Source organism: Uranotaenia lowii, chromosome 3 (genome assembly GCF_029784155.1).
Source record: "Uranotaenia lowii strain MFRU-FL chromosome 3, ASM2978415v1, whole genome shotgun sequence".
NCBI classification, from domain to species: domain Eukaryota; kingdom Metazoa; phylum Arthropoda; class Insecta; order Diptera; family Culicidae; genus Uranotaenia; species Uranotaenia lowii.
In genome coordinates, this window is record NC_073693.1 from 121,075,377 (window position 1) to 121,147,465 (window position 72,089).

Here is a 72,089-nt window from a genome sequence, read left to right on the forward strand (position 1 = left end):
ACACACCGGGTCAGCTAGTTTTCCAAATAAATGGGAAAATGCCAAAGTAACTCCAATTTTGAAACCTGGAAAAAGTGCTTCAGAGCCTTCAAGTTATCGACCAATTAGTTTGCTTCCTTCTTTAAGTGAACTATTTGAGAGAGTTATTTTGAATAGAACGATTAATCACATTAATCAGAATTCTATTTTCCCTTATGAACAATTTGGTTTTCGTCATGGACATTCTACTACACATCAACTTTTAAGTGTAACCAATATGATTAACGCTAGCAAATCTGAAGGTTATTCAACTGGTGTTGCTCTTCTAGATATTGAAAAAGCTTTTGACAGTGTTTGGCACAAAGGTTTAGTAGCTGAATTAGCTCGATTTGATTTTCCTGTATATCTCACCAAAATTATTCAAAATTGTTTGACTAGCCGAACCTTACAAGTAAGCTATCAAAATTCATGCTCTGAAAGGACACTCATTAGAGCTGGTGTCCCTCAGGGTAGTATACTTGGACCAATTTTATACAATATTTTTACTTCTGATCTTCCTGATGTACCAGAAGGAAAAGGGCGGAGATTATTTACTGATGATACTTTGCTTTCAGCCAAAGGTCGGAATGTACGGGTGGTACGCAGTAGATTGCAACAAAATTTAAATTCCTTTTTGAATTACTTTATTCCATAACTTTTAATGGGGTTTCATTAGAATGGTCTGATCATGTGAAGTACTTGGGACTCACACTTGATCGGAATCTTACTTTTAAAAATCACATTGAAGATATTCAATCTAAATGTTAAAAATACACTAAATCTCTTTATTCTCTCATCAACAGGAAATCCCGACTCTGCCTGAGGAATAAGAAGCTGATATACAAACAGGTGTTCCGACCAGCGATAATGTATGCAGTTTCGATTTGGTCTAGCCGCTGCGCGACGAGGAAGAAAGCCATCCAAAGGATTCCGAACAAGGTTCTGAAAATGATTTTGCGGCTTCCACCCAGGCACAGTACAGGAGATCTTCATCGGATTGCGGGAATTGAATCGATCCAAGAGATGGCCAACAAAACTATTTCTAACTTCAAAGGCAAATCGATGCAGTCTTCCATAGCAGAGATTCGTTCTCTTTATAATTAGTTTAATTTTAAGATAGTTTTCAGTTTTAGGTTTGTTATTGTTACTATTATTCCTCTGTGGTGGATTTTCATGCAGGAAAATTACTCTTATAAGCACTTAACTGAGTAGAAACAGCTAAAATACCATGAACCATTAGTTGTTGACAATAAAAAAACCTTGTAACTCCTTTATGTTTAAGAACGTTTGGAAGACATTTTGCAGATGAATGAACTGTGAAATGTGAAAATTTCAACCGAAAAAACTTTGTAAAAGTTCCTAAAAAGCTTCAACGATGATTTTTTATTGTAACGTATTACAAATCCGAGATTTTAATCGAAAAGAAAATATTTACTACAAAAAAACGGAGTTTCATCGTGAATTTTTTGCTTCTGAAAGCAATTTTGATCCTATAATCGATATTGTTGACCAAATCATACCCACTTTTCGTGAGATTTATTTTAAACATAATTTTCAAACTAACCTACCTTTACTTTGTGCTAGTATATTTTCTGAATGGTATATATCGTCAGATTTGGTGAGGTTTTGGGGATCGTTGCAGTTGTATAGTGCAATACTGTATGTCACATGCGTTATTCGAACTGAACAAAACTTAAAAAATATTTATAATAATGAAAAAAACACTTGCATTTTGAAAATAAATTTAGCCCTGTAGTAAAATATGCGGAGCTCTTCCAGGGGATGACCGTTTGGTTAGAAAGGTCGTTGCATCTTTTTGCTCCAGAACCAGTTTGGCGAGGAAAAGAATATCAGAAATTCGGCAAACCCAAATGGACTCAACCAAATCGGTGTGAGGTAGGTTGAATTTTTTTTTTTCGAACGGGATAGGTACTGGATTTTCGGTTTTCGGATTTGGTTCTTACTTTAAGAGAAGAGGCGTATAATTTAAGAGACTTGATATTTTTGGTTTGGGCATTTTTCTTCTTTTGATCTCTAACGAGGAAGATTTCGATGAACTGATTCGGAGTCACCAAACTGCTTATTGTTCTGAGATGTTTTTCTCTTGATGATGGAAAAAATGGATTGAACAAATGAAATTTTGTTGACATAAACCCAATTGCTTTAAAATACATTATCATCGGATGCGCCTTTCAAATGTCTTTTAAATTTGACAGTTAAAAAAACTTGTACATTATGAATTATCATGAAACGTTTTAAATTCAAGAGTTTTTTTTTATTATCTGAAGAAATGAAGCTGTGACTAATCAATTTAACTTTTACAGTTATATCGAATCCTCTACCTTATGTGCCGAACTCATTCAGAAAAAAAAAATTCAAACTTGCTGATAGAACTTTTCAGATTCGATTAGAGATTTGAACAGAATGGTGCCAGGTCATCAAGATCAAAACACTTAAAAATCCATTAGAAAAAAAACATAGACAAACTTGTAAAACGCTTAATCTACTTACGCTTTTTTCTCTCCAAATTTTCCAGTCAATGGACCAAATTCAAAAAGCATCGCGAATTCAACCTACCTCAAAGAGCGTTTTGATCGTGTTTGCCAAATTCTTGGGTCTCACCAAAATGGGTTCCGACGCAATATTTGTGCGGAACTGACCGGGAAGATAATTTGCAACGGGGGACGAACTCTTGAAAGAGAATGAATAAAATCGATGGAATTTTTATAGTTTTGCTTTTCATTAGAGGAAATAAGTATTCCCAGCTGCAATAAATGTATAAATCTTGGAAATGGCTGAAAGAGATTACACTACTCTACTCCAGCTTAAAACCTCAAAGCTGGAATTCCTAAATTTGAATCACTTTTTCGTATGTAATATTTGTGTATATCTGTTTTAGATTCTGTTCCCAAAGTCAGATGTGGATGCGACATTTTTCTCATGTGACATCTCGGGATTAACGAATGACGCATCCCCGAATTTGCGCGATCTTTAAGCATCGCGTGTTGGATACGATAAAGAGTGACGCAAACGCGCGGGTTTCTCATATGGACGTTAGGAAAGGAATTTCTTTTGGATCAGGTATATAAAGCACTCGTTTCCTGGAAGAAATCAAACAGTTCAGCGTTACATCGTCGAATAAAAGCATTCCAAGAGAATCTAACAGATATCAATTCAAATCTGCAAAAATGTTCAAGGTAAACAAAAACTTGCATTACTTTAATATAAACTATGTAACATTAAACCTTCTTTATTTTTTCCATTTTACCTCAGGTATTTTGTTTCTTCCTGCTGGCAGTGACGGTTGTTTCGTGTATTCCTGCCCCTCCCCAGCCGATTCCCGCAGCATTTGCTCCACATTTGAGGGTTGCCCGGCAGGCTCCACAACCCAACAAGGGTGCTCCCGTAGAAAAATCCGTCATCGTTGAATCAGGAGACGATCAGACGAAATCGGCAGCCGACGATATGGAGGGAGCTGAGACGTTCGGATTCGGATTCCACAAGCACATCCACGTATATCCGTCCTACCGATCATTCTATCCCTCTTACTATGGCGGATACGGATTAGGAGGCTATGGAGGATATTACAACGATTATGGATACGGTTACGCTCCATACTATTATTAGTTCAAAATTACTTTTGTAACTAAAAAAACTAAAAAATAAACTTGTATATATGAACGTAATTTTTCGATGTAGCTTTCCAAAACGGTCCAAAATACGTCCCTCACTTCATTTACATTAGACTAGTTCACTTTTCGGCTTTTTTTCGCAGATCAAAGCCGGGCTCATATGGGTTGTTCCTCATGCATTTTTAAGTATTCCTGCCAAATTTTAGATCTTTTGAGCTAATCTCTGTTCGGCGTAATGAGTTTTTGTGAAAAAGTCAATTTTTCTTAAGAATTTTCTTATGAGAGTTCAAGCAAGCTCCTATTAATATTAAACGACAATTTCTTAATGCTGGGAGGTTGATGTTATAAGCATTTTTTATGAATCTGTTATAAATCTATATATATAAAAAGCAATTTCTGTATGTTTGTTTGTTTGTTTGTTTGTTTGTTTGTTTGTTTGTTTGTTTGTTTGTTTGTTTGTTTGTTTGTTTGTTTGTTTGTTTGTCCTCTATAGACTCAGCCGTCTTAAGAGCTAGAGAGCTGAAATTTGGCATGGATGCTCATTGGGACCAGGAAGGATGAAAAATGTTTTACGATTTTCAGATAACCCCTTCTGAAGGGGGTCGTCCATAGAAGACAAATATTGTTTTCGCGATATTGACGTTATTTTTTGTCGGATCGTGTTGGAAATTTGCACACGACTGTTTTGAAAGATGAGAAATCGATTTCTGGTGTTAAATTTTGTGTAAGGGGTCAGCCAAATGGGTTGTCCATATAAACTGTTCACTGTTTTTGCGATATTGACGTTATTATACATCGTTTTGAGATGAAAATTGGTACACGAGAGTTTTAAGAGACGTGCAATCGATTTGAGGTATCAAATTCAGTGTAAGGGGCCGGCAAAAGGGGTCGTCCATATTAAATTTTCAAACTTAGTGATATTGACGTTTTTATACATCGGATTGGGATGCAAATTTGCCCATAGGAGCTATTAGGGACAATCAACTGATTTCACTTATCTAAACTAAGATCAGGGATCGGTCAAAGGGATCGTCCATATTAACTATTCACATCGGATTCAGACGAAAATTGATACACTAGACTGAGTCAGTGCTGCAAATTATCTTCAAGCACGAATGATACTGACTGTGATTTTCTATCAGTGTAAAAAGCTTCATCTGAAATGAACGGAATAGAAAAGTCAACAAATAAAAAAGCTTCTGATCGGCTCGGTCATCCTCGTGCCTACAGAAAGCTGTGTGAGTGTGTCTATCAGTCAGTAGAAAGCTCACTCGTAAACCCGAACTAACTTGTTTCACTCGAAAGCTACGAAAGCGTCTTTCGCTTGGGCATTTCTGTCACTTACTGTTTTTGATCAGTGACTGCAGCTTAAGCATTCAATCAGTGTCAGCGAAAGTTGCTGATAATTTCAGTAAGCATTTGTTTTTGCCATTTTTGCAAATTATGAATTGGGATTCAAAAAGAAAACGCGAATTGAAAATCGCTGAGACTGTACGTTTACTTGAAGCGGGACAAGAGGATGGATGTATATAAAAAAAATTGAATTTATGGTAATTAATAATGACAAAAATATGATAAAATGAGGTCAATGAGGTTCATGTCACAATTTTGTCAATTTATTGGCATATTTTTACCACGCTTGTCATAATTTTGTTATATTTGTCATATTTTTGTCAATTGTTTACGACATTTGTCATTTTTTTTGCCATGATTTTGTCTTTTTTGTCATATTTTTGTTAAAATATTGTCACATTTTAATCAGATTTGTCATATTTTCGACAGAGTTGTGTTAGTAAATATTTTTCCATTGTATTGTAAATTTCATTCCTATTTGTCAGATTTTTTTGTCATAATTTTGTCATACTTTTACCACATTTGTCATGTTTTGTCATTTTACTGCCAACTTTTTGTCATAATTTTGTCCCCCACATTCGTCTACACGCTCCCTTGCCAGCGTTCGTCTCGCCAACCCGAACACTCATTTCTAAACCTTCCCACCTCTTCACACCATTTGAAACAGACGTATTTTTTATCAGAATCCTTCAAAAATAGCGATCTCAGTAGTAATTCTGAAATTTGCGCATGTCTAGCGAGTCGAACAATCTTTGTCACCATTCAACTAAACTTAATTATAATAGAAGGAAGCTTTTTTCACTTTCAGCAATGTTCGCTTGAAACTGAAAATGAAGATTGGATAACCTCATGAACCTGGAAAGAGCCTGAATGTATACTAAGCACCGATGTTGCCGATTGGTGAATGAGTGTGCAGAGAGCTTTCAGGACTGAGCTTTCAGTTCATTCTCGTATGAATCTAGTTGGAATTGAACTGACCGATACACTGCAATAAAGTCAGCTGATAATTTCTCACTGACACTGAAAATTTGCACCACTGAGACTGAGTCGATTTGGGGTCATTTTGGAATTTCTCAAACTCTGGGGTCTAAAAAGCTCCGTTTTGGTCCAAAACTCATCCATGATTTTTTGCAAAATTTTTAAGTAACGTTTACATGAGTAAATTTGAACTTTTAGGTTTGTATGGGAAAATTGAATATTTTGTACTGAAAAATCGACATCATTTTTGTTTCGTCTGTGGAACCGAGCCAGCTGATGGTTTTTGTGCCAATTTATAAAATTCCTAAAGGAAATTTTCCGCTGAACAACTTTGTCGAAGACTGTAACTTTGTATTCTATTAGGGAAAAATTCTATTGACATCACTGCTTGAGCCTCGCGAAATGTTGCATGGAAAGAAGTCACGCAATACCTCGCTAAGCTCCCTGCAGGGATGTCAATTGAATTTATTTTTTATCAGTGCGAAAAGACATACCCCTGTTAGACAACTAATAACTTTTTTTCCTAATAAGATAAGAAGTTACGGTCTTCGACAAAGTTGTTCAGTGAAAAATTTCCTTTAAGAATTTTATAAATTGGCACAAAAACCATCAGCTGGCTCGGTTCCACAGACGAAACAAAAGTTATGTTGATTTTTCAGTACAAAATATTCAATTTTCCCATACAAACCTAAAAGTTCAAATTTACTCATGTAAACGTTACTTAAAAATTTTGCAAAAAATCATGGATGAGTTTTGGACCAAGACGGAGCTTTTTAGACCCCAGGGTTTGAGAAATTCCAAAATGACCCCAAATCGACTCAGTCTAGTGTATCAATTTTCGTCTGAATCCGATGTATAATGACAACAATATCGCATCAACAGTGAATAGTTAATATGGACGATCCCTTTGGCCGATCCCTGATCTTAGTTTAGATAAGTGAAATCAGTTGATTGTCCCTAATAGCTCCTATGGGCAAATTTGCATCCCAATCCGATGTATAAAAACGTCAATATCACTAAGTTTGAAAATTTAATATGGACGACCCCTTTTGCCGGCCCCTTACACTGAATTTGATACCTCAAATCGATTGCACGTCTCTTAAAACTCTCGTGTACCAATTTTCATCTCAAAACGATGTATAATAACGTCAATATCAACCCCTTTGGCTGACCCCTTACACAAAATTTAACACCAGAAATCGATTTCTCATCTTTCAAAACAGTCGTGTGCAAATTTCCAACACGATCCGACAAAAAATAACGTCAATATCGCGAAAACAATATTTGTCTTCTATGGACGACCCCCTTCAGAAGGGGTTATCTGAAAATCGTAAAACATTTTTCATCCTTCCTGGTCCCAATGAGCATCCATGCCAAATTTCAGCTCTCTAGCTCTTAAGACGGCTGAGTCTATAGAGGACAAACAAACAAACAAACAAACAAACATACAACACTTCCATCTGTACCGTTGAGCCGTCAACACGTACGCCGGAGCATCGTATCGTTGCTGTGTACCTGCAGGAACATTTTACATTATTTATTTTTTCCTTACCTGTATTTCAATCAGCACTTTTCAGTGCTAAAATTATTTTCATTTTCTTTTATTCATATTTTCTCTTTTCTTTCCAGCATGGGGAAGTCTTCGGCCGGCTCAAGGGCCGGAAGAAAACGGATTGCTGAACCTAATCCAGGGCCATCTGCCAAAAAAGTTGAAATTTCCAATTCATTCGATGTCCTTCATAACATCGGTGATGAGGAAATATTCATATTTAATTCTGATAAGAGTACTAAGAAACCTTCTTCTTCTTATACTCTTAAAAACGAAAGGATTCCACCAATAACGGTCACGATTCCTGACTTCAATGCCTTTCGAAAAGAAATCGTCACTTCCGTCAAGGATGTGAAGATTTCTTTTCAGATCGGTCGAAGGGGAACTGCTCGTATATTGGCGGAATCTTTTAATGATTTTCAAAAGGTTTTAAATTATTTGAATAATAAAAAACACCAATTTTTTACGTACGACGCTAGAAGTGATCGTCCTTTTAAAGTTGTACTTCGTGGTCTCACTGGCGATCTGACACCGGATGAGATCACAGCTGAATTAAATTCTTTGTTAGGTTTTTCTCCAATTCAAGTAATTCAAATGAGGAAAAGAACCAACACGAATAATACCAGTAGTGTTGGTTTTGCTCCTGAACTTTATTTGATCCATTTTAAAAAGGATCAGGTTAATAATTTGCAAATTCTTGAAAAGGCTCGTCTTATGTTTCATTGTCGAGTCAAATTCGAACCTTTTCGTAAATCTTCTACCAATTTTTTACAAAACATTACGCAATGTCGTCGTTGTCAAGCTTTTTGTCATGGCACTAAAAATTGTAGAATGAATGCCAGATGCATGTTTTGCGGCTCATTCGATCATGAAAAATCTAAATGCCTTTTTGGTGGTGATAAGCCAAAAACAGAATTTTTTAAGTGTGCGAATTGCGCAGGTAATCACTCCTCGAATTCGCTAGATTGTCCCATCAGGGCAAAAATTGTTGCTTCTAGGAAAAACCCCAAAGTTTCCAGAAAAGTTTCTTCTCCACCTTCCTCTTTTTCGTCTACACACGTCAGACCGGCAAACAACCTGCCTGTTCGCAGTCAGCCTCGGCCTACATTGGAATCACGGCTGGGTAATACCCGAAGTGATTTTAATGTTACCTGGGCTGAATCTGCGCCCCAGACTCGTTGTTTATCGTTCTCAGAGGTGGTTGAAAATGGGTTTCCCTCTTCAGGTTTAACTAATAAAAATGGGAAAAAACCAAGTCTCAAAGTTCATGCGAAGGCTTGGGAATATCCCCGAAATTCAAATACTTGTTCTTCTCCTTCATTTTCTGATCCTAACAATTTTGTTGATTTGGGTGAGATTACTGAGGAAAAATTAAAATTTTTGCATCAATATTTAATGGAAATGATGCAACTTATGTTGAAAGCAAATTCAATGTTTGAAGCTTTCCAAACTTCTTTTAATTATGCTAACAAAATTATTATGACTTTACGATTCCCTCATGGATCCAAATAGATGTTTAAATATTATGAATTGGAATGCTAGATCTTTGCTGGCTAACCAAGATGAATTCTTTTTATTTTTGAAAACTCAAAACATACATATTGCTGCCATCACTGAAACTTTTTTAAAGCCAGACAATAACTTGAAAAGCAATGCTTTCTTTAAAATTTTACGAAATGATCGACTTGATCGACAAGGTGGGGGTGTAGCTATTGTCATCAATAGTCGTCTCAAATTTAGACTTCTTCCTTCTTTCAATACAAAAGTCTTAGAAACAATTGGAATTGAATTAGAAACTTCTATGGGGAAAATTATAATTGTTGCCGCATATTTGCCTTTCCAATGTAGCGGTGAACAGAAAAATTTTTTGAAGGGAGATTTACAAAAACTCACCAGAAATAAATCAAAATTTTTTATTATTGGTGACTTTAATGCAAAACACCGATCTTGGAATAATATTTCATCAAATTCAAATGGGAATATTTTGTTTAATGACTGCTCTGCAGGTTATTATACTGTTCAATATCCTAATGGGCATACTTGTTTTTCTTCAATTAGAAATCCCTCCACAATTGATTTGGTTCTAACGGATTTAGGCGAGCATTGTAGTCAATTAGTTACTCATGCGGACCTCGATTCAGACCACCTTCCAGTAACATTTTCTTTATCTCAAAGTCCCATTGAAAACCCTTTAAAATCAACTTTTAATTTTCAAAAGGCTAACTGGGAGCGATATATGAATTTTATTGAACGTACTTTAGATGTCAACGTTCCACTGAATTCAATAGAAGATATTGATTTGGCTGTAGAAAATTTGACAACTTCAATAGTCAATGCTAAAGCCGCTTCAATACCTAAAGTTAAACATAAATTTAATCAACCTTTAATTGATGATGATCTTCAGTTTTTGATACGACTGAAAAACATTCGTCGACGCCAATATCAACGTACTAGGGATCCTTATTTGAAATTAATTTATTGCGACCTTCAAAAAGAGATCAAACGTCGTTTAAATTTCATTCGTAATGAAAATTTTGCTAAAGCAGTAGAGGATATAAAACCCTACTCAAAGCCATTTTGGAAATTAACTAAAATTTTGAAAAAGCCCCAGAAGCCAATTCCTACTTTGAAAGATGGGGATAAACTTCTTTTAACTAATTCAGAAAAAGCTCAAAAATTAGCCCAACAATTTGAGTCTGCTCATGATTTTAATTTAAACGTTGTAAGTCCAATTGATGCTCAAATTTCCCTAGAATTTGATGATATTCTTTCCAAGCAAAATGTGTTTGAAAGTTCTTGTGAGACAAATATTGATGAACTTAAATTGATTTTCAAAAAATTTAAAAACATGAAAGCTCCGGGGGAAGATGGGATTTTCTATATTCTTATTAAAAAGTTGCCTGAAAGCACTTTAAATTTTTTAGTTAAAATCTTCAACAAATGTTTTCATTTGGCTTATTTTCCCAATAAATGGAAAAATGCCAAAATAACTCCAATTTTGAAACCTGGAAAAAGTGCTTCAGAGCCTTCAAGTTATCGACCAATTAGTTTGCTTCCTTCTTTAAGTAAACTATTTGAGAGAGTTATTTTGAATAGAATGATGATTCACATTAATCAGAATTCTATTTTCCCTGATGAACAATTTGGTTTTCGTCATGGACATTCTACTACACATCAACTTTTGAGTGTAACTAATATGATTAACGCTAGCAAATCTGAAGGTTATTCAACTGGTGTTGCTCTTCTTGATATTGAAAAAGCTTTTGACAGTGTTTGGCACAAAGGTTTAGTAGCTAAATTAGCTCGATTTGATTTTCCTGTATATCTCACCAAAATTATTCAAAATTATTTGACTAGCCGAACCTTACAAGTAAGCTATCAAAATTCATGCTCTGAAAGGACACTCATTAGAGCTGGTGTCCCTCAGGGTAGTATACTTGGGCCAATCTTATATAATATTTTTACTTCTGATCTTCCTGATGTACCAGAAGGAAAAGGTAGAAGATTATTTGCTGATGACACTTTGCTTTCAGCCAAAGGTCGAAATTTACGGGTGGTACGCAGTAGATTGCAACAAAATTTAAATTCCTTTTTGAATTACTTGAAAATGTGGAAAATTTCTCCTAACGCTTCCAAAACTCAACTTATTTTATTTCCCCATAAGCCAAGAGCAAATTTTTTAAAACCTAATGAAAATCATTCCATAACTTTTAATGGGGTTTCATTAGAATGGTCTGATCACGTTAAGTACTTGGGACTTACACTTGATCGGAATCTTACTTTTAAAAATCACATTGAAGATATTCAATCTAAATGTAATAAATACACTAAATCTCTTTATTCTCTCATCAACAGGAAATCCCGGTTGTGTCTGCGAAATAAGATGCTCATCTACAAACAAGTTTTCCGACCAGCGATCATGTATGCAGTTCCGATTTGGTCTAGCTGCTGCGCGACGAGGAAGAAAGCCATCCAGAGGATTCAGAACAAAGTTCTGAAAATGATTTTGCGGCTTCCACCTTGGCACAGCACCGAAGATCTTCATCGGATTGCGGGCATTGAATCGATCGAAGAGATGGCCAACAAAATCATCTCCAACTTCAGAGGCAAATCGATGCAGTCTTCCATCGCAGAGATTCGTTCTCTTTATGTTTAGTTTAATTTTAAGAAAGTGTTTAGTTTTAAGTATAAAATATTTTTGCTATTACAGGATGTTCTCCTACATTAAAAACTTGATTGCGCTCAGCAAATTAAAATCTTATAAATAAATTTTTATAATCTAGTTACTTATAGGGCTATGAACAGTTCATTATTGAGCTGAACACCTAGTTTAATGCAATAATGTAATATAAGTGTAATGATGATTTGATACAAATAAAGACATATTTAAAAAAAAAAAAAAAAACAAACATACAGAAATTGCTTTTTATATATATAGATTTATAACAGATTCATAAAAAATGCTTATAACATCAACCTCCCAGCATTAAGAAATTGTCGTTTAATATTAATAGGAGCTTGCTTGAACTCTCATAAGAAAATTCTTAAGAAAAATTGACTTTTTCACAAAAACTCATTACGCCGAACAGAGATTAGCTCAAAAGATCTAAAATTTGGCAGGAATACTTAAAAATGCATGAGGAACAACCCATATGAGCCCGGCTTTGATCTGCGAAAAAAAGCCGAAAAGTGAACTAGTCTAATGTAAATGAAGTGAGGGACGTATTTTGGACCGTTTTGGAAAGCTACATCGAAAAATTACGTTCATATATACAAGTTTATTTTTTAGTTTTTTTAGTTACAAAAGTAATTTTGAACTAATAATAGTATGGAGCGTAACCGTATCCATAATCGTTGTAATATCCTCCATAGCCTCCTAATCCGTATCCGCCATAGTAAGAGGGATAGAATGATCGGTAGGACGGATATACGTGGATGTGCTTGTGGAATCCGAATCCGAACGTCTCAGCTCCCTCCATATCGTCGGCTGCCGATTTCGTCTGATCGTCTCCTGATTCAACGATGGCGGATTTTTCTACGGGAGCACCCTTGTTGGGTTGTGGAGCCTGCCGGGCAACCCTCAAATGTGGAGCAAATGCTGCGGGAATCGGCTGGGGAGGGGCAGGAATACACGAAACGACCGCTACTGCCAGCAGGAAGAAACAAAATACCTGAGGAAAAAGGAAAAAATGAAGAAGGTTTAATGTTTCAAAATTTTTGTTAAAATAGCTCAAGTTTTTGCTCACCTTGAACATTTTAGCAGATTTGAATTAAAATTTTTTAGACTCTCTTGGAATGCTTTTATTCGAAGATGTAACGCTGAACTGTTTGGTTTCTTTCAGAAAACGAGTGCTTTATATACCTGTTCCAAAAAAAATGCCATTCCTAACGTCCGCACGTTTTGCGTCACACGCCGGCACGCGATGCTTAATGCTCGCTCAAATTTGGGGATACTTCAGATGCTGGTCCAATGTAATCCAGAAAATTCTACAACATTTAGAAATAGGTTTTCAATAAAAAAAAAATGGAATAATATCATGCGTTTAAATAGTTGTTGTATTCTTGTCTTGAATTTTTTTTATTATCATCTATACAGCACTGGATTGAAGGATTGTATTGCTTACTTTAGATAGAATTTTTACAAAAACAATTGCATGTATTTCAGTTATTTATTATTGAATTGAAGATGTTTTTTATTATTCACTCTCAAACATAATTAGAGTAGAAGTAATTTTTCACAGGAACAAAGTACAATCTCTCAATAATTATATCAGATTTCTTTTTTCGAGACTCTCCCTTTATCGAAAGGAGAAGGGAGAGGGTTTGATAAAAATAAAAAAAAAATATATTTGACAGAAGCGAACAAATCAGAATCTAAATTTCGGACTTCAAATAATAATGTTAAACAATAATTTTCTACTAGGATTTTCTTCAGAAAACATACTTGAAATAACAAAAAAAGAATTTAAGTGAAAAAACAACGATTGTTAAAAATATCTGTTTTCTTTCTCATTTTCGACACTTTCTTATTCATGCCATGTTTGTCATTTAAGAAATTTATTTTGTCATTTCTTTATTTTCGATTATTTTTTCAAAAATTGGCATTTTTTAGTTTTTTCTGAAAACTTAGTGTTATTTTATTTTATTTAGTATTTATTATAATGAGTTTTTTTAATAATTGAAAATCCACCTAAGTCGAAAACTAAAGAACCATTCTAATGGAAATTTCAGTATCAGATGCTTATAATTGAAAAGTGATGGTAAACATGAAGTTTGAATCGAGTTGTGATTAATTTAATAAGCTTATTTCTTAACATTGCTGTTTTTCGAAATAACACCAGATCTCATCGTTTTTTATACTTTTTCGGTTATTTTGTAGCAATTTTTTCTTCTTTTTCTTTGCACATCATCAAACTGGGGCATCATGTAACACTTTTAAACTTCAATAGCTTCAACAAGTTTAATGTCCACAGATAATTACTCTGGTTGTACCTACATCAATAGTTTTAAAGTTGATGGGACATCGAATTGACATGGTCCGAAAAATTATTGGTTTCACCAGTCATATTTAAATTCACCCTACTAAGAAAAAGGGTTAAGTTGAAACAAACTTTGTTTTCAATGAAAATTCGATTGAAACGAATAAAGTACCAATTGCAGTCATTTTTGGTTTTGTACGAATAAAATTTTACATTATTTCTGTCGAAAATGTTTTTAAAGAAAAAGCATTAGGGTAGTGCATACTAAAATGCTTCAACAAATTCTACTAGCTGAAGTCATAAAAAAATTGTTTGGATGGATGAAATTTTGAAATAAACAAACGCGTGATGCAAAACAATCATATTCCAGTATATGAAAATCAGATTTATAAGGCGAATCTTTGATTTGCATGTTAATCAACTCAGACTGGGCTTAAATGCATCAACTATTAATAATTAATTCAAACTATTAAAATATTAATTCAAACTAATTTGGTAATTGTTCAAAAAATATTTGAACACCAAAAGCGTTGGAATAGGATAATAAAAGCAATATTAAGTTTGTAGATGATATCATCAGGCCAATCACGGTGTGTTTAGAGAAAATTTTTAAAAGAAAAAATACAGTTACTCTAATTTTTTTAAGATATGAAAAATTTAGTCTTCTCTGAATCATTTTCAGGCAATTTTAAAATATTTGGTCGGTGAGTCCTCATATGTTTTGGTTTTTTTTTGAAGATTTGTTGTCCATATTTAGAAATTTTTGTCTATAAAATTATTCAAGTGCAATGGAATAGTAACTTTTTCCATTGAAAATTAATTTTTTTATTCAAATTTTTGTCATTCTGGAACAATAAAAATTGTCAACGCCTAGAAAGATAAGTGATTTGAATTTTCTTCAAAACTTGTTTTTTTATAACATTTTATTCAAAGTTTTATTATTTGGAATATCCTTGTTATGATTGGTGTTATCCAAACGTAACATGAATGAATATTCATATGTTCATATCTTCGAAAACTAATTCTAGTTAAAAAAAATGATGAATGAATAAGAACAGTCCAACATCATTTTATTGGTTTCCATAAAAATATAAAAAATTCATTTTTGCCAACAATATTGTTGATTTTTGTAAATTTAAGATCGACAAAATGATTGAAATACATTTTTTGGAAAAAAAAATCAAATTTATCAAAGTTTTAGACTAAGTTCATCCATTAAAAAAAATATTTAAAAAAACAATAATATTCAGTTTCAAACAAAGAGTTCAAGAGATTTTTTAAATAATATAGCGGGTTGGAAACCGTAGAAGCAAAGGTTATTTAACCTCAACAGTTATGGTCTTTGAATAAAATGGGAAGGAAACTCCAGGCTAATAATGATCATTGTATCAAAAGACAGAAACAAACAAAATTTGAGCTAAATGGAACTGCTGAAGCGATTTGCATTGAGTCTGAAGTGCAAATGGAACTTTGAGACGTCCAAATCAGGAGAAGTATAAAATCTAATTTCTCATCAAAAATTGTTTTTAACGGATCGTTTACTTTTGAATAATGATTTTCTTAATTTTTCAAAAGCTTAAATTGAGACAAACGTTTCTACTCCAGATAGCATTACGATACACAAAATGTTATAGCGCTTCCTGGCGTTAACTGATTTTCTTAATCATTGAGTTTTTTTTTTAAATAAAATTCCCTCCAGTGTTGCCACACTCAAAAAATCTAAAGACAATGGATTCAAATGGATTCATATTATTCTAGATAATTCTAATAATTTCAGATAATTTGACCCTCTCAAACTACTGACAGGATTTGCCAGCCAATATTTCAATTTAAGGATTAGAAGATACTTTTTAAGCATTTTTTACGTTTAAATAGCTATGTAACTAGTTTAAAAAAAAAATTAAAATGTTTCCAAGTTTTTGATGACATTGTTGAGTTATCAGTTCAACTAGTAAATCATTGAAAGTTAAAATTGAGATAATTAGCACCTCTGAAACTATAAAACACTAAAAATATAATTTTTTTTTTCAAATCCAAATAGAATATTGTTACGACAAAATATTTTAATTTTTGGTGAAAATGAACCGGAAAAAGCTCTACTTTCGGCTCTTGCAAAAATTAGCGTTACTGTATTTTTTTTTCTTGAGGTGCTTCTACGAAACACGCCGTGCAATCTGACATACTGGGTAAAGTATATCACGGCATCGAAAAATGGTAAAATCCATACACAGTAAACAAAAACTACCGAGTTCGGTAATATTTTTACCGAAATCCTAACATGTGTAAATCGTTAAACTGTTCGGTAATTTTTTCGGTAAAAAATAAACGAACATCGGTAAATCGTTTCTTTATTTACCGATGTTCGTTTATTTTTTACCGAAAAAATTACCGAACAGTTTAACGATTTACACATGTTAGGATTTCGGTAAAAAAATTACAGAACTCGGTAATTTTCGTTTACTGTGTACATCTATTGCTCGATTTTTTTTTTTAAATTTTTTATGAGAATCAGAAAATTTTAAAAAACTATCTAACGATGTGAAAAACTATGTCATCATCATTTCGTCATCATTAAAAAATAATTTCGTTTGCATTTTTTTCGAATTTCTGTCTAAAGTTTTTTTAGTCAAAACGAACATTTATTTTTGCAGATTTTCTAAAAGAGATTTAGATACCGTAAAGCGGGCTAAGATTGATAACTTTTTTTCAATTTTTCTCGATTATTTTTTCTGTCATGTTTCATATTTTTATAACCAGTACTGGACTCCTATGAACGTAAAACATGGTTGCAAAAATGTATTAGACTACCTTAAATTTAAATTAAAAATCGATTTCGTCTTTGTTTAGAATTTGATGCTTTGGGGTAACATTGATCAGTCTCTATTTTGACGGTTTTAAAGATTTTTCTTGATCATAAAGAATACAAAACACCTTCATAATATTTATAAATGCTAGTAATTGATATACTGAGGCACTTCGTGTGTTAAGGCCGAACAGAAATTAAATTCAAAGATGGACAATGGTGCTGCATAAATAATTAATTAAATTAACTACAAAATAAAATTTAAACTACAAAAAAAATTGAAATTTTGCCTTCATTTAATACTCTAGGCTCGCACTTCTCCCCTTTAATTTTTTCTTCAAACTTTATTATTTGATGGTTAAAAGGTCTCTAATAAATATTATTATTATTATTATTTATTATTTGATAGGGTTGCTAGCCTTTTGTCCTAGACTTGCTTACTTTTGGAAAACGACCCAATTTCTTTAAATATCAAAAACTCACATCAAAATATAGCAAAAACTACACCAAAACTCTAAATATACCAAGAAAAAAGGTTGAACATAGATAAACATGCTGTTTCTAAACGCTTTGATTTTATCAGGAAGGGTTTTCGTTTGCGAACCTTCGAGAAAAAAAAGATATTTCAAGAATTTTAAATAATATAATTGCTTACATTTGAAATTTTGAAAAACAAACCAAGTTTTTTCCAATTTAAAACTTAACATATAGGTTTCTAAACTAAGATAAAAGTTTTAAGTTTTTTTAACTTTAGACTTAGTTAGTGATGATTACGTAGAAAAATTTCATGTTGATCAAAACTACCCCAGTGATCAATGCTACCCCGTTTTTCGGTACCCGGGTTTTTTTGTTTCGAATATAGTCGTTTTACCATCATTATGGCATTCGCGACTTGATCAACGTTGCAGTTAGCGGATCGTTATTGAAAAACTGATCCGGTACAACTGTGTTCGATGTTTACTCTTGGGCTCGAACTCGCGGACATCGGCTCAGGAGACAACAAACTTGCCAACTGAGCTCTATCATAAGCCCTAGTACCCGGATTATGATTTGAAATTATTTATAGAAAAAATCGAAAATTTGATCGTAGAATATCACTTTTCTATTTTTTCTTGAATATTTTATTCTCACGCAATGGAAATGAAATTCCAATATGTGGACCTTAAGACGGCAAAGAGGACGAGAAGCGAGAAAATAGTTTTAACGGTCTAAAAAAACCATTATTTTTTTTTCATAAAATAAACTAGCAATACTGACAAATTTTTCGTCTAATTTTTAGAAACATTATTTTTACAAAAAAATGTTTGAATTTAGAGCATTGAAATGTTCTTTCTGATGGAATGATTTTTGTTAGATTCATATAATTTCATATAGTTCATATAACTTACAAATATTTGTATAAATCACATTTTTAATATAGTTCAGACATTTCCAATTGTACATCTTAATGAGATCGACAATTCCATGCCAATTTTCAAAAGAGTAAACCTTGTCACAACCCTCCAAAACTATCTCAACGACGCGCTCGATTCCATGGCTATGACATGGCCCGTTTGGTTTTTTAATTTGGCAGAGTTTATATTACTCGGTTTCATCAGATGTCAATGAACAGGTAAGAGGTGGCACATCGATCATATTTATTGGAGTTTTCCTTAGTATGACAGACTTATCACCTAGGGACATTTTTTTTATTTTCTCACACTTTATTTTTTTTTTACAGCAAACTAGTATTTTGAGGTTGATTTTATTAAGCGATTGAACTCTTGTTTTCAGGGAAAAAATATTCAATAAAGAAATTATGAATTTATAAATAAATATAATTTAGATCATCAGAAGTCAGTTTTATTCTAATCTTGTGTTATATTTTTAATTGCAATTTCCAAGTTTTACTGATTTAAAACTAAGTCTTAACTTTGATACCTACCAGGATTTCAGGAAAAATTTTACAAACTCAAAAAAATCTTTGTTAATTTTTTTATGTTTTTGAAAAAGAAAAATAGGCCGTCAATCATAAACGTTAAATATTCGAAAAAAAGCGGTTGTTTCCGATCAACAGAACTCAGTTTTTATGAATACAGAAAACTAATATGCAACACATTACGTTTACAGTGTTTAAGAGATTTTCCCAAACCTGTTTCCAAAGTTCGTTGAATTTTCGCAAGATTCTTTTTCTGGATCTTCGGGATTGCGCATGACGCATCGCCAACTGATGTTTTGATGTTGACGTAAAACATACGCGAGCGTCTTTTGCAGACGCTAATTTGGACCCAGTATATAAAACACTGAGTTTCTGGGAGATATCCAACAGTTCAGCATTACATCTGTGACTAAAAGCATTCCGGGAGAATTCAACTGATATCAATTCAAATCTGCCAAAATGTTCAAGGTAATCCCTCGGCATAATACAGTTCCAATCCCAAAACTTATACATTTTTCCTTTTTTTCTCAGGTGATTTGCTTCTTTCTGTTGTTGGCAGTCGTTTCGTGTATTCCTGCGCCTCCCCAGCCGATTCCCGCTGTATTTGCTCCACATTTGAGGGTTGCCCGGCAGGCTCAACAACCCAACAAGGATGCTCCCGTAGAAAAATCCGCCATCGTTGAATCAGGAGACGATCAGACGAAATCGGCGGCCGACGATATGGAGGGAGCTGAGACTTTCGGATTCGGATTCCACAAACACATCCACGTGTATCCGTCCTACCGATCATTCTATCCATCTTACTATGGCGGATACGGATATGGAGGCTATGGAGGATATTACAACGATTATGGATACGGTTACGCTCCGTACTATTATTAGTACAAAATTACTTTAAAAAATACTGAAAAATAGAATTGTAAATATTAACATAATTAGATTTTATCATTCACAAGAAAGTGATGACAATGTAGATGGAATTCATAACTCATAACAAGACAGGTTCTGAATAAAAAAACATTTCAAGTGAACAATGTACATTGCACATACATATAGTGTTTATACTCCGGTGAAACAGTACAGTGTCATTCCAAATCAAGGTGAAACCCCAAGCAACCAAAAGTTCGGATAACATTCCTCCGAGTATGCTAATACAACTTCTTTTCAGCTCAATTTTTAAGTAGTTAAACGAACTTTAAAGTTGAAAAAAAGTTCGCATAAATCGCCAAACAACTTCTAACCAGCTTCAAAATCCACTTTATAAGCAGCATAAAAAATCGAAAAAATTACTCTTCCGCTTTTTCAATTGCCTTCTCAAGTCTGCTATTTTGATTCATATTAATCAATTAGTTTTGTTACTAACTCACATTACATTTAAAAAACATGTTCTTACCTAGCCTCGAACCCGAGCTCACCGCTTGAAAGTTGAGATCCATACTTGTTGCCCTATATGAACATCATGAGTAGGCAACGATTTTACTCGATTTGATGATTTTCTTTAAAAACGACTTTCAGGTTCTTTATTTCTACTTAACCCTTTTTTATTTTTCCTTAAAAATCATTTTTTACTGTTGGAAATGATGAGTACATCAAGAAAAAAAATTAAAATAAAATACGATTTTTCACTTTTTCCATACATTAATTGTTGCAAATTTGTTACTTTATGAAACGAAGGGTTAATTCCCACTTTCAAGCTGTTAAAAAGTTCTTCCGGAACTTAATGTGTACTTCATATTGTTGTTTCCCAAGTAACGATGTGTTTATTTATGCAAACACGTGTTGAAGTTCGAAAAAAGTAGATTTTAGCCTTTAAATCTACTTCAAAGTTTCTATAATACGAAGTTTCTTTTGAACGCCCGTTGGAACTAATTAAAAACTTTCAAGTTTACAAAATAGTACAACAGAGACTTTTTACGAACTATTGAGCTGTACAAAAAGACTTGCAACCCTTTGATAGCTACTTGATTTTGAAAAAAATGAGAAGTACGTAACAAGTAGATTGTTTTTGTTCATACAAACTTTTAAGTTCCCAAAAAGTAGAAACAGGAACCAAAACAGTACTTTAAAGCTTTTTTTGAGTATTGGCTGAACTTGATAAAGAATGAAGTTCCATGGACCTCGAAAAAGCATTTTGAACAGCAAAAAAGTTCCACAGAACTTTTGTACAGCTATATATGAACTTATTAGTTCGTTCCTTAAGTGATATTCGAACTTTTGGTTGCTTGGGACAGTACTTATGAGAAAATGGAAGAATCTCATCATCTTCCTGGATTAACCATCCCTTAGCCTTCAAACTTTGTATGTATTAAATTTTCAAGGATTTATCATGTCTATATGTTAAAAGCTGCAAATATTATTGCTCCAGCACTAAATTTTATTTCGGAAGTCCGGACTTCCGACTTCCGTCAGAATCCAACAAAATAAAAAGTGAAGTATATACTAGATTTTATGCGTAATGGCTTTTATGGCATTAAGATTTTATCAAAAACCTTAATACATAAACATACGTTCTCATTAGATTTCTCATTATAATCAAAGTTTGTTGCAAGTTACCCTTTTCCCTAAATATAGTGAAAATCGCAAGTTTCTAAAAAAATAAAAATATCTTAAATAACTAAGGAAACCAATAATTTTTCTGACTACGTCAATTTGATGTTCCACTAACCTTAAAACGTTTGATGCAAAAAGGGTATAATTATCTGTGGACGTGAGTTTTTTAGAAGCCATTGAAGTTGAAAATTGTTGCATGTTGCCCCAGTTGATGGTGCAAGAAATCTTTAAGGCGGCATCCATAAATAACGTAACGCAAAAAATGCACTTTTTCACCACCGTATGTCACAAATCGTTACGCTTTAACGTACCTCCCAATAGAAATTACGTAACGCTCATAATTGCCCCCCCCCCCCCCCTATATTCTCATGTTTTTAAATACTGATTTTAGAAGGTCAGAGGAGACTTTAATATAAAATTTTTAAACGTTCTTCAAAACGAAATTAATAGCTATCCAATTCGCTTCATAGTAATATAACTTGTTATGCAAAAAATACTCCACTTAGTAAAATTCGTCGAAATAACCAAAATTGCATTTTAATTAATTGATTGAGTAAAAAAAGTAAAATTTCCGTCTTAAGGTCAAATTGAGTTCTTGGGGGTAAATTTACCTAATGATCGGTACTGCACCGATCAGGAATAAGAATAAATTTGTGTTGTAATGTGTCTTATGTTCACTTGACACAGTAGCTCATTTGTTCGTAAAACCAATATTTGTGATCGTACCCTAGTGTACAATTAACTCTCTCGCAACATAGCGATGAACCCAGAGAGAGCTACATACAATAGTTTAGTAAGCCATTTTAGTTGTTAGAATAGATTAGAACGTTAAACGAATCGCACGGATTTTTACTTCTACTATTAATAAATCAACAATCTCCTCAACAAGTCCAATCAAGCGACTTCAATATACAAGTTCCGAAAATCAAAGTGCAGTGGCAATACAATCGATCGCAAGTACCTACAGTTTGGTGCTTTCTCGCAAACAGACCAGAATAGCGCAAACAAAATTTTCCCCCGAACGGGTGATCAGCTGTTGGTGCGAAGTGAAGACGACTTACCTTGAGTTTCTGCTGCTGGTGGATGCCGTCGCCTTAGAGACGGGAAGAAAACCCCCGAATTCCGAACCCCCCCCATCGGCCGAGCCCGATCACCTAATATTCGGATTCCTAACGGTTATTTCACGGATATCAAACACAAATTTTACTTTTTTTTTTTAGAAATACACTGCAGTGCACTGCAAACAATATTTAATGTTTTAAATGAGAATAATAATACTTTTACGAACTATTTGAATAGATAACTGCATTATTGGGCGTTTGCTAGTATTTCAAAGGTTTTAGAGGGGGTTTAGAGAGATGTTTCTCTAGTGTTAAGGAATTTGATGTTTAAGCTTTAATACTTTATTAAACTGCTTAATTTCCTCATTAACATTCATGAACATGACGTAAAATGATGACACATAGATTATAGGCTGTATTTGAATCCAAAAACAGGCTTCTAATTCAAAAACACTAATGTTTTTAAACAGCCAAACACTATTTCTCCAGTTTCAAGTCATAGATGCCAGCATTATCTTGCGATTATACGGAATTAAGACCCATTTTCGACTTTCCGGGATTATTTGGGTGTGCTGGATGGTTTTGGTCAAGAAATAAGAACTTTGAACGGTGTGAACGCCTTGGACATCCTAAGATCAATATTGTGTGTATAGCACCAAACCGAATAGCGACAGTTTTACTAGCGACACTTTTTACTAGCGAGATTCCTGTCACTTTAAGGCTTGTTATGCGCCGTGTCGCTAGTAGGCAAAACTGCTATGATTATTGGCGCTCATATTTTGGTTTATATGGTTGGTTTGGTTTTATTTATGTATAATAAATAAAAAAAAAATAGAATTGCCTCAAGGTTACTTAAAAGGTAATTTCTTGAATCGATAATAAGATTATTATTGTGTGGCTTACTGGAAAAAAAAATCAAAGTTTTGGAATTTCAACCTGTTTTTCTGGCTCAAAATTAACCCAAAATGTTTGTTTCATCGTTTCAAGTCAAGTTAATGAAGAAGGTAAGCAGTTTGGTAAAGTATTACAGCTCAAATATCAAATTCCTCAGTAATAGAGGAGTATCTCTTCCCTTTAAAAACCTTAGGAACACTGGAAAATTCCTAAAAATGCAGGGATCCATTCAAATAATTTGTAGAAGCATTATTGTTAATATTTACACAGTAAATTTTGAGTAATACACTTGATTTTTGTAGAGAAACATAAGTGGTACTATTCTTATTTCGCACTTTTTTCATATTTTATGGTTCTCAACGCCAAGGTTCTCAAGAAAAGTGCTTAATGTGAGGAGTGTCTGGAAAGTAGTCACTCGAATAAAACTGATTTAGTGGGGTTAAAAAAGCTTTTAGAAAAATGTGTGCTCGCAAACGGCGGTTTTTTAGTCTAAAGGGTGCCGTAGAAGTGAAAAATGTGGAAAATGAAAAACTAAAATCAAGAGAGTTTAGAATGCATTGCAAAAATAGACATGGGGAAGGTTCAAACTTATTATTAGGTTATGAAAATTTATTAAGACAGTGTTCAGTAAAGTGTTGGTTAAATCCAGGAATCGAGCAAAAGCCATCATTGGCTTCGCGTATTCAAGGTTTCACTTGTAGCCGTAGGGAAAGGAAGAAAAAATCCACGTTGAGAAAACGGGGGGATTGGTTTTCCAGGTTGCTGAGATGCAGGTCGGTTTTACGCGTTTAACATATAAAGACGCTTGAGTCCTGCATACGGTTCGACAGAAGAAAAATATCTTTTGATATGGGTACATCCGAAGTTTTGTTTAATGGAAACGTTGAGAACTAAGGTAATAGTTTGGCGCCTAGAAAAAGAAAGGATTTTGTGCGGGGAAAGGGAGGAGAAGTGTGCGTTCTGGAAGATTACCGTAGAAACACTCCGAAGAAAAAAACCGTCAAACGATCGATAAGTATTGTTGTAGCAAGTAAATGAATTAAAGTTTTGATTGCTTATTTTATTTTCCATAAATCTTATTTACCAAATAGGATGTGCTTTTACAATTGGACAATTTAAATATGCTTTCTTTGTCGAAAATAATTACCAATCCAATTTGATCTAATGTTTTGCATTGAATCATACATTTTCAATGTCTTTTAGAAATATTGAAATAATAAAAATTATATGAACATTGAGATTGGATTACTAAGTATTCGAAAGTTTTTTTAATTACTATTTACGTAAAACTGATTGAATATGTTTTATGGAAAACTGTCGATTAGAGTTAATTTCTATTATAAGGGTACGTTTTAAAAAAAAAACCTTTCGAGCTCAAACAGGCCTCGTCCGGTTTAATGTTCTACTAATATTTTTTGTTTCTCTTCTTTATTTTCAAGAGCGAGTAAAGGCGCTATATCCCTGGTCGATGACCAGAAATGATTGTACACTGAAATCCAAAACAATTCAACTAAGAAAGCTTAAACTTATATTTTCAAGATACGTTTATTAATTTCATAAAATTCTACAAAATGCTTTTGTTCAGGTTTTGTGATTTCTGTGTACAAAATAAATCATTTCCAGCCGCTAAAGGATGGTCCTAGTGATTGGAGTAGTTAAGTTTCTTCACCAAGAAGCAATTTCTTAGCATGCTTCCAACGATACTGCCCATTTGAAACGTATGGTACTGGTGTCTGGATGTCTCTGCGTTCTCTGCTCCACGGGAGGCCCAACCACTTTATGTTTTTGATCATTTTAATGTTTTTATGTTAAAATAATCAAACACATGAACAAAGAAAAGAAGAATAATAACAAACTTGTATTATTCTTTGGGACTCAGACATAAGTTCTGGCTGTGGAAGTACGATTAGTGATTAGTGATTAGTGATTTTATGGTTCTCAACGCCAATTGCTTCGTCCAAATAAAATACACTAATGCTTGATTTATCCGTTGAACAATTTGAAACTAGTTGTAGAAGAAAATTTTGGTGTTTTTGAATCATTGATATTTTGACAAGAAAAATACCTAGTGATGTTATTCTTGTTTCGGTCACTGTATAATATAATTATTCACTTGATTTCATGCCAAAATGTGGAATTTTTAATGGTTGTAGTTTTACCCCCGATCATTCGAACTTTTGCCTCAGAGGTTTGATATCTGTTTGTCATTTTCACTAGTGCTGTCCAATCCGTCATTCGATTATCTTCGTTATTTTTAAAAAGAAAAATAAAAGCCTAAGGAAGAAGCACCTACTGTTCTTGAGTTTTGGAAAAACAACTGCAAAATTTTCTAAAAATAGGATACCAAAAAGGTCGTTCTTTTACCCCACCCCACTTTAATCACGCTAGTCTACAGCATTTTTGAACTCAGTAAACTGAAGATCACTTTGAATGTGAAATCGGGCGCTTAATCCGAAAAAAATCTCTGACTACATAACATTGATTCGAAATCTCTTTTTTGCATATTAAAGGTAAATAAATTTGCTATCGATTTGTGGAATATTTGCTTCGCGCTGTACTGGCTGAACTGGAGACACGCGTTCACTCCAGCTAAAGATTGCAAGTCGACTGACGACCGCTCACAACACGACCGCTCAGCCGTCTTGTGTGTGCGTGTTGTAGGGACGACTTGGGGAGATTATCGACTGGGAGAGGCATATCTGCCGAGAGAGTGTCGTGCTCGCAATTATCGGCTACACACGATTATCTAAATTTAATTTTTTTTTGTATGATCAACATATTTTTTATATTAGGTTGTGGCTTTAAGATAGAAAAATGATAAAAACGCATTTTTTAGAGAAATTTTTTCTTCTGTAAAAGTTTTAGACTCAAAGGTAACTTTTAAAAATCTGATCTTCATTTGTACTTAAAAATCAATTGAAGACAAAGATTTCAAGTGGTTATTTATCAAAATCGGTTGAAAATCGAAGAAGTTATGGTTACTTTACCATAACAGTATATTTTGCATTTTTGAATAATTTAACGAAACGCTGTGTACTTATCATAGTGTAGGAAGAATTAAACATGGTAAAACTCACTCGATTCAATTCAAAACTTATTACTAGCTTGCCATACTATGTAAAAATAATACTAGCTTGCCAGAAGGTCACATGTCAAATTTCAGAACGATCTGATCTTGGGGAGGGGTTGCTTGAATCTCAAACCTGAATAGGATTTTAAGGTGTTTTGCTCGAGGTAACAAAAAATTGTGGTTTATCATTAATAACTTTTTTTTTTCACAAGCCGATTGTTTTTATAATCAATTTTCTAAAAGCCTTAATTGAGACAAATATTTCACTCAAAGACTGCACCACGATTGGAATTGAAACGAAAAAGTTATTAAAGTTAAAAGATTGTATTTGGCCTCAAATTTTGTATAACACGCAATACTTTCAAGAATTGCATTTAATACGAGAGTTTTGTGCCAAAATATAATCTTTGAACCACATTATTTTTTTTGTTTCAAGTACATATAAATCGTGTTGCAGTCTTCGAGTGAAATATTTGTCTCAACTTAGGCTTTAAGAAAATGAATTATGAAAAACAAGTTATTAACGATAAACCAGTATTTTTCGTTACTCCCGAGCAAAAACTTCGTATTCACGTTTGAGACTCAGGCAACCCCTCCCCAAGATCAGATCAGACTTGAAGCGATTGATATTAACCATGTTTAATTTTTCCTATCCTAAGTACACCGCGGTTCGTTAAATTATTCATTGATTGATAAATAACCATTCTAAGTCTTAGTTTTCAATTGATTTTTAGGACCAAAAGAAAATTAGATTTTTTTTAAATTAATTTAGAGCCTAATACTTTCGCTGAAAGAAAATGTTCTTTGAAAATTGCGTTTTTTATCATTTTTTCTATCATGAAGCCACTAATATCAACAATTTCGTCGATCACTCCCAAAAATGAAGTTGAGATGATCGATAACAAATTTATTCACCTTTATTGTGCAGAAAAGATATTTCAAATTGATTTTATGCATTGCGAGATATTTGAGTACAAGTACTTTTTTAATTATTCCAAAATTTTATAAATAACTCAAAAACTGTTCTACTGATTTTTTTTTCAGATTCAGTGTACGATTTCACATTAAAATATAGGTCAGGCAATAAAGTTGAGGATTTTTTGAAATTTTGTTGATTTTTTTATACTAACACGTTGACATTTAACTTCAAGAATAAATTCCATAATAACGCATAATTGTGCTGAAAGCTTTGTAGCTAAAAACTATTATTTTGCAATAGTGTTTTTTATTTCAACCAAAAATGCTGTGCAGTCCTGCCAGGAGAGTCCTGTTCAGATACCAAAACCGTCTTCTCAACACGCATTCCAGTTCCAAGAGCAGTTAACATTCACTTGAAATTCATTTGAGCTGCTCTCTTTAAACGTTCCATAGTTTGCTCTTATCTCATGCTGTATAGTCCAATTTATTCCTTAAAGGGGAACATTGTTCTTTTGAATTTTGTTTCCTCAATTCTTAGCTATCTCATTAGCTCGCATTGCATTTTGATCAATTTATTCTAGCTGTAGCGAGCTCGACACGCTGTATCATTCTTGTTCAAAACAATATCCAAACTGTCCTCTTGATACGCTTTTTTCTTCATTTCAAGTTGTCCTCTCGACACGTTTTATAGTTGAATCATTTCTCAAGCTGTTCTTCAAACCCACTTGGTTTACAATTAGATAAAGTACTTCAAACTGTCCTCTCAACTCGCTTGAAATTTCCATTGATACGCTCAGACTGCCCTCTCAACTCGCCTTCTGATTTCAAGTTTACTCTCAACTCGCTTGAATTTTTTTTCGATTCGTTGCCCAATTTTCATTGATACGCTTAGACTGCCCTCTCAACTCGCCTTTTAATTTCAAGCTGTCCTTTCGACTAGGTTGAAATTTCTATTGTAACTATCAGACTGTCATTTCATCTCGCCTCCTGATTTTAAGCTGTCCTCTCAACTCGCTTGAAATTTATATCGATATGTTCAGGCTGTCCTTTCAACTATTGTAACTTTCAGAATGTCCTCTCAAATCGCCTATCAATTTCAAGCTGTCCTACGATCTTGCTTGAAATTTATATTGATTCGATCAGGTTGTCCTCTCAACTCGCCTTCCAATTTCAAGCTGTCCTCTCAACTCGCTTGAAATTTCTATTGTTACTTTCAGATTGTCCTCTCAATTCGCCTTTCAATTTCAAGCTCTACTCTCAACTCACTAGAAATTTTTATTGATGGCAGTCCTCTCAACTCGCCTGTTTAAATTCAAGCTGTTCTCTCAACTCGCTTTAAATTTCTATCGTTCGGCTGTCTTCTAATTTCAAGCTGTCTTCTCTACTCGGTTGAAATATCTATTGTAACTTTCAGACTGTCCTCTCAACTCGCCTTCAAATTTCAAGCTGTCCTCTCAACGCGCTTGTAATTGTGAACATGATCAAGCTGTCCTCACGACTTGGTAAAAATTCCATATTTATTTCAAGTTGTTCTCTCAACGGAACTTCATTGCTGTATTCATCTATCCCAGTGTTGGCATTGTTTCATTAACAGCTTAGTTGCAAAACAAAAACAGTAATTTATTTATGCCACGTTTTCATTTTTTTCACTTAAATCTTGATAGCCTCCGGAAGTCATCCATCTTTTTTGTTAAATAAACTTTTCATTTAATGAGTATTCAAACTACTCATTTTATCAAAGTTTTTCCACGATGCGTTATAAAGAAACTGATTGATTTTCAAACTATTTTGATAAAAATAAAATTAACGTGAATTGTTTACCACCATTGTTTACCTTTTCAGATAGATTTTATTTAAAAGCAATTTCTCGTTTTATCATGATTACAAGAAGTTACCTGCCCCGGTCGCCAAATGTACAAACCTGTCCGCACTACTTGGCTAGTTAAGTTTAAAGGCAAGTAATGTTTAAAAAAATTTTACGGTTAATGACAAAATTGTTCTGCAAAAATATTTATTAAGAGAATTTAAAAATCAGCAAAAAACGATAAGATGGCTCGGTTCCAGAGTTAAAAGAAAAATCCTGTTCATATTTCAGAACAAAATATCAAATATTCCCACACAAAACTAAAAGTTTAAACTGACCTCTGTTAGTTACTTAGTGTTTGTTTTAAATTCTGCAAAAATCGTGAAAGAGTTTTGAATAAAATCGGAGCTTTTTAGACCTCAGAATTTCAAAAAGGTTTCAAAACCAACTCAGTCTAATGGGCATATGTTATTGAGGAAAATTTCTTTCAGTTGAACGAAAAGTTTACTTCAATGTTTGGTTGGAATAATTTATTAAAAGCTATTCGACCGTCACATCATCACCTTGCCATTCATCTTTACCAGTAGTATCGTGGGTAGTAGTAGCTATAGTAGCTAGGATATCCGTAGCCGTAGGAATACGACGGATAGTAGTAGCGAGGATAGTGATGGTAGTATCCGAAACCGAACGTCTCCGAGCCTTCCAAGCCTTCTTCCTTCTTGCCGTCGGCGTTGGGGGCGGGGGCAGCGGCGGCGTTCAGTTCTGGGGCGGGAGCTCCTGCCGGGAGTGGAGCCGCTAGATTACGCGGAACCGGAGCACCTCGCATCAGTTGCTGCTGCTGCATCATCTGCTGCTCGTAATCCCTTGGAAATGCACTCGCAATGGCGACGAAAGTGGCGAAAATTGCAATCAGCTGTTTGGGGAGATGTAGATTTAATCTAACTGGAATTTTGAATTTTGGTTTAAAAAGTTTTACCTTGAACATTTTGAATAATATAACTGCTTCTGTTGTTTTGTGAGAAAAAGATCCTTTCTGTAGGAGGTTTGAAGTAAACTGTGAAGTTTTCGGTTCAAGGATGCAACTTTTATACCCCTTTCCTTTAGCTTGGGTCCCAATTCATAATTTTTACATAAAATCGATGCCATCATGTAACCCAGTGAGCGCGTAGTATTTTCCCATTGATGTAAATGCAGACGGAGAGTTGCGCATGGTAGAGAAAGTCCAATCCCATCGATGGATACCAAAAAACCAAAAAACTCGAAACGTTTTTCGCTTTTTGTTTTGACCATCTTCAGTTCCGATTGACGCAAACAACGAGCTCTTTTCCATTTCTCCAGCTTCCGAACCAGGTTTGTTTGGGTTTTTCCCGGCAGATTTTTTTCCTCTTTCTCTTGCTTCATCGGCTGAGCAATTATTCTACTTTTTGATGACTGCCACCATACGTATGTACCTATACTTTCCAATATCAGCAGTTCAACATGGTTAGCACATTTATGCTAAATTTAGTATCGAAAGGTGGAACAACAGTTTGTTGATAATAAACCTTGTCTGAGGGTAGGAGCGATAGGGTTCTGATTCATCTAAAATGTTGACATTATATGTTTCCCAAAATTTTGTAATTATTAATTAATAAGGTTGGAAAAAATATCGGTTTTTTTTCACCCCCTATCCACCCCTCTCAAAATTTTCAAAAAACCCGAAGAGGGAAATAATTGAAGTTTGTAATATTTTATGGAAATTTCGAAAAATTTATCAAATACTAGCTGACCCGGCGTGCTTTGCTACACCTTTCCAAATCGAATGATATTTTCAGAATTTATTCAAATTTTTATTGTTTTGTTGGCATTTTTTTTAAATTTAATTACAACATTATTTATAAACAACCGCTTTAAAATGAGAGCTGCAGCTGCGATTTCGAATTGCAACACAAAAATAACTATAAATAATATTCTGAATCTTGATCGATAAAATTGTGTTAAAGATCTGATAATTTTAATCTGTTTCTTTAAGCCTTAAAAAGGAAGGTCTCAAATTAATCGTACGCAATCAATCCAACTTATAAAATATGGTTGTTTATAACTTGATGTGTTCTGAATTTTTGCTAAAAAACTGATTAAAGAGCCCCTGCTGTCCTTCCGTTCCCTCCCTGCTGAATGGAGATCGTGATCTTTAATAACTGTACCCATTTTTTTCGTTCCTAAAAATCCTCTTGTATCAAATATTTTTCCATTGGTTGATAAGTTTTTAAGCTTTACAACAAAATGTATATGGAACCCCTTCCTTTCTTTTCCTCTCTACACTGTAAAGCTAAAGGGTCTATAACAATCGTAGAATCGTACCCAAATATCGTTCCATGACAAATTTGGTTTCATTTGCTGTTGTAGTTCTTGAGCTATGCAATAAAAATTGTATGAAACTTCCCTTCCTCTTTCCTTTCTCCCCGCTGGAAGAAGGAAGGGGTCTTAATCAATCATTAGAACATGTCACGTTCCCAAATATCCGACCATGCAAAATTTGGGTCCATTTGCTTAATTAGTTTTTGAGTTATGTAAAAAATTAAAATGAGGACCCCTTCCCCCCTTTATATCTCCCTACTGGAAAGAGGGAGGTGTCTCAAATAATCATAGAAATATTTTTCGTATCCAAATACCTTCCCATGCCAAACTTGGTTCCAATTGCTTTATTAGTTTTTGAGTTATGTAAAAAAATATAAAACAGGCCCCTCCCCTTTTCAACTGGAAAGAGGGAGGGGTCTCAAATAATCATTACAATATTTTTCGTATTAATATAGCTTCCCATGCCAAATTTGGTGCCAATATCTTGATTAGTTTTCGAGTTATATAAAAAATTGTAAGGTAGCCCCCTCCCCCCTTCTTATCACCCCGCTGAGAGGAGGGAGGGGTACTTAATATTTAAAGAAATATTCCCCGTTCCCAAATACCACCCCATGTCAAATTTGATACCATTTGCTTGATTGGTTCTCGAGTTATGCAAAAAATTATCTTTTTTTTTGGGAGGGAACAGACAGACAGACAGACAGACAGACAGACAGACAGACAGACAGACAGACAGACAGACAGACAGACAGACAGACAGACAGACAGACAGACAGACAGACAGACAGACAGACAGACAGACAGACAGACAGACAGAGAGACAGACAGACAGACAGACAGACAGACAGACAGACAGACAGACAGACAGACAGACAGACAGACAGACAGACAGACAGACAGACAGACAGACAGACAGACAGACAGACAGACAGACAGACAGACAGACAGACAGACAGACAGACAGACAGACAGACAGACAGACAGACAGACAGACAGACAGACAGACAGACAGACAGACAGACAGACAGACAGACAGACAGACAGACAGACAGACAGACAGACAGACAGACAGACAGACAGACAGACAGACAGACAGACAGACAGACAGACAGACAGACAGACAGACAGACAGACAGACAGACAGACAGACAGACAGACAGACAGACAGACAGACAGACAGACAGACAGACAGACAGACAGACAGACAGACAGACAGACAGACAGACAGACAGACAGACAGACAGACAGACAGACAGACAGACAGACAGACAGACAGACAGACAGACAGACAGACAGACAGACAGACAGACAGACAGACAGACAGACAGACAGACAGACAGACAGACAGACAGACAGACAGACAGACAGACAGACAGACAGACAGACAGACAGACAGACAGACAGACAGACAGACAGACAGACAGACAGACAGACAGACAGACAGACAGACAGACAGACAGACAGACAGACAGACAGACAGACAGACAGACAGACAGACAGACAGACAGACAGACAGACAGACAGACAGACAGACAGACAGACAGAAATTCATTTTTATATATATATAGATTTGAAACATTACAAGAATAAAAAAATTGTGGAAGAACGGAGTTTTATCACCTTTTGCATTCTTGATTTTGTTGAGTCTTTCGATAAAAAAATTACTTGATTTATAGGTGTTGTGCAATGATATAGTATGCAATTTAGTTCTATACAAGCTTTCGAGCAATAAATTCCAAATTATTATTTTTTCGTATCATTCTCAATCCGCAATTCTCAATTTTCAATTCTCAATTCTCAATTCTCAATTTTCATTTCTCAATTCTTAATACTCAATTCTCATTTCTCATTTCTCATTTCCCATGTCCTAATTCTCATTTCTCATTTCTCATTTCTCATTTCTCTTTTCTCATTTCTCATTTCTCATTTTTCATTTTTCATTTTCCATTTTTCATTTCTCATTTTTCATTTTTCATTTTTCATTTTTCATTTTTCATTTTTCATTTTTCATTTCTCATTTTTCATTTTTTATTTCTCATTTTTCATTTTTCATTTTTCATTTTTCATTTTTCATTTTTCATTTCTCATTTCTCATTTCTAATTTTCCATGTCCTATTTCTCATTTCTCATTTCTCATTTCTCATTTCCCATTTCTCATTTCTCATTTCTCATTTCTCATTTCTCATTTCTCATTTTTCATTTTTCATTTTTCATTTTTCATTTCTCATTTCTCATTTCTCATTTCTCATTTCTCATTTCTCATTTCTCATTTCTCATTTCTCATTTCTCATTTCTCATTTCTCATTTCTCATTTCTCATTTCTCATTTCTCATTTCTCATTTCTCATTTCTCATTTCTCATTTCTCATTTCTCATTTCTCATTTCTCATTTCTCATTTCTCATTTCTCATTTCTCATTTCTCATTTCTCATTTCTCATTTCTCATTTCTCATTTCTCATTTCTCATTTCTCATTTCTCATTTCTCATTTCTCATTTCTCATTTCTCATTTCTCATTTCTCATTTCTCATTTCTCATTTCTCATTTCTCATTTCTCATTTCTCATTTCTCATTTCTCATTTCTCATTTCTCATTTCTCATTTCTCATTTCTCATTTCTCATTTCTCATTTCTCATTTCTCATTTCTCATTTCTCATTTCTCATTTCTCATTTCTCATTTCTCATTTCTTATTTTCACTTTTCATTACATACTCGTTTTTCAATTCTCATTTCTCATTTCTCAATTCTCATTTCCTATTTCTCATTTCTCATTTCTCATTTTTCATTTCTTTTTTCTCTTTTCTCATTTCTTATTTCTCATTTCTCATTTCTCATTTCTCATTTCTCATTTCTCACTTCTCATTTCTCATTTCTCATTTCTCATTTCTCATTTCTCATTTCTCATTTCTCATTTCTCTTTTCTCATTTCTCATTTCTCATTTCTCATTTCTCATTTCTCATTTCTCATTTCTCATTTCTCATTTCTCATTTCTCATTTCTCATTTCTCATTTCTCATTTCTCATTTCTCATTTCTCATTTCTCATTTCTCATTTCTCATTTCTCATTTCTCATTTCTCATTTCTCATTTCTCATTTCTCATTTCTCATTTCTCATTTCTCATTTCTCATTTCTCATTTCTCATTTCTCATTTCTCATTTCTCATTTCTCATTTCTCATTTCTCATTTCTCATTTCTCATTTCTCATTTCTCATTTCTCATTTCTCATTTCTCATTTCTCATTTCTCATTTCTCATTTCTCATTTCTCATTTCTCATTTCTCATTTCTCATTTCTCATTTCTCATTTCTCATTTCTCATTTCTCATTTCTCATTTCTCATTTCTCATTTCTCATTTCTCATTTCTCATTTCTCATTTCTCATTTCTCATTTCTCATTTCTCATTTCTCATTTCTCATTTCTCATTTCTCATTTCTCATTTCTCATTTCTCATTTCTCATTTCTCATTTCTCATTTCTCATTTCTCATTTCTCATTTCTCATTTCTCATTTCTCATTTCTCATCTCTTATTTCTCATTTCTCATGTTTAATTTCTCATTTCTCATGTTTAATTTCTCATTTCTCATTTCTCATTTCTCATTTCTCATTTCTTATTTCTCATTTCTCATTTCTCATTTCTCATTTCTCATTTCTCATTTCTCATTTCTCATTTCTCATTTCTCATTTCTCATTTCTCAATACTCATTTCTCATTTCTCATTCCTCATTTCTCATTTCTCATTTCACATTTCTCATTTCTCATTTCTCATTTCTCATTTCTCATTTCTCATTTCTCATTTCTCATTTCTCAATTCTCATTTCTCATTTCTCATTTCTCATTTCTCATTTCTCATTTCTCATTTCTCATTTCTCATTTCTCATTTCTCATTTCTCATTTCTCATTTCTCATTTCTCATTTCTCATTTCTCATTTCTCATTTCTCATTTCTCATTTCTCATTTCTCATTTCTCATTTCTCATTTCTCATTTCTCATTTCTCATTTCTCATTTCTCATTTCTCATTTCTCATTTCTCATTTCTCATTTCTCATTTCTCATTTCTCATTTCTCATTTCTCATTTCTCATTTCTCATTTCTCATTTCTCATTTCTCATTTCTCATTTCTCATTTCTCATTTCTCATTTCTCATTTCTCATTTCTCATTTCTCATTTCTCATTTCTCATTTCTCATTTCTCATTTCTCATTTCTCATTTCTCATTTCTCATTTCTCATTTCTCATTTCTCATTTCTCATTTCTCATTTCTCATTTCTCATTTCTCATTTCTCATTTCTCATTTCTCATTTCTCATTTCTCATTTCTCATTTCTCATTTCTCATGTCTCATTTCTGATTTCTGATTTCTCATTTCTCATTTCTCATTTCTCATGTCTCATTTCTGATTTCTGATTTCTCATTTCTCATTTCTCATCTCTCATTTTTCATTTCTCATTTCTCATTTCTCATTTCTCATTTCTCATTTCTCATTTCTCATTTCTCATTTATCATTTCTCATTTCTCATTTCTCATTTCTCATTTCTCATTTCTCATTTCTCATTTCTCATTTCTCATTTCGCATTTCTCATTTCTCATTTCTCATTTCTCATTTCTCATTTCTCATTTCTCATTTCTCATTTCTCATTTCTCATTTCTCATTTCTCATTTCTCATTTCTCATTTCTCATTTCTCATTTCTCATTTCTCATTTCTCATTTCTCATTTCTCATTTCTCATTTCTCATTTCTCATTTCTCATTTCTCATTTCTCATTTCTCATTTCTCATTTCTCATTTCTCATTTCTCATTTCTCATTTCTCATTTCTCATTTCTCATTTCTCATTTCTCATTTCTCATTTCTCATTTCTCATTTCTCATTTCTCATTTCTCATTTCTCATTTCTCATTTCTCATTTCTCATTTCTCATTTCTCATTTCTCATTTCTCATTTCTCATTTCTCATTTCTCATTTCTCATTTCTCATTTCTCATTTCTCATTTCTCATTTCTCATTTCTCATTTCTCATTTCTCATTTCTCATTTCTCATTTCTCATTTCTAATTTCTCATTTCTCATTTCTCATTTCTCATTTCTCATTTCTCATTTCTCATTCCTCATTTCTCATTTCTCATTTCTCATTTCTCATTTCTCATTTCTCATTTCTCAATTCTTAGTTCTCAATTATTCATTATCAATTCTCAGTTCCCAATTCTTAATACATATTCTATTCTTGATTTTAAAATTTCAATTTTCAATGATCAGTTTAAAATCAATTCGCAGTTCTCAGTTCTCAATTCTCGAATCTCAATGCTCTATTCTCAATTTTCAATTCTCAATTCTCAATTCTCAATTCTCAATTCTCAATTCTCAATTCTCAATTCTCAATTCTCAATTCTCAATTCTCAATTCTCAATTCTTAATTCTCAATTCTCAATTCTCAATTCTCAATTCCCAATTCTCAATTCTCAATTCTCAATTCTCAATTCTCAATTCTCAATTCTCAATTCTCAATTCTCAATTCTCATTTCTCACTTCTCAATTCTCAATTCTCAATTCTCAATTCTCAATTCTCAATTCTCAATGCTCAATTCTCAATGCTCAATTCTCAATTCTCAATTCTCAATTCTCAATACTCAATACTCAATTTTCAATTCTCAATTCTCAATTCTCAATTCTCAGTTCTCAATTCACAATTCTCAATTCTCAATTCTCAATTCTCAATTCTCAATTCTCAATTCTCAATTCTCAATTCTCAATTCTCAATTCTCAATTCTCAATTCTCAATTTTCAATTCTCAATTTTTAATTCTCAATTCTCAATTCTCAATTCTCAATTCTCAATTCTCAATTCTCAGCTCTTAACTCTTATTTCTCAATTCTCAATTCTCAATCCTCAATTCTCAATTTTCAATTCTCAATTCTCAATTCTCAATACTCAATACTCAATTCTCAATTCTCAATTCTCAATACTCAATACTCAATTCTCAATTCTCAATTCTCAGTTCTCAATTCTCAATTCTCAATTCTCAATTCTCAATTCTCAATTCTTAATCCTTAATTCTCAATGTTCAATTCTTTTAACGCAATTCTCAATTCTCAATTCTCAATTATAAAATTTAAATTTCAATTCTCAATTTCCAATTCACAATGCTCGATTCTCAATTTTCAGTACCAAATTCTCTATTCTCAACTTTCAATTCTTAATTCCAAATTCTTAACTCTTAACTCTCAATTTTCGCTAACCAGTTCTCAATTCTCAATTCTTAACTCTAAATACTCAATTCTCAATTCTCAATTCTCGATTCTCAATTCTTTATTCTTTATTCTCAATTCCTAATCCTCAATTCTCTATTTTCAATTCTCAATTCTGAATTCTCAATTCTCAATTCTCGATTCTCAATTCTTTATTCTTTATTCTCAATTCTTAATCCCTAATTCCCTATTTTAATTCTCAATTCTCAATTCGGAATTCTCAATGTTCAATTCTCTATGAATAATCAATTCTCAATTCTCATTTCTCAATTCTCAGTTTTCAGTTCTCAATTCTGAATTCTCAATACTCAATACTCAATAAATGCTTCATTCTCAATTTTCAATTCTCAATTCTCAATTTTCAATTAACAATGCTCGATTTTCAATTCTCAATTCTCGATTTTCAGATCACAATTTTCAATCTACAATTTTCAAGTCTCAATTCTCGATTCTAATTTATCATTTCTCTTTTCACAGTTCTTTATTTTCAATTCGTGTATTTTGATTTTATTTAATTTAAAATTCTCAATTCGGAACTTCCGAATTGCAATTATAAATTGTACTTATATTTAAATCTTCTATTTCAATTTTAGTTTTCAAATCTCAAGTTAAAGTTTATAAATCTCAATTTTCAATAACCAAAGCTTGATATTCAATTCTCATATGAGACCCTCAGGCTAAAGCTTAGCTTAGCTTGGTTGACTACTCATATCCACCTTAAATCATTGAATTCGAAATGCTGTGAAGTTTTGTTTATACACCAACCAACAATCAAAAGAGACTTAAAATAACATATTTTATAAGGCTTTGTTCAACTTACGCATTTCCAATTCCATGATCTCTGGCGTGGCTAAGCAGAACAAGTTCTACCTCGCCAATGGTTGCTACTCCGTGATTGATCGAGGCCATCAATTTAGTGCAAGGGCCAACAGAATGGTGCTTGGGATTAGCATTTCATTCACAATGCACTAAACTCATGCTCTCCTTTTGAAAAAGATCAATACCGGCGCCGGCCACGTCCTAGTAGTCAATGGGGGAAAAGGGGAGGAATGTTAGTATGATACTCTTTAGGTTAAACTAGCAACCTCTAGCTCCTGTATATTCCAAAAATAATTTTGAATTAGTCAGAACAAGAGGTAAGTTAGTATCACCAACTATGGAAACCGTCTGTACGTCTGCGAATCTATATTCAAGTATCCAAGGAAGGGGTTGTGTTAGTAGGGGAAAGGTTAAGATCAGGATCCATTCTGGTAAATGGTGCGATCATGTTTTTCCTACACCTCCTATGCTCCTATACATTTCCTAAGGAAATTCCTATTTCTATGAGGCATTGGATAAAATTCAATAAAAATTTATCAAGTCAAGTATTGAATCAAAATTATTACCTTCCATTTTCCATCTCAGACAAACTAGCTCGCTTTTTTTTCCCTAACTTTGATCCCTGTTTAAGCAAACAATTTGCAAAAGGGCATTTATGATTGAAGACAGAAATAACTTGAATTAAAAATGTATTAATATATTATATGAAGATACAAATTTTCCAAACTGTCTTTTGTAAGTGTTGCCTTTTTGGAAATTGTTTAATTCTTCGTTCACTTTTGCCTCATATATTTTAGAAGCCTAGCATTTAGAGCTTTATTGCCTGAATTGGTTTTAGATAACTGTTACTTTTCAAGATATTTTTTCCGTTTTGATATTGGTAAATCGAGTTTAGATTATCTATCAAGATAATTCAAGCATTTTCATTAATGTGTTTCAGTTATTTGTTTTAATATTTCAAGATTTCAAATTTTTGATTATCTAGTTTCGAAAATGCACACGCTGAAGTAATATTATTGTATACTTTTTAGTGCTTTGATTACGATTTACCTATTCTTTAGAACAGGATACCTATTGAGTCAATACCTGGAATCAATAATGATTTTTTTCTTTTCTTTGCACAACATATGTGAGTATATACAATGTTATAGAAATAGAAGACGGAATTTAGGTGAACATATTTAACACATCGAAAAAACTAGTTATGGGGGAAACTGGATTTGCAGTGTGAAACAGTTTTATATGTTTTTAGAGATTGTTTTATGAATTAGATAAATTCTTTCAGTAATTAAAAGTATTTCACCATCTCAAGCATCCGTTGCAAAATATGTTTTTCTTAAGATTTGAATGCGTGGTGGTTCATGTAAAGCTTTATAGATTTTAGTGTTTAAATTTAAATAGTTTTAAAAATCAATTACAGACATGTATGTTACAATTTAAATAATTCTTTTATTTTCTAACTAGATAAACTAACAATAAAAAGTAAAATAAAGATCTATTATTCTGGTGTACTTGGTTATAAACAAGTAAAAAATAAAAAGATTAAACAATTATCAAATAAACAGAAAATAAAAAATTCAAAAAATTAATCACTATCCAACCTGAGTTTAAACGATTTTCTTTAGTCAACTTCTGTTATTAATTTTTAGCAAACAATTTTGACTAATAATTTTCTATGCAGAGCATTCGAACGAATAATTATTTATATTAAATATATATAAAAAGACGTAGTGATATTCTCTAGAAAGAGTTGATTTTTTTAGCTGGAACTCTGGACACTTTTTTAAATCTGCGCAAAATTAGGATCGATGACGGTATTTTATCAGTGGTGAATTTAAGCTCAATACACATCCAAAACTACAACTTTTTTCCCACCAGATGGCACTATTTAGGTTTGAAAGTTTACTTAAAATGTTTTGAGCGTCATCTACATCTTTTCTTGTGACCCTATTTCGATGCGATATTGTAAAATACTGCGCCATCGCAAAACAAAGCTGAAAACTAAGTATGTGAAAAGAATCTTTTTTTGGATATACGGTAGAATCATTTTCGTTTAAAAGTATTAAAATGTACTTAGCCTGATTTATTCTGACGATGTTCCAATCCAAGTATCGGCCGACTTGCTTTCAAATTAATTCCAGTTGGAAATTGATTGCGATGTTTTCCATCTGGTACACTAGCACCGTTAACTCCAGCTTGGTTCCAAACCTTATTTAAAAACCACTCAGTGCCATCTACTTTTTTCCACAACAAGCTTTGCTGTTTTCAACATGCTATGAAAACATCGAAAACAAATGTCAATAAAGCATCATCCGTAAGTCAAATTTAAAAAACTTCAATATCAAATAATCTAAGCCCAACGAAATAATTTCACTCGACTTCACACTATACAAAATAACGAACACTTCATCTTCCAAATTCACTCAAAATCTTGAATTTAAAATAACTGGAACCGTATTAAATTTGCTTCAAATTTTCTTCGAAAGAGAATCGTGTTCACCCATGTCGAAATATTCACCAAATCCTCCATATGAGACCCTCAGGCTAAAAGGGTAAAAGTGCAAAAGTGGTCGATTTTGAGTTGAAACCACCAAGCGATTCTTCTCATTTCAAACAATAAATGTTTGATATTTTTGGATTTTTAGAATTCTTACTTCATACAAGAAAAAGAATTAAAGAAAATACTTTGAAAATGGCCAAACACAACAGCTAAAAAGCGTTTTTTCTCAAAATTAGTTTCGATGCAGTTTTACCCCTTTTGCTCCAAGGGCCTCATTTTAAATTTATCAACCTTGAAGGTTGAGCTCGTTTTCTGGATTAAAAATGGGTGAAGTCTGGGTTGCAATTGAATTGATGCTTTAAGTTCCTAAGATATTTGTTTCTAAACAATTTGGAACGTTCGATGATAAAGACTTTAAGAAATTTCGTCGTTTCAAAAACCTAATTTGAGAAAATGTTTCTTGGCGTCTCAGCTTTCGAGAAGCATACATGAATAAGGCCACTTTCTTTCCGGAAGGCACACCCTAATGAGACAATTAAACAATTTCGTTGTCTTAAGCGCCATCTTAGAGACCCTATATGGGTCCATAATTCTATAGTTTGGAACCCAAAACCAGCAAATGATATGGTAATCGGACATTAAGACCCCCAAAAAGGCCAAGGGGGGAAAACAACAAGTTGTTCGCTTGATTGGATCGAATTCGAACCGAGACCACAAAGAAACAAATGACATCTTCCTGGAATGTTCCTTCGATTGACGTCAATGCCAGAAACCGGTCCCCACCGAGGGCAACTTATCGTTTTGCGCATTTTCTTTTCAACCGATTTTCACAAACGATAAGTTGAATTGCTTTTTTCCTTCCTTTTTTGTGTGAACCCATATTTTCTACTCGCAGAAATTTCAGCCGTTAGTGGTGGAAAAACCGGCATCGGAATCGGATCATGGCGTGTGTTTTCGAATATTTCTGAATTCATTATTTTTCAATCTTTTCATCATTCTCTGGTTTTGTAAAATTTCAGAGTTTTTTCTATGCAGACTTTCATTTCTTTACAATTAAACAACGTAAACCTTATATTAGATTTTAAATAAGTTTTCAAAAAAAAATCCATTTGATTTGTTTAAACTTAAGAAGTATTGCAAATCTACCTTCATATGTCAGGCCATTTACAATACAAAACTTATTTTTTTCTACAGAGATTAAAGATCAGAACCATTGGACACTAAAAAAATTACCTTTTCTATAATTTTTAAAACTTTGCTCGCCCATTTTAAAGTTTTCTCAGCAGGTTTTAAATCAGTTAAGAATAATTAATAATATACGAATAAAGTAGGAAACTGTTCATTGTTTCAAATCAATTCCACAAATATGATTTCACTGTAGATAATAGAATACGATGTTTTAAACATTTTTATAAAGAATTTTATCTATAGAAATAGAGACATTCTCAATTCAAAATTCAATTTGAGGAGATACTTTTTTTTTGGTAATAGGGATATTCTTAATTCAAAATTCAAAATTCTTTGGTTTTTTTAAGTGACGGATTGTTCACATTGAGCACAATTTTGTGTAAAAAATTTGAAGGTATTTTCTTTTGGTTTTTCCAGAAAGAGTTAAAATATTAATCTTTGAGCCCGATTTGAGGATTATAATAGAAAATTTATTAAAGTCTGGTAAACGAAATTGAGTTTGAAGCTAGTTATTTCAGAGGGAAGCAGTAAGAAGGCAATTTTAGATCATTTTTGTGAAACGTAGTTTTTTGAGTTTAAAGCAATATTTTTGAATTTTCCGTCCTTTAAAGGGATGAATCATCCGTGAGGATGAAAATCCCGGAAAATAGAAAAACAAACAACATGCCTTTAAAGAATCTTGAATCACTTGGATGATTAGGTTCACTATTATTGAGTAGCATTAAAAAGCTATTTGCTATGCATAATTTGGAAAAAAATAATTCTTATTTATTTTAAGTTATGTTTGTAGCTATTAGTTGAGAAGGTATATCAAATCTTCTATGTTATGATTAAAAATCAGTGTGAAAAACCAAAAAAGTGAAATGATGACGGGTTTATATCGGTACATTCGGAGTGACAAGTGAAATCTATAGTGAATTTGGTGCAAACTTCTTTACTGTTCTGAGCTGTTTTGAGCGTTACATATTTTGACAGGATATGTGATAATTTCCGCATTAGTGAAAAAGTAAAGCCGTGCAACAGACTCCCAACATTCTCAGCCAAAACTCTTAAGCGCTTCTAAAAAGGAGTCTTTGTTCGAAAAACAAGGAAACAGAACGCTACAAAAGTGTGGTTTAATGTGAAAGTTCCAATCAAATGATCGAATAATCTACAGTCAGATAAAAAGGAAATGTTTAATTCATCTGGATTTTACAGTATGCGCTCATTACAAGAATTTTTGTTTGATTTGTGTGAATTACTTAGAAGCGAATACAAAATCACTTGATCTTTACGTGAAATTCACATAGTTATATGCTGTCAAAACAAATGTAAATCTGATTTACGCGAAAATCCAGAAACGCGCAAAGTACAAACGGATTTAGTGCATTCTATTTCATGACCATGTAATTACTACTAAATATAAGCGAATCGCATACAGCAGAACAAATCTCTATTCACATTCGATCTACGTTGTACAACTCATATGGAAATAACGTGAATGCTGCTTGCTGGGCGAGCTCTGTACATATTCACGTAGAGTTCATGTGAAGATTTTTTTGAGTGTAGGTAGATGCATAAGGGTGGTCCAAAAAATCAATGTGTTTCCGAATCAAAAACTAGAAGGTTAAACAAAGATTTAGCAAAAAATCAAATTTTAGCCCATCTGGTCAACTCTATGGCGTCGGTCAAGGGGCCTCAAGTATGTTTAGAGGTTTGGCATCTTTTGTGCTTGTTAAAGAGACTTTTTGTGGCTTTTTCTTTTGTGCAAATTGATGATTTTTTCTGAAAACTTAGTTTTTCGAATTTAATGTGTTTTTAAACAAGTCTTTTGGAATTTTTTTTTCTCCCAACTTAAAAAAAACCAAAATAATCAGAAATATTATGAAGATCACTTGAACTAGGATTCGTCATCGTTTCAAATTGTAATTTTCATAAACTTACACATTTTCTGGATAAGGTGTCATAGAACTGGGTTTGTGTAGGATGTCTGGTTGTAAGATGCAGGTTGTTTGTTTCAGTAAGGTAGAATGTCTGATTTATGTGTCTTTCATTTTGTACTAGTGTTATTTGTATTTCTGTCCCGTTTTTTCTTGCGAAGAACTCTGGTTTTGGATAGTCGTTGATCAGGCGTTTTTTGGAGAGCCCAAAATATATGGATGGAAGCTGTTTATGTCTTTCATGCTCGGGAGCAGCGTTGCCAGATTGAAAACCGCTAAGTTCGTAGATTTGACGAAAATCGAAAAATATACTGATTTCGGCAAAATAAAACTTGATGAACTTTTTTTTTTGTCGTCAGGTAGAATTTTCATTTATCCGCAGAATCCCTTGAAATTTTTCGATAATCCGTAGAAAATCCTGCTGAAAACCCGTAAATTTTAAGCATCGATCCGTAGCTCCGTAGAAATTCTTAAAATCCGTAGAACTACGGAGAAATCCGTAAATCTGACAAGGCTGCTCGGAAGAATAATATAAATAGAGAAGATACGCCAATGATCACACAAATTGTGCACCCAATGTTTTAAATTGTGGTAATTAGTGGCCAATTGTGCGGTAAAATGAGTAAATTAGAGTTCAAATAAGAGAAACCAGTGCTCAGAAAGAGAGAAAATATGCGAATTGTGAAGCAGTTGCGGAACTTTGATCGTAACCGTTCCAAATGCAAAGAATTCTCTCTCTCTCTCTCTCTCTCTCTCTCTCTCTCTCTCTCTCTCTCTCTCTCTTGACAATAGAGATATTGCAATCACCCGGTCATGATACCTTTTAACACGTTCGTCGCCACGCTCATTTTGGTAGTTTTACTAGCCGGGCCCAAAAAAAATTTCAGAGAAAGAAAGCAAAGAGGGAGAACTCCTATATTTGAAACGTGTGGCGAAGCTGAGCGGTAAACTCAAGTAAGAGAGCGTCACATGCTTTTTGATGTGACGGGGCCCCCCAGGAAATATGTACACCCGTCACCCGAATATGGGTGCCGTGGCGACGAACGTGTTAACTGACGATCTCGACATTGGAATAGTCTACCTTTGGAAAGGCACTGTATCAGTGGTTCGGTGCGCAGCAGTACGTGCAGAACTCAAACGATGTATCTGTTCCGAGCTGTACCTAAATGCTATTGGAAATTGGTTAGACAGTTGGTTGGATGCTTTGCCGGTCAACTCAACTGTTTCGGATACTGAATAGTTGATGGATAGATATACATAGCTGCTGCGAGTGGTTTTGGAGTTAAGAAGATTGGTTGGAATATCAAGTGAATGAGTGTTCAGATGAATGGTGTTGTACAGTGTTTGAGATCAATGATCGATGGGTAATTTGTGATTGTTGTGCTGTTCAGTTCTGGATACTCCGGTTCATTTTGATCAGTCTTTTTACGAAAGTTTTTCAAAATTTTATGCTTGTAGACTAGTGGCAAGAGAATCTCAAACATTCGCAATGCGGTAACTATACGCTCCCGAATTTTATCCCCAACGTTTCATCCAATAGTCATGAATTTGACTTCCCTTTTCTCTTGGCCTAGAACCAAAACAGAGTTGAAACATCGAATTTTAAGCTAAACCAAGGTTTTTGTTTAAGAAGCCAGCCAAGCAGAGTTTGACCTCGAACTCTCAATATTTTTTCAGGCGCGGCCTGATCGCAGGCGCAACAAAGTCAAACCTGGTTTAGTGATCATCAAGGTAAAGAGCCCTCAATCATCTAATGGAGGGTATGAACTGTTAACCGTGCGGTGTGTAAAGTGATCGAGTTCCGAGAAAAAATAAAGTAGGAATTTAACCATGCCTTTAAAATGATTCCTTGTTCCGAAATCCTTAACAAGTGCTTAAGATGACGAGTGTGTGATTGGCTGAGCAATTTAAAATCGTATGTCGTTAGTGGAACTGTTTGTTACAGTGCAAATTACTGTGATATTGTCGACAGGTCATCTGCGGCGGTGGAGGAGATCTACCACAAGCTGAAATGCGAAGCAGGAAGGATTGGGTTAATGATTAATACGTCCAAGAAGAAGTATATGCTGGCCTGTAGATCCGAGACCGACCATGTCCGCTTGTCCTGCAATAACAAGATCACAATCGACGGCGACGAGCTGGAGATAGTCGAAGACTTTGTCTATCAAGGCTCACTGGTGACCACAGACAATGACACCAGCCATGAGATCCGGCGGCGAATGATCAGCGGAAGTCGTGCTTACTATGGACTCCACAAGCAACTGCGGTCGAAAGACTCGCGAGGGCTCGCACGAAGTGAACCTGTATATGACGCTCATTAGACCGGTTGTTCTCTACGGGCACGAGACGTGAATATTGCTCGATGAGGACCTGCGCACACTCGGAGTATCCGAGCGACGAGTGTTAAAAACAATTTTGGTGTGCAGGAGAACGGAGTACTCCATTCTGCGGAGGTGAAGGATGAACCACGAGCTCGCGAGACTCTACGACGAACCCAGTATCCAGAAGGTGGTGAAGGCTGGCCCGATACGCTGGGCACGACCATCATGTTGCAAGAATGCCGAACGACTGTCCTGCAAAACAGGTGTTAGCTACGAATCCGGTAGGAACGAGATGAGTGGAGAACGGTTGCCATGGGGAGAATTAGAGTAATGTTTATCAGGTTATGTCGTGAGACGGAACACCATGATAAAGATAAAGTGGATTTTTTTCAGCATAAGTCGTAAATTTATCAAACGAGCCTTTCTGAGATAGATAAAACATCGAGTGCTGAAAAAAAATCGAATATTTTAATGAGCTGCATACACAATTTTATGCAAATTTGAAAAATTTCCTTAAAATTTATCAATTAACCTACAAGAAGCGCATTCAGTGCAGAAAAGTAGCACGTTTCGATACTGTTTTCAGTGTCGAAATGCTCACTTTTCAACATTCCGGATGACGTTTAAACAGCTGATTTCTGCTGGGTGCTGTTGATGGCAATTTAATTTGTAATTCTGCTCACGCTCAACTTTTCATCATTTTCGTGAAAATGAAAAGCATTTCCCCGGAAAAGCGCAAAAATATCGTGCACAAATGGTGTACTATTCATCATTTTGCTGATTCAGTTGGCGAAAATGGAAGAAGTATGCGTTGAAGCTGTCCAAAATTTCATTCGTTAATATGGAGAGGATAGCAACTATGGACAAAAAAAATCTGGGCGGCAACCGGGTCCTGTGGACAAAACTTTGAACCGGAAAGTCATGCATGCCTACGCCAGTAAAAAAACGACCTCAGTTCAGAATGTTGCATGAAACACGGATCCCCTCGTAGCACCTTCCGTCGTGCCAAGGTTATATTGGGCCTAAAGACATAATAAGCAGAAGAAGCTGAAGCGGAATCAAAAACAAGCTGCTCCCCTCAAACCAAGAGCTCGTGAATTATTTGATCAACTGCTGAGTGTAAAATCGGTGTGCGTTATCAACGATTTCGGAACCCGTTGTAAGTTTGATTGCAAAACGTTTCCGGGGGACCTGTATTACACTGTTCGGCGTGGCCAAAGTGTTGACGAGACGGACACATCAACTTTTGCGATAAATTCGAAACAAAAGCAATGGTTTGACTATCCCGATGTGAGAGTGGCATACGCTGAGCCGTTATTGACTAATGTCACAATGAATATAGGTTTTTATGTCTGAGAGTTCCTGAACCTCCGTATACTGCCCATGATCCGCAAGCATCATGATCATCCAGTACTTTTTTGGCCGGATTAGGCACTTCAGTTCAGATCGTACCGAATGAGATGAATCTGCCAAATTGTCCTCAAGCGAGAAAAGTCGCAGCCCGTAGGGTAAAGGATAGCCTTCATGTCTTCTAAGCCAGTGGGCATGAGATCGAATCCCGGTCACGGCATACATAGTACACTTTCTGTGGGTTGGTGGTTTCAGCATTTGTAAGATGCTAGCCATCATATGTATCTTCGAAAGATATACGCTTAGAGTTAAGAATGAGGAATCTCTTCCAGGAAACATAAACTTCATTGAGATCCTGTATTTGCTCCTTAATTGTGTTGAATGGTTAGACTTAGACACCAGATAATCATCATTTGAAGTTAAAAACACGTCATTTGTCCCCTTCTAATACATGTAATGTTAGCAATACATAACTAGTGAAAAGATGTCGATAAAGTTGGATTGATTCTGGTATATGTAGGTGAAATGAACCCACAGCTGGATTGGCTTTATACAAATAATACAGGAAACAGTTGTCATTCCATAAATTGCTTAATATTTCGAAAGATGTGAAGTTTCGGTGTTTAAAATAATACAGATGTTTGAACAAATTTATTTCCTTGAAATCTACTGAAATCTGGCTGAAATCGAGCAAGATTAAAAAAAAAAATACAATATGCACTTTAAAGAATTATTGTTGAAAAATATTATATACTTAAAAGATCATAATATTATTACGACCTTTCAAAAATGTGAGACCAAGGCTTCAGGAAGACGATGAATCTTTGAATAAACTTGACGCAAGTTGACATACATATTTGCAGTTTTTCAGCGGTGTTTAATTATAGGATGTTACTTTTTACTAACGACGCCTCATATCGAAAACAATTAAAATAAGTATGAGTGGGATACAAAAATAAAATTTTCGTCTTGAAGAACTTAACATTTTTCAAATTGGTCACCATAAATGACGAAATTCGCTGAAAAAAGTAAGTAAAAATAAATGTCTGGCTCTTTTTTATTAATTGACAAATCTTTTTATTGCTTTTTCCCGATTTGTGGTCTATTCACTACATATACTACTACCGAAAATCGGATGAAATCGGAAACGAAAATGTTGTCGAAAAATTGTAAATTTCACCAAAGTGTCCCAAACTGTGACGTGTTGAAAGATATTGGCCTATAACCTATATACGTCATGAGTACATGGTACCTAATCCAAAACCATGGAAAACTAGAATTAATTCAGACTCTAATGGAACTAATCAAAGTTGTTAAAAAATTACAAAATCTATTATCAAAAATAAAAGCACGATCTAGAGACAAGGCGTTTGGTTTTGTATTTTCATACATCTGTTGAAATTTTCACTATTTTACGATATTTTTATCTGATTTTTATATATTTTTTAAAACTTAACATTACCTTTAAAAAATGTGTCGAATTCCTTCTCGAACACTACTTATTCTTAAAAAATATAACAATGCTTCCGGTATTTCAAAAATATTCAATGTGTAAGATTTGACGAGTTTTGAGATATAGAATGCTGAATTTCGGTGTTTGTCGGCTTAGATGTCTTTGCGGTCCTTATCGTGTTCAACTGTTCACCCAAAGAAGAGGTTGCCAAATTCCAATGCCACTTGGCGCTGGCTCTATGCAAAAGAAAAGTTCACTGTACCAAAGATGATATGATTGGAAAAGCACTACTGGCATAAAGACACGAGCTCCCTAGCAAAATGACACATGACCGCTACATTCAAGTGAAACAAGAAAAACATTTTATAGGATTTTCATTCTATTGAATTATTAATCCTATAATACAAAAATGGTGAGAATCGAACCCAACGCTCCTTTGTCTTTGTTAGGAAGAGATGGGAATGGGAATGGGAAACAAGAAACTGTTTTCTTTGTCCGGCTTACATATACATACATTCACAGTAGAGTGCCCCAAATGACCCGACAATTGAAAAAGTAATACGCTGCAGGCTTAAATTGATCCTAGGCCTAGTATATGGTCTCATGCCAAATTTGGGCCAGATCGGATCACGGGAAGGGGTCGCTCAACGAGCCTAAAGTTTGTTTGGGTTTTTGAGACATTTTGTTCGGGAGGAACATGAAAATTCACTTTTTTTATGAAAAGGCTTTGATTTCCTTCGGATTTTTCTTAAAGCCTAAATTATGACAAATATTTCATCCGAAGACTGCATTTCGATTCAAGTTAAAACACAAAAGTTATTAAGCTTCAAAAAATATCACTCTAGAAAAGTTAACCCATTTTTGAAGTTTAAAAACTTTTTTATCATAAGTCGAATCGAAACTCAGTTTTCGGATGAAATATTTGTCATAGTTTAGGCTTTAAGAAAAACTGTTTTCAAAAGAAAGCGGCCGAATGGGACCAAAGTTATTCATGAAAAATTGGATTTTCATGTTCCTCCCGAACAAAATGTCTCAAAATCTCATACAAATTTTAGGCTCGTTGAGCGACCCCTTCTCGTGATCCGATCTGGCCCAAATTTTGCATGAGATCTTGTACTAGGCCAAAGATCAATTAAAGCCTGCAGCGCATAACATTTCACCAGCTTGAAATTTCTCATACATATTTGGGGCAGTCTATTGCACAGTTGCTTACTGCCGGGTATCATTTGCTGGCTAATTGTTTCCATCCTGCTTTGTCTTGTGCTGAGATATGTGATATGTTTCATTGGGTTTCTTTCAGACATATGCAATGCGGTTGCGCTGGGAGGACAATGCCAGCTTGTTAGTGCCAGTCCGGCATTGAATCTTATGCCGATAATTCCACCTCCAAGGATGGTCATTGGAGTAGAGTCTGATTTGTGCAATATACAAAATTTAACATTTAACAATTCCATACAACATAAAAATTGCAATGGCAATGATTCAGGCCAAAAATGGCAATGATTCAGAAATCGACTACATCATTTCAAACTTCACACAGGTACTTGGTGATCAAGGAGTTATCGAAGAAAAACATATGGAAGCTGAAATTTCAATTCAATTCAGTGGAGGAGAAGAATCTTGATCTATGGGTTGCAAAACCAGTTTTTGAACTTTTTTCTACAACATTTAGCTCCAACACTTCAGTTTTCCGTTTTTAACGTCTAAGAAATTTTTTTGGATAAAACATGCTTCGGAAAAGGGACTGAGGATGTATCTTTTTGGTGAGGAGTGTAAAATTGACACTCCAGGAAGTCTAGCGTGTGAAAATTTCTGGGACTGAAAAGAGTTAACGTGATTTCGGATTTTGTAGATTTGATTTCGGAGAAGTGCTTTGCTACGCCTTGAATTTAAATTTATCTTTTGAACACATAGTCACGAAAATGTTGCCGAAGTTATTGGTCACAAAATATTTTATACCAGTTACTTTGAAGAGTGTTTTTCGATTTGATCTCTGTTCAGAGCCAAGATTTTACCCCGCGAATCAAATGCAACAGTGCCATTTTATAATAAATATTAATTGTTTGTTTATTTCCCAAACCTCCCTCAGTTACTATGGCTATGAATCCGAGATTTGATCTTTTGCCGATTTGCTTAGCATAGTGGTTTTCAAACATTTTTCACTCAATTTGCTCAACTTGCTGAATTTTAAAACTCATTGTCCCCTTAAACAAATTTTGTTCAAATTTAGCCAGTTGAAATAACGAAGTTTAGTATGAAGAATAACAACTACAGTATCGTTCATAGTTCTGGAGAAATGTCTATCTCTTCAAATTTAAACTTCCATTACTCTTTCTTCTGATGGTATTTTTGTTAAAATACTATGCGTTAGTTAGATCAACTATCACTCTAATATCTCACAAAACATGAGTTTTCTATAACATGTTCTATGACTTGAGATACAGCAGTTCTTCGAAAATCAGACTTTTAGAAATTTTTCCACTGAAACTGCAATATCTCAGAAATGACCCGGCTCCAATTATTAGAATTTTTCTTAGCGATTGTTGAAAAATAAAGTTAGCATATAATAAGTTTTTGAAAAGTTCTATCAATTGGATCTAAAGTTACGTGAAGTAAAATTTTTCAGGGTTGGATTGAAAAATGCGATTTATTTATAATTTTGGGCGAATGTTTACATATGAAAAATATTATAAGAGTAAGAAATAGAATAAGTTGAAAGTTGAAGCGATAGTGCGCTTTCTTCTCATTTCCATAGAATTATGAACGGTTGAAACATAATACAATAATGTTTCGATTGTATTTGCCGGATTTCAGACTGATGTAGAAAAGTTTATAAAAAAGAATTCAAATTCATGTACAACTGAACAATAATATTCAAAATTATGTTATTTACTGGACGAAATCCACAGATTTGAAATATAAACAAAATAATCGAGGATGTATTTCAGTAATTTTATTTATAACTCAAAAAGCTTTATGTTTATAAGCGTAAAAATCATCATTTTCTAGTTTATTTTTGATCTAATGATAATTGTATCCTAGAATTTTCCGAAAAATATTATACGAAAAATACATAAAACGATAACATGGAAGCGTGTTATCCTCAAAAACGTTTAATGCACCTAGTCACTTTTTGGCTCTGTGGGTTTCAAATGATTAACAAAGTTTGGAATCGCTGAAGTACGTAGAAACGCCAGTTATTGAAGAAAAGCTTAGCTCAAAAATGGACATATAGTCAAAGTCACTGGCCCTTAACCCGAGCTGCCCGTGAAGCAGCTCAAGTAGTAGAAGAAGAAGAAGCTCAAAATTTGTTGGAAACTCCACGAAAAATTTAAATCCGATGTACGTTTCGCACCTTAAAATTTCGAAAAAAAATATTTCACTTGTTTTTTAAGCCATAGATTTAATGAGATGTTTTATTTCTCATACTTTCAGATGACAGAGAGGCAAATTTAATAAATGCATGATAGTTTATTAAGTTTGCGATATTGGCATAATATCCCTGAACGACGTTATTAAAGACTCTCCAACATAGAGATTTCATTTGGAAGTCGTTTGATATAGACTGGGAAATATATTTCATATCAAGGTGGGACTTTAAATTATTGGATTAAAATTAATTATATTGAACAGAAAAATAAACAAAAATGTAAAATAACATTCCATTAAAACCTCTATTCTGTGAAAAAAATGCTTCAAAAACTCAAATTACAGATTTTTTTGTTAAGTGTTCGATTTTGCCTGTGAAGCGAATATTAAACTTTACTGAAGATTCATACGAGGAACCATAATTTTTGGTATCAAAAATCAATATAGCTTCACCACCCCTCTGAGTCCTTCCAACGCCCCCTGAAATTCAAAAATTGAAATCACCTTTCCCTCAGAAAATCTCAACGCCTCAAGTACACTTGTTAGAACTCTTTTCAGCTAAATCCACAGGTTAGATCATTGAGCATTAATCGCCTTTCATTTTGTATGTTTGAAAGCAATGGAAGTTTTTATATATATATTTCGAAATATTTCAATGAAAAATAAATCAATCATTAAAAAGATAGTCCAAGAGAGTTTGTTTTATTTCTTTATCAGAATGTCATGTTACCAGTAGTAGCGAGGATAGTAGCTATATCCATAGTATCGTGGATATCCGTAGTAGTATCTCGGATAATAGTAGCGCGGATAGTGATGATAGTACCCGAATCCAAACGTTTCCGATCCTTCGAGCCCTTCTTCCTTGTTGGCTTCCAAATTTTCCCCATCTTCAGCTACAGCAGCAGCAGCAGCAGTAGCATCCACCTGAACTTCAACTTTTTCCGAGGGAACCTGCAGCTCATCCGACGGACTCATATCAGACGGCATGGCGCTCGCGATGGCCACCAGCAATGAAACGGCAACAATCAACTGCAAAACCAAAACAATCATTAGAATGTTTCTCATATAGACAAGGAAGATGTCTCGCCTGCAAAGGTGATAACTACCTTGAACATGGTGAGTGGGCGTTCAATTTCTGGAAATAAGATTATCACTTGAGGCCGTCTGGGTCTGCAAAAACAAACTGTGATTGCTGCCGGCCAAAAGGTGGACTTTTATACTTTTAGTTAGTACAGTGTAATTCCTTGACGGGAGATCACACGAGCGCATCAACGTCATCGTTGCTGGACAATGCGCTCAATCATTTACAATTTTCTCACATTCTTAACGTCTGGAATTTTTGTTTGGTTCCCGATTGAAGATGGCCAAAAATTAGCAAAAAGAAGGAGGGCAAAATTTTAATTCCTATTTTATTCAAACGATTGATCGAATCAAAGAAACAAAAGCAATTCAGCGTATAATCAACTCTCAAACGACACAAGATTACATACAACGGTGTAACATTAGACTGGTTCAGTAGTTTTTATCCAAAATAAAAAAAATCATATCGACATAATTTAATTAAACTCTTTCCTAGACAAATCGATCGAATATGACTCCGGAGTGAATGTCACAAAAATTTCGTTGGTAATTTTTTTTAAAAGAATGATATAATGTCCGTTTTTCTCGGCGTTTTATACCCATTCGAGATACTTCGCAGTATTCGTACTCTTAGTACTAAGCTCTAAATCTCATTTGATTCCCATAAAAACTTACTTTCAATCCTTTTTGCCAATACTTTACAAGTTCTATTTAAAGAAATATAAATTTCATTTCTCTTGGAAATAGTTAATACACCACGAATGATTGTTCTGATAACGACAGAAATTTTAAATGCCAGCCGGGTGCAATCGGTCTCGAGCGGGTTAAGAACGGTTTCAATCCAATTCAATCCAAAAAAAAATCTACGTTTTCCTTTTTAAATTGAGGTTGAAATAAATAAAAAAAACAAAAAATAACATTTTAAGCTTAATTACAGTAGGATCTGGATAAAGTAAAGAACGCACATGACATCAAAATTATCTATTCTATGTAGCTTTAACAACATACGAAATTTCGATTCGAAAGATTCGAAAGAATTGCAAAATTTGTATATTTCAACAACTGGCGAATCCATTTGGCTTTTTTCTTTTTTTTTCTTTCTTATTCTTCAGTTTAAGCATAGTTGCAGTAAATGTCAGTCTAGCTTAGACAAAATAAAGTATGAGCTCTAAGTAACCTTAAATACACTATTTCTAAGCTCTTGAAATTGGTTCTGCTTCTCATAAGTCGAAAAGGTTTTATACAAAATCTTTTATTGTACAAATTAGCTGAGAACACTTCGACAATAAACCTTTTTATCTGATTTATGGCAAAAAGTATTGCGATAAAAACTTATTATAATTCTTATTAAAAACCTTTGGAATTCTAGAAAACTCCATAAAACGCTGTTGATTATTCAAATAATTCGTAGAAGCATTAATATTCACTTTTACACAAATAATCTTCACAGAAATAATCTTGGTCAAAAGAAGAATTTTATATTTGTTCCGCCCTAAATACGTTAAAAAAATCATTGGGTAAAATCACAGAATTTCGTTAAAACACTGAAATTTTATTTGGCAACCTTGCGTTAACTGGGGCATCATTAAGGTTGCAGAATTTTTTCAAGACGTATCCGGCCTTGACAAATCCGAGCAATTTCATATCAAAACCATGCAAAATCCAAGCATTGGATTCTAAAATTGACGAGCAAAAATTCAGGCATTATCCGAGAAAATTTTGTCAAAACCCTGAAATAACTCAACAAAAATCAAGAAACAAAATTTAAATTTTTTTTTGGTAAAATTTTGTCGACAGATTTGAAGCCGTATTTTGGGCTTCCAAAAAACCTTTCATGATTATTTTAATAAAAATTGCTCAAAAAATTTCGTTTTGGATGCATTAATAAAAAGAACTTACAATACAATTTGTTTTTTTTAGGTTGATTTACCAAATAAAGTGAATAGGGGAGATGAGGGCATAATGGGCACCTTAAGGAAAATGCTTATTTAACCATAGAGAACAGCTGTAATATGTGAATTACATCATTGTTTCGTGTTCCGACACTCAAATAGTCTATTGTCTAATTGGATGAAACTTGAAAAAGTAGATAAAAACGTTTAAAGATGCATTTTAAAAAAAATTGCCGAAAGCTGAAAACCAGTCACTGTAGAGGCATAATGAGAAACCCCCCGAGGCAGTATGAGCACCATTAATGAAGGCATAATGAGCATTTTCTGCCGGGGAATCTAGCAGCGAATTCGACTCGATGAAGTCAATTGAGTAATAGAGCTACAGCTCAACTTGTATCGTCTGACGATTTGGCCTATTGGTTAGATGTCGGAGAGGTAATCAGTAGGCTCCAGTTCGATTCCTGGTGGAGGTGATTTTTTTTTTCTTCAATTATCATTTATGATCATGATTGCACTAAACGGTGAGGCGTAGATTCATCAAACAAAGCAAAAACAAAATAATCTAGGTCTGTTTGTAGAATTCAAAGAATTAACACATGTTCATACATTATGTTTCTGGTGTTTTACAAGTTAAGCTGTAGCTCTATTATTCAGTTGACTTCATCGAGTTGAATTCGCTGCTAGATTCTCCGGCAGAAAATGCTCAATATGCCTTCATTGAAAGTGCTCTGTTCGCCTCTAGTGAACAAATTAAAGTAAAAACGCGTTTTACAATTGATTAAAGTGAAAAATCAAAAATTTTATGATGCTGAAAATTTAGAAACAATGTGTAGATCATGTTGCAGTGCGTACATTTCAGATCAAGATTATTTAAAGGTCATAAAAGCTTATTTGGTGGTGCTCAAAAATTATAATATTTTCGTCACTTGAGAACCTAGCTGGTTGTTATTTCATATTTCAGTAAATATGAAAAGGATATTTCTTTTTTGGTGAAAAACTAATACTATAGGTAGTACGAACCAAGTCCTCATGAAAATTTGTTTAAGAAAATACGTACTTATGTAGAAAAATTGACTTCTCATTATGCCTCGGGTGCATCTCCCCTACATCAGAGCAAAATCCGGGTATTTTCAGGCCAGGCCGGATTCTTCCCAAATTTTGAATTAAATATCCGAGCAAACCCGGATGAAATCGGGCAATCTGGCATCCTTAGGCATCATGCAACATGCCCTCATCTCCCCTACATCAGAGCAAAATCCGGGTATTTTCAGGCCAGGCCGGATTCTCCCAAATTTTGAATTAAATATCCGAGCAAACCCGGATGAAATCGGGCAATCTGGCATCCTTAGGCATCATGCTACACTTTTGAACTTCTAAAACCCTTATGTCCACAGATAATCCAACGGTAAATGCATCGAAAGTCCCATTGACGTTGTCAAAAAAATAACTTGTTTCTTTAGTTATTTTTTACAACCACGAAACGTGAGATTTTTTCCTTACCGAGAGAAAGAGGTTACACGCAAAAAAATAAAATTTGTTTTTAATGAAAAATCTTAGGAAAACCTATGAAAATTTAAAGATTTGGACAAATTTGCTTAGCCATAAATGCCAAAAGGCATAAAAACTTATTTTTTTTTAAATTTTTTAGAACTTAATTTAACACTTTTTCTGTCATTAAAGCTGTGGGAAGAAAAACTGTAAGGAGCCGCATTCCTTCAGGGGTAATTATTTCAAAAATTTCTAAAACTGAAATTATAGAAACAAAAGCTTGGATTGGTGAAAACTTAATGACAATAAACGTGTGTATTTTATCAACAGTGTTAGTAAAGAGTAATAAAACCAATGTAAGGTTTGTGTTCGTGCATACACGAATTTGGGTAACCGCGAACCTCCCGGTGATCAATTCAACTGAGCGCAGAGTTTTAGCAGTGGGAGTGATTCGGCATGCTGTGAGTTTTTCGGGAGTTAGGAAACATCAAGAGAAAAAAGAGGAGTTTTCGGCATCCCTAAATTATAAAAGGGGGCTTCATCAGTCATGTGTTTCTCTTTTTGCGTTGAGACTTGAGACGTCATTGTTGAGCCGGCACAACTGAAAGTTGTTTTGTTGAAGCAAAAAACTGATTTGTAATTTGAGTTTATTTTGTAAATTAAGTGGTTAAATGTAAATAAATTGTAAGTTAAGTAAAAGTAAAAGTGAATTGAAATAAACTAGAGTTTGCACGGAACAGAAAAGTGTACTTACCTGATTGACGGGAACTTGAAAGAAAAAGTGCATCCTGAAAAGAAACGAAATACTTACCTGCATCACTTGGAGAATATACTTACCTGCAACACCCGGAGAACCTACTTACCTGCCCTGCTGCATCAGAAGAAGAGGAATTCCATTCCGTCGAAACAAGAAGGTACTTCCATATGGTCCTTCGAACCGGATGCCCGTCGAACTCCGCGCATCCGGAACCTCTACGCGTTTAACGGAAGACGTCATCTACACCATCACGTTTCCGGAGTTGGATTAGTTCCTGTTGATAAAAGAATACAAGGCAATCTAATTGCCTTTAGAAGGTAATTATAATTCCATTAACCTTTCACAAGTGTCGTTTGTGCTCCGCTGGTTTTTCGATTTCCAGACCATTCAGCGTTGGAAATGGCTTCGGAAAGACGAATCAAGTCTCTCAAATTGAGGATTCGGAGCCTGGAAACATCCTTCAACCTCATCAAGGTTTTCGTCGACAACTACGACGAAGACACCCAATCGGTTGAAGTTCCCGTGAGGCTCGAAAATCTCGCTGTTCTTTGGACAGATTATTCCAAAACTCAGGCTGAGCTTGAAGCATCCGATGTCGACGACATGGCAATCGTCGAGCAGCAGTTCAAGCAGCGATCCCAGTTTGAAACGGAGTATTATCGAGTGAAAGGTTTCTTGCTGGCCGTAAATAAACATGTTTCGACTCCGTACACTCATCCTGTTCAGTCACATGCGCACTTCCCTGCTTCATCTCAGATCCGGCTACCCGACGTAAAGCTCCCTGTGTTCAATGGGTCATTAGAGCAATGGTTGAACTTCCATGACCTGTTCGTTTCCTTGGTGCACTCTTCAAGTGATTTGTCGAACATCCAAAAGTTCTATTATTTAAGATCTTCTTTGAGTGGCGATGCACTAAAGCTGATTCAAACCATTGCAATCAGTGCTAACAATTATCCCGTGGCTTGGAACCTGCTTGTAGAGCACTTTCAAAACCCGTTGCGTGTGAAACAAACTTATGTTGACTCGTTATTTGAATTTTCACAACTTAAAAAGGAATCAGCTTCAGATCTTCATTCGTTGGTCGAAAGGTTTGAAGCCAACGTTCGAATCCTGAAACAGCTTGGAGAAAGAACTGAGTATTGGGACGTGTTGCTTATTCGAATGCTGAGTATCCGCCTTGATTCTACAACTCGTCGAGATTGGGAAGAATTTGCGTCTTCAAAAGAGTCAACAACATTTCAAGATCTTGTAAGCTTTCTTCAACGACGAGTTACGGTTCTGCAATGTATGAGTAATGGTCAGCAAGAGTGTTCAGCAACGACTTCAGCGAAAAAATTGACTTCTCGTCCTCCACTTGTTAGCCACGGGGCTACTCAGCTCCACTATCGGCAGTGTTTCGCTTGCTCCGACCATCATCCGTTATACCAGTGTTCCGTTTTCTCCAAAATGACTTCCGAAGACAAAGAGAAACTCGTGCGCCGCCAACAACTTTGCCGAAATTGTCTACGGAAGGGTCATGTGAGTCGAAACTGTTCGTCGAAAAACACCTGTCGGAAATGCCGAGGTCGACACCACAGCCAGCTTTGCAGCGATGATCATTCTCAACAAGAGCGCAACAAGCAACGAGTCGAATCAACCTCAACAACGGAGACTGGTGCTGCTAGCGAAGCAGCCTCACCATCACTATCAGCAGCGATTCATAACCCAGAAGCTGGTCTCCATCCCAACAAGGTGATTCTCGCAACCGCTGTGATCACTTTGCTCGACGATCACGGCAATTCACACGCAGCAAGGGCACTTCTGGATTCAGGAAGCGAGTGCAGCTTCATTACCGAGTCGTTTTCTCAACGGCTTCAGAGTCGTCGTGAAAAGGTTCACCTTTCGATCTCCGGAATTGGCCAATCGTCTACACAGGCTCGGCTAAAGCTCCGCACTACAGTACGCTCTCGGACTACTAGGTTTTCCACCATCGTCGAATTACTTGTTCTTCCAAGGCTCACCCTAAATGTGCCCTCGACATCCATGGACATTTCAAGGTGGAGTCTTCCGGAAGGAATTCGGCTAGCCGATCCAGCGTTCTACCAGACGAATCCCATCGACGTAGTTCTGGGCGCTGAAATCTTCTTCGACGTCTTCAAACCGTCAGGCAGAATATCGCTCGGAGGTGGCCTACCAATGTTGGTTAATTCAGTCTTTGGCTGGGTGGTCTCTGGGAAAGTAACGAAGTCCAATCACATCAACACCGTTTCCTGCAATGTCGCTACTGTTTCGGACATCTATCGTTTCATGCAACGTTTTTGGACCATTGAGGAAGAGAGCGCAGTTCCCAGTCTCTCGGTTGAAGAAGCAGCTTGCGAGGAGCATTTTCGCCGAACAGTTCAACGTGCTCCAGATGGCCGGTACATTGTGCGATTGCCTTTGAAGGAGGCTGCGGTCAACATAGGCGACAACCGCAACACTGCACGACGTCGATTTTATCTGATTGAATCTCGTCTTCAACGCAACAAAGAGCTACAGATTCAATATCGGGACTTCATGGCGGAATACGAAACCCTCGGCCACATGCAGCGTGTGGCGGATACAGCTGAATCCGATTCTTCCCGGTATTATCTACCTCATCATCCCGTAATTCGAGAAACAAGCTCTACTACCAAGGTGCGAGTTGTTTTCGACGCCTCGTGCAAATCAGCAACCGGAAAATCCCTGAATGATGTGCTTATGGTAGGCGCAGTCATCCAGGACGATTTGAGAGCTATCATTCTGAGGTCCAGGCTTCACCAGATCATGCTCATCGCTGACATCAAGCAAATGTATCGTCAGATACTGGTAGACGACAGAGACATCCCACTTCAGCGGATTTTTTGGCGGAACTCCCCGGAACAACCGCTAGAAACCTTCGAGTTGAAAACGGTCACCTACGGTACGGCCGGCGCACCGTTTCTTGCTACCAGGGTCCTCCAGCAACTAGCCGAAGACGAAGAGACGAACTTTCCCGAACTAGCACAGGTCCTCAAGAGAGAGGTGTACGTAGACGACCTCTTCACCGGCGGAAGTTCTCCAACGAAGGTAGCTGAGCTACGGGTTCAGCTTGACCAGTTATGCAGGAGAGGTGGATTTGAATTTCGAAAGTTTGCCTCTAATTGTGAATCGGTTCTCGACGGCGTGTCTCCTGATAGACGTGCAATTCAATCCTCGGTCGAACTTGCAGCAGACCAGTGCATCAAAACCCTTGGCCTACACTGGGAACCAACAGCTGACAACTTGCGGTTCCACATCCAACTACCGAAGCAACCACCAGACACCCTCATGACGAAACGAATCGCTCTGTCGCAAATCGCTCAACTCTTCGATCCTTTAGGTCTGGTTGGGCCAGTAATCGTAACCGCCAAAATCTTCATGCAGACGCTGTGGAGCCTTAATTCCGAAGACGACAAACCTTGGGGCTGGGATCAACCGCTGCCAGATTCTCTCGCCACTTACTGGATCAAGAACTACTCGCACTTGCCTCTGCTGGAGAAACTAAGAATCCCTCGATGTGTTGTTTTGCCCGATCCATCAAACGTTCAGCTTCACCTATTTTCGGACGCATCGGAACAAGCTTACAACAGGAACGCCCCAGCAAACAACAGGAATTGACCAACAATTTGTCGACGACCGAAATACAGAATGCAGAGTTCGCCTTAATTCGGTTAGTCCAGCTCCAGGAGTTCGCCAGTGAAGTCAGTGCTCTTCGTCAGTCAAAACCCATCCCAATCAAATCACGGCTTCGATGGTTTACTCCCTTCCTCGATCCAAATGGGGTAATGCGTGTGGGTGGCAGGCTTGACAGAGCGCCAATGACGTACGACAGCAAGCACCAAATCCTGCTCCCATATCACCATCGCTTTTCGACTTTACTCGTCCAATGCTACCACGAACGTAACTTGCATGCATCGCCACAATTGCTCGTTGGACTTCTTCGCCTACGATACTGGATTATAGGGGCCAGAAATCTGGCCAAAGTCATCGTACATCGCTGCACCATTTGCTTCCGAGCTCGCCCTAAATTGGTGGAACAATTTATGGCTGAGCTGCCCAAAGAACGGATCACAGCCACTCGTCCATTCACGGTAACGGGGGTGGATTACTGGGGCCCAGTACTGCTTAAACATCCGCATCGTCGAGCCTCACCTACTAAAGCATTTGTAGCAGTTTTTGTATGCTTCTGTACTAAAGCTGTTCATATCGAACTGGTTTTCGATCTGACAACAGCTAAATTTGTACAAGCTTTGCGAAGATTCATCTCTCGTCGTGGTCCGCCTTCTGATATCTACTCTGATAACGGACGAAACTTCCTCGGTGCGAAAAATGAGCTAAAACGGCTCATCCGTCAATCAGAGTATTCGCACAAATTGGAACAGGAGTGCTCTGACTGCAAAATTAGATGGCACTTTAATCCTCCAAGAGCCTCCCATTTCGGGGGATTATGGGAATCTGCCATTCACTCCGCCCAGAAGCATTTCATCCGCATCGTCCGGGATCGACCGCTCTTCTACGATGACATGCAAACTCTTCTGTGCCAGATCGAAAGTTGTCTAAATTCTCGGCCTCTTGTTCCACTGAGCGACGACCCTACTGATTATGAGGCATTAACACCCGGGCACTTCTTGGTTGGCACGTCGTTGAAGGCTGTTCCTGATGACGAATTCACCGAAATACCGTTCCACCACTTGAAGAAATGGCAACAAATTCAAAAATTGGTCCAGGATCTTTGGCGGCGATGGCACCTGGAATATTTGAGCATATTACAACCAAGAAGCAAATGGGTGCACTCACCTGTTTCAATTAAGGAGAATCAACTCGTCCTCCTGAAAGAAGAAAACATCCCACCGATGCGCAGGCCGACAGCCAGAATTGTCCAGACTCATCCAGGAAGCGACGGAGTTATCAGAGTGGTCACTCTGAGAACAGCAAAGGGCTCCTGCACACGACCGGTGTCCAAAATTTGCCTGCTGCCGATTGCACCATCGTCGGAGGAAGCAATTAAACCATCCGGCGCTGAGCAATCAACAACAGACGAAATTTCTTCCTAAGTAGAGCTCCAACTTTCGGATCCAGCGTAGAAATTAAATCCAAGGCACTTTTGTGACTTGGATCAGGTGAGTTCCTGTCCAAGTCCATAACACAATCAAAATTTCGCTACTGGGTCTATTATTGCAGCACATTTTCACACTCCGCACTGTCACTCACTGAGCACAACACCAGCCGCAAGTACCGTCGATTCCGGTTCCAACTTGTCGTAAACTTAGGGCTGGTCCTCGTTTCCTTGCCGTCTTCAAATTGCTGCCTTTCCTCCGCTCCGTGATCTTCACACTACAAAATCCGAATTAAGAATGACCGTAAAGCACGAGCGCTGTTCTTTTTATAGGCAATATGTCCACGCGCTCCGCCTACAATCAAAGTAGTCCGTTTTTTCAATTATCTCATATTCTTTGTCCGTCAGTAAGAGCACCTGTATCCGTGGTCCAAACAGCCGGTTTAGACCCAAATTCCGACCCGAGCAACCGCACTGGTGATCCATTATACCAGTTTCAACTCAACTTTTTTTAGAACTGGTATAAGGATTGATCCAAAACTGATGAGATTTGGATCCAATTTGACGCAGTTCTAAATCGTTTGACAGTTAATGGAACACGAGTGCAGTTGTCAGTTTTTTCATGGGATCGGATCTAATTTATTTGGTTCAATTCTTGTATAAATTAGACCCAAGAATAGACCACGAATACAGATGCCCTAAGTAATGCATATTTGAGATATCTTGATCTTTTGGTTTTCCTTTTTTTTTTCCATGTCTCATCTGTATCCTACACAACTGAATCCCTTTCAAGGCACAATCCGATTTTGGAACAGGTGAGCCCCTGTCCAATCTTATTTACCTTTTTTAGGAAGCGCTACCGGGTCTTAAAATTTTGCAGACGTAAACAACACATCACAACACGACCGAGACGACCGAAACGAGAGCGACGAATTTGGACTGATGTAAACAATCATCATCATTGCCGTGTTCACGCTGATCGGAATCCACACACTCCACCGTCTATTTTACCTGAGCAGTCATCGTCAGAAACGTTGTTCCTGAAGGGGCCAGGATGTTCGTGCATACACGAATTTGGGTAACCACGAACCTCCCGGTGATCAATTCAACTGAGCGCAGAGTTTTAGCAGTGGGAGTGATTCGGCATGCTGTGAGTTTTTCGGGAGTTAGGAAACATCAAGAGAAAAAAGAGGAGTTTTCGGCATCCCTAAATTATAAAAGGGGGCTTCATCAGTCATGTGTTTCTCTTTTTGCGTTGAGACTTGAGACGTCATTGTTGAGCCGGCACAACTGAAAGTTGTTTTTGTTGAAGCAAAAAACTGATTTGTAATTTGAGTTTATTTTGTAAATTAAGTGGTTAAATGTAAATAAATTGTAAGTTAAGTAAAAGTAAAAGTGAATTGAAATAAACTAGAGTTTGCACGGAACAGAAAAGTGTACTTACCTGATTGACGGGAACCTGAAAGAAAAAGTGCATCCTGAAAAGAAACGAAATACTTACCTGCATCACTTGGAGAATATACTTACCTGCAACACCCGGAGAACCTACTTACCTGCCCTGCTGCATCAGAAGAAGAGGAATTCCATTCCGTCGAAACAAAAAGGTACTTCCAGTTTGTATATGAAGTTATGAAGCTAATCCGCCTTACTTCGTTAAGTTTCTTATAACATTGAAAAATGTTAAAATCAATACTTCTGTTGCTCGGTTTTTCAAAAAATGTCTGAATAAAAAGTTGCCTCTACATTTTAAGAAGTTTACTGGATCAAAAACTGACTGATAAAAGATACAGTGCTCTAAATTTCTATCTTATAAGTCATACGATTAATGATTTTCAGTATGATTGGTTTTTTTTTCAAATACACTCTTATATTTTTGCCTTTATTTTTTTTTACATTTTCGTTCGTACTGAAACTTTCGTTTTTAGGGCAAACCACGGCCTACTAGGGGGAAAATTCATATGACGCCCCATGTAGCTAATACGCGCCACTCGTGTTTTCAAGAAATTGTAAGGGGAAAACTGTACAAGAAGCACCAGTTAAGCATAATCGCTATTTACAGCGATACCAATCATTTAAGAACGAAATTGAAAGTGTACAATGATTTAGGGATCAGATATATGTAGTATCATAATGGAAAATTATGATTTAAACACGATTTTGATTATACTTTTGTAAAAAACTTAAACAACCAGAAAACAAACCGCGGGGTAGATCGCCAAAATAACTGGACAGAACGCATCATATGGAAAGGGTGGTGAAAAAAGAACAATAATTATACGAAATTTAATAATTGAAACATCAAATGTATTGAATGTTCATCGTATTTTTATTAACCAACCGTACTTTGGCAATAAATTTCGCTTTTCAAAATACACTTTCCTGCATCCTTATAGTTAAAACGCCTTCAGGTAGGCAACGAAATTTTATTTCTTGACTGATATCGCGGCAAACATGGCGACGGTTATCTTTTTCGAGTCGAATATTGGTGCACCTTTTTGACTCGAACAAGGACGAAATTGGTTAGAATTATGCATTGTTATCGTAATTTGGGAGTCAGCATATAAAAAGAATGGCATTTTGTCTTGATTTTCGGGTTTTCTCAAAAGTTAACAGTATTCAAAATTTGAACGTAAAACACGTGGTCTTGTGAGCATTCTGCCCAAATTTTGATTTAATTGATTTTAGTTAAAATTTGTGAGAAGTGAGTAAAATACAACAAAATATTTATAGTCTCCCGAAAGTGCGTACGAGTGGAAAAACGATAAGCTGTAGTTTCATCAGATCGCGTTGGCTTTTTTACCATAAATCCTTATACGTTACCCATGAAAAATTACAAGTTTCATGTTGATTTCATTAATCCTTCTGTTTCCAAAAACTAAGTCCATTTTGATGAGCTTTCCATGTAATAAAGAATGGAAAACCTTGTATGCCACAAAAAAATAGGACAAACATCATAAGAAGCCATAGGTTAGTGTCTTTTTAAAAAGATTGGCATGGACCATCTTACCCCGCTGCGCGCTGGTGCGTCTTGTACGGTTTTCCCCAACATATAAAGCCTAGGAGGAAAGATCATATAACGCTTCATGTGGCTAATACGCGTCACCTTTGTTTTGAAGAATCTGTTATATGTATATTTTGTCTGCAAAGTATTACCAATTTGTTTTAAATGCTGTGATTGGCCATGCCAAGTATTTTTTTTCCTTAAAATACCTTGTCCGTGTGGTAAAAATGTTACAATTTTTCATTTTTCATTTCGATGTAATTTTTAAAACACTTGCAAAAAAGTGCAGAGAAAAATGAATAAGACCATATTCTCTAACACTTTGATTGAGGAGAATCTAAACTTTAAATTATACTAAAAAATCATACTGAACTCACAAGGATATGCTGGGTATGCTTCTAAAACCGAATTTAACCCATTCGAAACGTAGGCCTTTTCGCGACATTCGAACTCATAGAACTTTACTCTAACATAATTTTTATGTCGTTTGGTTTTCATTAAAACCAATTCTCAATACATTTTGCCAAAATTTTACGGATTCCATTGGTCGTATAAGAAACTCAAAATGAATGATTGTTCTGACAATGGCATAAAAATTCTCTTGCACATACGGTGTGTAATCGGTCTCGAGCGGGTTAAGAGGTCATATTCTTCGAAATGCCTACTCATGAAAAGATGCCAACCAGATTCCAATTGGTTTTTCCAAGTGAATTTGTGTAAAATATCATGATTTTGCAAATATTTTGCTTCTGTGGTAAAATAATAGATCCATACATGACTGAAAAAGTGTGTAAAGATAAAAAAAGAGATTTTATGATAAAGTTCTAGTATTTCTTGTTATCAAAGATAATGTTTTTTTTTAAATATTTTTATATTCAATTTCATATTAACACCTTCATTTCCTCCATAGAAAGTTTTTCGAACAATTGAATGATTTTTAAAATACACACGTTTGTAACTTCCCGGATTCTAAATGACAAAGCCTTATTCATTTTTCTCTGCTTGGTGACATCTTATTGAAAGTGTCTAAAAATTTGCATTGAAATGAAAAAAAAAAACCAAAATTGTGAAATTCTCGACACAGGGTTATTTTTAGGGGAAGTAAGGCCAATCACTGAATTTAAAACATATTGGTAATAGGGTAACGGACCTATTTTGGACCGCTTTGGGAAGTGGCTATGCAATTTTCTGGAATAAAATAACATATGTTACAATTTTGAATGCTTTATCCGTTCATTACGAAGATCGAAGCTTTTTCTATCAAAGAATATCGTCGTTTGTTGCAATGTAACAAGATTTAATAATAAAAACACGTTTCTTTAATCTTTACTCTGGTCAGTATTTTGGACCACTAAGTTTCTATTTTGGACCACCCTTTGGACCTATTTTGGACCACCCTTAAACTAAACAATTTTTTTTCTAAATTTTGCAATATTTCGACAGCGATTGATGCGCAATTATGCGAATTATTCGGATAATTTTGTCTTTTCTTATTGTTATGTTATATACTAGTCAAGTTTTGTTTGTTCGATAAGAACAGAGTAAAAACAGTAAAATTCCTGTTATATAGTGTGCTTCAAATGTTATGAAAATTTTGTCAGCACACTGAAATCTCGACGAAATTTGTTCTGCAGTGTTCAATACTGGCCACGGGCTTATCTTTAGAACACAAATCTCCTTCGGGCGACCCAATGATAAGTTGAGAAAGTCTGATATCATGAACTTCGCTACATCAATTGATGTATTTTGACTTCCAAAACCTTAGTGGATTTGGTTTGGCTTCAGTTCTGTAGATAGATTCAAAAAAATAAAAATGTGCGAGATTTGTGCTATCTTTTCAGTCATCTAAAAGCCAGATTTTTTCACAAAAATTCAGTTTTAAGTTTGATAAAAACTTTGTTTTAGGATAAAATTTATCGTTGGTATAATTTTCCAACAGTTTTTTTTTAAATTGCATAACCACAGGGGCTGAAATGCTAGATTTTTAGTTCTTTATCGCTTGTAAAATTTACACATTTCAACCATCTTTTCCTAAGTTTTGAAACATATATAGCTATAGTTGAATATATTATTTGATAAAATTGTTCTAATATTAACTGAGATATTTCAACCGTTACAAAAATTAAACTCATTGCATATTTTCCGATTTGTTGTTGTTTTTTCTAAACCCCTTCTTTAGACGGGTTTTATATTTTGCTTCTTCTACCTTCCCAAGTTTTTTTTCCTAGAAACTTGTTCCTGAATGCACTCATTTTACTGGCAATCCTAAATGGTTCTAAATGGTTGAAACTTTTTGACCAAACTTTCAATAATTTTTCATGAAGCATTAAAAACAATGAATTAATAAAAAATTGGTGCAAGTCCACGTTTTCATGTTTTGAGACTTTTTTACGCTGTAGCTTTTAACAACTGCTTATCAAACAGTTGCCATTTATGTAGATTGTTAGATTAACGCGATTCAAACCATAGTGCACAAAAAGTAAGTTAAAACTATGATTGGCTTGGTTTTATGCCGATTAAAGTGAGCCTCGTCTAATGGCAAGCTGAGGCTTTGGCGAGGTTGATTAAATAAAATCATGCTTAAATTCAAAATTTTATTCATAATTAGTGATTGAAATAGTGTGTGTCTTATTACGTTCATGAACATTTAACAGCAAGTTGAATACCCAGGTTATGTTGAGTGGTCCAAAATAAGTACCTCAGGAATAAAGTAGGACCTATTTTCGACATGGGTCAAATTGCTATTAAAACCAGTTATTTTGTTTTTTCGAGCTTGCAAAACAGTCTCCACGTGTTTTATTATAGCTGTGAACATGTTTGTATTTGTAAAATTCATCACAGCTATGCAGCAAACCTTCTGAAAGTTGACTCCAATAATGCCACGTCCTCCTGAAATGGTCCTGATTCTGTCCAACTGTGAAAAATAAAAACTTTATTTTCAATTTTTCCTCCGTTAACACCATACTTAAATAAAATTTTTGATGTGATTAGAATCACAAGAAGTAGCTTTAACTATATTTATTTAAAAAAATATGAATTACATGATTTATGAGAGAAATATTGGCAAAAAGTTACAAGGTGGTCCAAAATATGTACCCGGTCCAAAATAAGTCCGTTACCCTATTTTGCAGGCTTAAAATGTTACAGATTCTTCAAAACACGAGTGGGACGTACAGAGTGGGGCAAAGTGGACTCCCTAGTTTCAACTAGTCGCTGAAGAGCGCGTGCGCGTGTTAGCGGAGTCGGAGTTGTTTCATGTGGTGGGAGGAAAGACGTCATTTTTAGTAGTCACCATGCCGTGGACTGGCGAGCATCGTGGTTTTGTAGTCGAAACGTTCTTTAAAAAATAAGGATAGTGTGTGGAGGCGAACCAGCGTGCATTTTGTATACGATTTGGTTTGAATCGTCATCATAGTGTTCCTGATGCTAAAACCATAAGGAAATGGATTACAAGTGCGACAGAATCTGCACTACCTTGAACTGGTTTGAGGTTTACTAAGTTCGACCAAGGACCTTAAAGCCCTCAAAGAAGCAATCGCTCGTCAGGATCGTTGCCTGTACGATATCATTTTTAAAACTTATTAAAAAAAATAAATGGCATTGTATGTAGATTTCAGAATTAGAAAGCTTTTGTAAAAATCTTATATGGTTTTTATACAGTTAACCGATCAAATCAGGGAGTCCACTCTATCCCACCCTGTATTAGCCATATGGGGCGTTATATGAACTTTCCGTAGGCCGAGCTGTACAAAGAGATGAGTTCACCCCTTTTTTAACATTTTTCATGATATTGTAATCTTCGATCCGTTTATAATCTTTCAATTCTCAAATATTCTCTGTTTACGAATAAAACATGTCTGCGGTATTGATGATAAAATAATTCGTATAACATTTTTAAGATGAAAATTTCAACGTAGAAGAAATAATCCCAAGATATTTTTAAAATTATAATAATCAAATTAAATAATTGAAGATTAATTTTCAGCTATATGCAGTTTTAATTTAAATTTAGTATCATGAATTTTTTGAACCATTCCACGTTTGGCGTTTCCTTTGTGTTTCCTGGAATCCAAATTCGATTGAGAAAAAGGTGAACGAATTGAAATTGTACCCCTGCCGGGGGTGTTTTCAGAAGGTCGCGCAAGATATTTTGATGTAGTATCAAAATCCTCCCATAAGGAAGTTCCCGAAACGGCACGTGCAGGCTCATGACGAACACAGTTTATCAATAAAATCGTCTGGTTTATGGTTACATGAGCAGAGTGTAGCTGCAGGTCATCCATGGGTGGAAAATATCCGAAGAATGTGTTCGACAAAAGGAATTCCCATCTTCGCAGGTTGTAAGTAGGTGGTTAGGTACCGATAGCTGTTCTTCAGGAAAGCTTTTTGACGTCATTGGTCATGCGACTCATAACGGCAATCGAATTATGGGAACTTTGAACTGCCTTGTGACGATCTCAAATTGAGATCCAAAATGAGGAACGGTGTCGGGAATTAAAGAAAGCTTATTTTTAAATGTAACACAGAGATGGGTATTGACACAAACATTCAGCCAACGAAATCCAACAGTTTGATTTGAAGTTTCAGGGGAGAGATAAAAACATAGTTACTCTAGACCTTAGACATTTGGTTCTACGACACTATAACACGTTCACGAATTGAAACTAATTTATAATTGTCAATAGTTTTAAAAACCTTTTGTATTTAAACTCAAACCTTGACATAAAAAATACACTACATCGTTTTAAAAATTGTTTTTTTTTATAGAAGTGTTTCTTAACAAGTTCATTCTAAACTTAATTACTTATTACTTTTATAATTCAAAAAAATCTTCTACATCATTACAAATTTTATGCTGACATGAAATATTTTCCAAGAAACCAATTTTAGCCTCAATTTTATTTTGTGCTTCTTTATTTTCTAAATGATCAACTTCACATTCAAAAGGTTTTTGTTGAATGACATGAGGGCACAAATTCCCCTTTTTATGAGGGGAGAAATGAAGAATTCTAACTAATATAGATAACTTTGGTGCCCTGACACTTTTGGAAATAGGTCTAAATTATTTAAGACAAAATAAAAATAAATAAATAAAGGTTTTTATCAACTTTTTTAAGACCACAAGTAGTTTTGACTTCTGCGAAAACAATATATAGATGATTAATATTTATTTTCATATCTCAATTCTATAAAATCATAGATTTTTTATTACACATTATGAATTAAATTATAATGTTTTTTAAAGCTAAAATCAATTCGTTTTCCAAACTTTATCCAATTTGTTTATAGAAATTAAACCTTCTTTTTTTTATTTTCTTCGATAATGTCAGAAAAATTACCTCTCAATTTTGAAAATTGTAGAATTCAAATTTTTATGTAATTCAGCGTCATTATGATCATCAAAGTTATATTTTTTAATTGTAAAAACATAATAAACCAATTCGAAATCAGTTTTTTTTCTTCTTTATAAGTTCATCAGTTTTAAATGATTGATTTCACTCAATACTTTTTAATTTTTAAATTTATAATCTTCAAATCACCAAAAAGAGAGGTTACAGACAAAATCGGAAATCTAGTTTAGGACGCCAAAATTTATCATAAGCATCAAAATGTTGTCTCTTGAGTTATAAATTGAAATTCATTAAAACGTTTTTGAAAAGTAGGCACGCATTTATAGAAAAAAATATTTCGAAAATTTTATCATCGTTAGTAGTTAAAAAATAGAATCGAAAGTTATAACAATTGAAAAGATAATAAAAAAGTGTTAGTCCTCATGGAGCAAATTTTCATTTTTATAATCTTGATGTGTTGTTACTAAAAGAACATAACGACGAAGAATTTAATAAACATTTTATATTCATCTTTAAATAAATTTTCCAAGTTTTTTGTATAGTTTTTTTTCAGTCACCCTATTGTAAAGTCTATTTGATTTCTTAAAAAAATAAGTTTGCCTTTGTTTTTCTACTCTGAGTTCTATTGTTCTAAAAAAACAATTTTGGAATCCTATTTTGGAATCTATAGGGGAGAATGAGGATACTTGATCCCTGGGGATACTTGATTCCTTAGCTATATCTCGAAACTGGAATGTCTTACAAAGATCAAATGTTCTAGAAAAATGTGCCAAAATGAGCAAAATAACAATGCTTGTAGTTTAAAAATTTTTAACAAAATAATTGTTTGAGTAATTGAACTTTGTTTGAAAAATTTCACAAAATGTAACTTGAAGATCTTTTTTCATCACTTTAAAATGTTCCTTACATGGGAAAACTATGAAAAAAAT

The 72,089-nt window shown here is 34.9% G+C and overlaps 6 protein-coding genes across 6 annotated transcripts; 4 read left to right on the forward strand and 2 right to left on the reverse strand.

The window, feature by feature from the left end:
- The first annotated feature begins 3,146 nt into the window (after positions 1-3,146).
- On the forward strand, positions 3,147-3,650 carry LOC129751057 (prismalin-14-like). Its single transcript, XM_055746322.1, has 2 exons — positions 3,147-3,215; positions 3,292-3,650. Exons 1-2 carry the CDS (start codon positions 3,207-3,209, stop codon positions 3,643-3,645), a joined length of 363 nt encoding a protein of 120 aa, XP_055602297.1. The 5' UTR covers positions 3,147-3,206; the 3' UTR covers positions 3,646-3,650.
- Positions 3,651-19,123: 15,473 nt separating this feature from the next.
- LOC129750764 (prismalin-14-like) lies at positions 19,124-19,663 on the forward strand. Its single transcript, XM_055745791.1, has 2 exons — positions 19,124-19,198; positions 19,262-19,663. The coding sequence occupies exons 1-2, from the start codon at positions 19,190-19,192 to the stop codon at positions 19,610-19,612; spliced, it is 360 nt and encodes a 119-aa protein (XP_055601766.1). The 5' UTR covers positions 19,124-19,189; the 3' UTR covers positions 19,613-19,663.
- A 9,914-nt stretch (positions 19,664-29,577) lies between these two features.
- LOC129751003 (uncharacterized) lies at positions 29,578-30,107 on the reverse strand. Its single transcript, XM_055746237.1, has 2 exons — positions 30,004-30,107; positions 29,578-29,940 (listed from the first exon to the last, which is right to left on the reverse strand). The coding sequence occupies exons 1-2, from the start codon at positions 30,010-30,012 to the stop codon at positions 29,605-29,607; spliced, it is 345 nt and encodes a 114-aa protein (XP_055602212.1). The 5' UTR covers positions 30,013-30,107; the 3' UTR covers positions 29,578-29,604.
- Positions 30,108-53,190: 23,083 nt separating this feature from the next.
- On the reverse strand, positions 53,191-53,717 carry LOC129751201 (uncharacterized). The gene is made up of 2 exons (XM_055746565.1): positions 53,624-53,717; positions 53,191-53,546 (listed from the first exon to the last, which is right to left on the reverse strand). The coding sequence occupies exons 1-2, from the start codon at positions 53,630-53,632 to the stop codon at positions 53,244-53,246; spliced, it is 312 nt and encodes a 103-aa protein (XP_055602540.1). The 5' UTR covers positions 53,633-53,717; the 3' UTR covers positions 53,191-53,243.
- Positions 53,718-58,133: 4,416 nt separating this feature from the next.
- On the forward strand, positions 58,134-61,370 carry LOC129752562 (uncharacterized). The gene has a single exon (XM_055748336.1). The coding sequence runs from the start codon at positions 58,134-58,136 to the stop codon at positions 61,368-61,370; it is 3,237 nt and encodes a 1,078-aa protein (XP_055604311.1).
- A 200-nt stretch (positions 61,371-61,570) lies between these two features.
- Positions 61,571-62,806, forward strand: LOC129752563 (uncharacterized). Its single transcript, XM_055748337.1, has one exon. The coding sequence runs from the start codon at positions 61,571-61,573 to the stop codon at positions 62,804-62,806; it is 1,236 nt and encodes a 411-aa protein (XP_055604312.1).
- Positions 62,807-72,089: the final 9,283 nt, after the last annotated feature.

Coding starts and splice junctions, on each gene's coding strand:
- LOC129752562 (XM_055748336.1), top strand. CDS start 58,134: ATGGCTTCGGAAAGACGAATCAAGTCTCTCAAATTGAGGATTCGGAGC.
- LOC129752563 (XM_055748337.1), top strand. CDS start 61,571: ATGACGTACGACAGCAAGCACCAAATCCTGCTCCCATATCACCATCGC.